The sequence below is a fragment of the Larimichthys crocea genome, chromosome XXII (genome assembly GCF_000972845.2).
Source record: "Larimichthys crocea isolate SSNF chromosome XXII, L_crocea_2.0, whole genome shotgun sequence".
Classification (NCBI taxonomy): Eukaryota; Metazoa; Chordata; class Actinopteri; family Sciaenidae; genus Larimichthys; species Larimichthys crocea.
The window spans coordinates 6,594,776-6,666,864 of record NC_040032.1 but is presented as its reverse complement, the minus strand read 5'-3'; the positions used below and the strand labels follow the sequence as shown (position 1 = coordinate 6,666,864).

General features: G+C 42.0%; 3 protein-coding genes and 1 long non-coding RNA gene across 11 annotated transcripts in view; 1 reads left to right on the top strand and 3 right to left on the bottom strand.

Moving 5' to 3' along the window:
* The window catches only part of mtus2a (microtubule associated tumor suppressor candidate 2a), a 55,364-nt gene extending 38,083 nt beyond the window's left edge, over positions 1–17,281 (bottom strand). The window contains exons 1-3 of one of the 2 annotated variants that reach the window (XM_019253201.2): positions 17,154–17,281; positions 4,177–6,440; positions 2,571–2,829 (exon numbers count right to left, since the gene is read on the bottom strand). In XM_019253201.2, coding sequence (XP_019108746.2) covers positions 2,571–2,829; positions 4,177–6,192 — 2,275 coding nt within the window. In that variant the 5' untranslated portion in view covers positions 6,193–6,440; positions 17,154–17,281. The remainder of the gene's footprint in view (positions 1–2,570; positions 2,830–4,176; positions 6,441–17,153) is intronic. The other variant, XM_019253202.2, reaches the window with a different exon arrangement.
* Positions 17,282–19,325: 2,044 nt separating this feature from the next.
* On the bottom strand, positions 19,326–38,568 carry slc7a1a (solute carrier family 7 member 1a). Of its 5 annotated transcripts, none has more exons than XM_019253100.2 (13): positions 38,236–38,568; positions 30,645–30,926; positions 30,378–30,560; positions 30,130–30,288; positions 29,797–29,974; positions 29,490–29,623; positions 27,155–27,377; positions 24,838–24,974; positions 24,359–24,461; positions 23,194–23,399; positions 22,872–23,023; positions 22,680–22,788; positions 19,326–22,060 (listed from the first exon to the last, which is right to left on the bottom strand). In XM_019253100.2, the coding sequence occupies exons 2-13, from the start codon at positions 30,829–30,831 to the stop codon at positions 21,876–21,878; spliced, it is 1,956 nt and encodes a 651-aa protein (XP_019108645.1). In that variant the 5' UTR covers positions 30,832–30,926; positions 38,236–38,568; the 3' UTR covers positions 19,326–21,875. The 5 variants fall into 5 exon arrangements, with proteins under 5 accessions (XP_019108645.1, XP_010735317.1, XP_019108648.1 ...); XM_010737015.3 differs by having other exon boundaries at positions 30,645–30,879; XM_019253103.2 differs by lacking the exon at positions 38,236–38,568 and adding an exon at positions 37,911–37,929 and having other exon boundaries at positions 30,645–30,879.
* A 349-nt stretch (positions 38,569–38,917) lies between these two features.
* paxbp1 (PAX3 and PAX7 binding protein 1) lies at positions 38,918–49,296 on the bottom strand. Its single transcript, XM_010737016.3, has 18 exons — positions 48,800–49,296; positions 48,456–48,578; positions 47,945–48,157; positions 47,517–47,738; positions 47,320–47,420; positions 46,758–46,981; positions 46,214–46,403; positions 45,026–45,149; positions 44,267–44,369; positions 43,953–44,068; positions 43,621–43,820; positions 43,371–43,518; positions 43,137–43,258; positions 42,958–43,034; positions 42,808–42,874; positions 41,283–41,429; positions 39,660–39,814; positions 38,918–39,425 (listed from the first exon to the last, which is right to left on the bottom strand). The coding sequence occupies exons 1-18, from the start codon at positions 49,131–49,133 to the stop codon at positions 39,305–39,307; spliced, it is 2,787 nt and encodes a 928-aa protein (XP_010735318.2). The 5' UTR covers positions 49,134–49,296; the 3' UTR covers positions 38,918–39,304.
* LOC113744328 (uncharacterized) lies at positions 48,533–66,948 on the top strand. Of its 3 annotated transcripts, none has more exons than XR_003461447.1 (4): positions 48,533–48,645; positions 58,208–58,459; positions 59,386–62,165; positions 66,025–66,948. It is a non-coding gene; the product is annotated as an uncharacterized LOC113744328 (long non-coding RNA). The 3 variants fall into 3 exon arrangements; XR_003461448.1 differs by lacking the exon at positions 66,025–66,948 and adding an exon at positions 65,519–65,603; XR_003461446.1 differs by lacking the exon at positions 66,025–66,948 and having other exon boundaries at positions 59,386–62,435.
* The last annotated feature ends 5,141 nt before the right edge of the window (positions 66,949–72,089 follow it).

The following is a 72,089-nucleotide window of genomic DNA, read 5'->3' as shown; positions in this document are numbered from 1 at the left end:
AATTATTTATGTATTTTCAATACTTCCACCGTGTTCGCCTGTGTTTTATGATTCATTACATGATCGGTAATTCCTTGTAATTGTTTCTGGATTTAAGGCTGAGTCCAGAAGGCTAAAAGAAATTATAAGGAAGAGGGAAATAAAGAGGAGAGAAAGATTTTTACAGATGAAGAGAAAGAAAAGACAGAATCAAAGAGAAGATAAAGGAGGGGATCAAAAAGTAATCATAGCTCCACAGTGGCAGCTATTGTCAGTGAGCAATGAGGAGAATCCTCCCTCACGGTAATGTGGCTTCCAACAGAAAAACAGATGAAATGTACAAGCATGAACGACCAAGGCTGCGCGCACACAAACACACAGTGGGCAGTGGGAAAATCCTCAGGCTTGAAGAGAGGATCCATCTTGGCTGCTCTCTGTCTGCAGCAAATGGTTTAGATCCTGGGCAGAAGAGGAGCATTATCCCCCTGCTGGCTGCAGAGATAAGGTGGGCAGCCTTCCTTTCCTCTCTATTTGGCACAGTTGTGCGCTCCAGTGCATACTACAGGGTAACCACCGCATCAATACGAGATAAGGCTCCAAGAAGGAGAATACAAGCTCTGTTGGTTGAGAAGAACAAAGTGGGACAGAAAGAGGTATAAAAGTCTCCAGTGTAACTCCCCTCCAGCATCTTCAGTTCACACTTATCACTTATCCTCCTTCAATATCTGCCTGTGTGCCATGCAGCCTGTTTATTAGATTGTAGCTGGCTCCTCTTGAGTTAGAAGGTCAGGATCATTAAAGATAAATGTCCTCATTTCTGTACACCCAGCCGCCCACCCACCTACCCACATCCTATTCATCCCCTCTGAGAGACAAGGCAGCCCGACAAACATCCACTTTAGCCTAGATACCACGGACCTGTGCTCCTCTAAATGAAAACACACATTATTCATAAGAATCTAAAAAGGAATTTGGAAGGCAATAAAATTATTATGACTTTGACTGTCCTTCTCTCTTTCTGTACTTCTTTTGCTTATTATTCTTCAGTGCTTGTCTAAAATTTGTCACTTTCTTTCTTTCTATAAATTGCACATGGGAAATGCACTCTACCTGATAAAGTACCGACACACCAACACTAAAATTCATATGTAAATTTGAATATACATCATAAATCATAGAACCTGTGGTTTTTTTCCAGGGCGTGCAGGGATTTTCTCCTTTCAGCCATCCCAAAGATTTAAATAAAACCACTTTACTTACCCTGTAGGTCTGAAGTGCCACCCTCAGTTTCTCAACAAACATCCTTAAATCGTCCTTTGGAAAGAGAGTGTCCTAACTTGAGATGAATTATGTAAATTGGACTCAACACGACAGAGGCAGATGGGATGAGCACCATAATGGCCAACTGCTTTTAATTACAGCCCAAGGTGAGCATGCGACAACCGGCGTGGCGTTGCACAGAGCATTAAATTGCATGTTATTTAATATGACACTTGAGTGCATCGCAGTCTCTGCAGAAGTCCTCGAGTAAAGCGGAGCAAACGTCCTGTCCTATAAGTGGATGATGCTCATTATCATAACCATTTTAAAACCGACACAGTAATTATGTCAGTAGTTAGAGTACTTTGACTGTTGCACAATAGCTCTACATTATAATTATTATAATGTGTGTATGCAGGATGGTGACTTTCCCTCAACAAAAGCTTTCAAAGTTTCAATTCACAGTGAAATATGAAAACATATTCTCCAGCAACAACCATAAACACAACAGAAATTCCTCAATTACATCCCATATGCTTATGTGCACAGAATACTGCCCAGTGCTACATATAGTGTTTGTCAATGGAGTGTGTGCATGGTACAGCGGGGATGAGCAATGATTCCAGCAGGAAGATACTGACGTTATTTAAGTGTTAATTGCTTTGCACTTCAAAGCCTGTAGTTTCCAGAGGGGCCAAGCAGCTCTGAGACACCATACATATGTATTAAAAGAGATTATGATAAGGCAGCCTGACACATCATAACACTACGCTGATCAATTCTGTATGTGGGTAATGTGTGTGTATTTGTGAGTATACACACACACTATGTATCTTTGCTGTGTGTCCGGGTTATCACACTCAGGGAGAGGGCAGATCAATTATGCATGGAACTGATAAATGGCGTAGGCTTCCAGCAGGGTGCAGGGTGATGAGCAAATTTCATACTTCAATATCCCAGCGACAGTCAAGCTCTAATGTAAATCCAGCAGTCAGCTGTGCTATCTAAATCATCTGAATTATAAATTTGCTGTATGTGGAGAGAAAGTGTGTGAGTGTTTTTATTTATTTATTTTGTTTTGTGGATCGAGTAGAAAAAGTCCCCTCAGAGTATTTCTTAAAGCGCCCCGATCAGATCAGCCCAAAATTATCTCGCATTTTAATGAGCTGCCTTCGTCTCACACCAGAGTGAGGGGGAAACAATCCCACTACTGCCTGATGCTGCAGAGGAAAAGAAAGATAAGGTACCTCTGTCCATTTTGGGTTTGTGAAATCTAATCTCACACATACTGCAGCTCAAAATAGGATAATGTGGGGCAATGTTTTATTTACCTGTGTTATCTTGGCTTTTCTGACTCGTCGCTGGGCTGACAGGTTGAACTGGCTGGCTAAAGACCAGCGTTGACCTCTGACCTTGACCGGGTCCTCTGCCCTTGGCTGAGGCCGTAGTCGTCCTGGTGACAGCGCCCAGGCCCAGACGCAGACCTCTGCCAGAGCGCAGGAGGCTGCCGCTTCCTCCGGCCTGAGCGGCTGTCCGGGTCTGCAGCGCTTCCTCACCAGCACTGCCTTTAAAACCTCCAGATCTTCCCACCTAGAAATCAAAATAATTAAATTAATTTAAAATTACTATATATTCTTTTGATGTAAAACATTTCATTACAGTCCTATTCTATTGTTCATTTTAGCAGAACTAATATTCTTTAGTAATTCTGTCCCTTTATGGCCCCCTTATGAGGTAGTCAGAAACTGAAAAATTTATACATATATTAAAGGACTAGTGTGTAGGATTTAGTAGCATAAGCCACATATGATTCATAATTTCAGGTGATTATATACAAATGAAAACATAGCACACCATATTCCACTTCTGCTTTTCTCTGTAAATAGAAAACGTACACACTGGACCTTTTAGTATTTCAAGCAAAGGATCAAAGTTATGTAAATAAAATGCAAATAAATTGTAACTTTGTTGCTTTGATGCACATGTTTGCTATGACTATATAACCCCCTTATGTAACATGTTTCCATCATATGATGTCCAGGCGCATACTATTATAATCTGATAATCTGCAAGAAGTTGCTTACATTCTAATGTGTTTACCAGCAATGTCTGGCAGCCATGACATAGATACACATAGATATGTCCCTTTGATATGACTTAGGAGGCAACAAAACCATAATTATGTTTTACATCTGTCATTGTATCCATATTGAATTAAGCCCTGTTGTTATTAAACAATCTGTATAATTAGATTATCATAATGCTGATCATGTTCAATAGATCTGATCTGATTTATGTTGTGGTTAGAAGTAATAAATGGTGTGATAAAATATGGATCACCACAAATCTGACATTATCAGCTCTAAACGAAAATGTAACACAGCTCTGCAGGGGAAGTGTTTAACATCAGCAGCGTGTTGTCTCTCAGTGGCACCCTGTGTGCTGGACAAAATGCTAACGTACATGCAGTGACATACAAAGTGCTCAGAATCATCTCGTCCCTTTGGGCTTTGTACTTGTGCATTTATTATTTATTTTCCATGTGCTGGTATTTGACACTGTATGAATATAAATAAAGCTGTTTAATCAGAATCAATAAGGAATGGTTTGAAAGCGATAATGAGCGGCTCTTGTGAGAGTGGGAATAAAAAGCGGAAGAGCTGTGATCAATTATACATGGTTTACTGTGGGATAGATATATGGACATCAGCTTACGAAACTCATTCTCAACTAATTCAACAGGAGAGGCTGTCCTTCCTTCAATGTTTGCGTGAATGTGCTGTGATAGTAAATTGTGTTGAATCTCAACACGCTAAAAAAAAGTGCACAATATTAAACTACAATAGAGATCAGAATATGTGCTTCATTCCTCTAAGGGATATTTCTAATAAAAACCTGGTTCAGATACTTATGTTCAAGGCTGTACATAATACTCACCTCTGATGGTGCTCCGTAGAAGTTTTCTGCTTTGCTGCCTAGTTTCGGAGGTGCCGTGTAGCTGTGTGTGTGCGCAGGGGGGACCGTGTGTGTGTGTCCAGGGGGTCTGATACTCCTGCTGACCATCCCTGATGGGAAGATGCTTGTCTGCATCTCTTGGCGGTACTTGTCATAAAGCAGATTGGAGGCACTGAGTACTGGGGCTCCTCTGGTTTCTGCGTCGGGCTTGGCAGGTTCTTTAGGGGTGGCTGTTTGGCTGTGTGCGTATGTTGAGAGTCGGGATGGCAGAGAGGATACCTGATAAGGACCATCAGAAACCTGGGGCTTAAACTGAGGATTCTTTCGGACATATGTAATGATTTTGGGCCGAACTCCTTTAGGTTTAAGTTTAGGTGATGGGGAGCTCTCTTTGGGACCGGAGTTGTGGTGAGAGCTCTGCTGGTTGTTTAGAGGCGCTTTGGGGATTCCACTTGTGCTTATATTAGTTTTGACTGGTGCTCTCATGCAACTGTTGCCATAGCCCTGAGCTGATGTTGTTACAGCAGGGTTGCATCCTGACGGGATGTGTCTAACCACTCCAGAGACATTCCTGGAGACGAGGTACATGGAGGGTTGCCTGCGTGGTGAACCCTGGGGAGTCCTGAGAGGCGATTGGGGCGGGGTTGATGACCTGGAATCAACCCCTGTCCTGTTGGGACTGGAACAGTTCCTTCTGTATGTGAGCTGAGTCTGGGGTCTCTTCTCTAAAGTGGAAGGACTTGCATTTCTCCATGCAGTTGCAGCCTGCTGTTTTTCTGCAAGCGGAGCTTCCCTCTGGGCTGCCTGGTTGGGCTGTCTCAGCTGTGAGACTCCAGATGTGTACAGGGGGGAGAAATCTGATGGCTCACGTAAAGACGATTTTGTAAACTTTCGGTTTGACCCATTGATGTGTGAATCTGGAGACGGGTTGGTGGAAGAAGCTTGCCCTGTCTCAGCTTGATGAGCATTGGGCTCTGCTGAGCTCCTCGCTCTTACCATCTCTGTCTGACAGAGGGGTCTGACAAGCTGTTGCCGTCGTGGTGGCATCACCCTCTCCTCAAATCCAGCTTTCCTCCTTTGACCCAGCACCCCATCAGAGGACAATCCATTTCTATGATGACTTCCCTCCTCTGGTCTCTGATCCTGGCTGTAGTATTGAGGACGGCCATGTTTCTCCTGAGGATACGATGGCGGGGAGTTCTGGTTAGCATCTACAGGGCCTGCCCTTCTTCTAGTCTGGGCTGAGGTAGTGTTGTTTGTATTGGAATAAGGGTTGGTCTTGATGAGAGACGCCGCTTCTCCACTACTATCTAGAGCACTCGACAGGCTCCCGCTGAGTGATACAGCTGACAGACTGGAGACAAATACATTTGTCTCTGACTTGGACTCCTTCAGACCCCCCTTTTGTCTGTCCCTCTCTCTTGCTCGGCCTGACCTGGCATCCATTTTCTCTATTGAGCCTGTCACACACATGTCTAGCTCTTCAGTGCTATGACAGGCGATCCTTTTCTGCACCTCTCTTCCCCTCTGAACTCTGCTCCCCACTTTGTTGTTGTCGTTGTCATATCTCTTCGCTCCGATCGAGGCAGAGCTGGCAGTTGAACTTGAGGATATGGACATGGGACCTTCATCTTTTCCATCTCTCATACTTCCTCCATCGTCTTCATCTTCTTCCTGATCCCTGTTTCCCAAGAATGTGTGTATCTCCTGACACTCCAAAAGCTCGAACTCTCTGAGTTCAGGCTCCATGCATTGCTGCTCAGAGCCCCAGATCACTAACTTGTTGGGGGATTCACTCTGAGAGACCAGAGGTGGGATGGAGCTTGTGTTGTACCCTGAATCCTCCATCAGTCTTCCTCCTTCTTGATCAGCAACTGAAGATAATCGATTTGCATTGTCATCCCCAGATTGAGGGAACTGGATCTGGGTTTTGTTTCCAATCTTTTCCCCTCTGTCAACATTGACCCTCAGTCCCTGGTAACCAGTTGGGATGCTCATGTTGGGATTCTGATTCTGTTGGCGTACTCAAAGACACCGGCAGGGTGGTGAGGCCATGTATGAACTCACAAATGTTTCTTCCCTCACTGTCTAACCTCTTCAGGGTCTGTGTGATGATGGCCCTTCAGCTGATTATTCCAAGGACGAAATGTCATCTCATGAAATCTTTTTCACTTCAACTTGCCACTCATTGCCACTTGCATTTACCGTCTTTGATGGCTCTTGAGGAAAATGGAGGTCTGTTCAATCTGAAAGAAAGGGCAACAGAGGAAACAGTAAGTAATGGAAATGCGTGATAGGAAACCACTTTTGTAGGACCCATTGTGTTTTTTCCCCACAGAGCCACTTGAGGTGTTTTATATTTAGTCTGCCCAGCTATGCATAGCCCACAATCTTGTGCTCTTTATTCATGTGATTCATATCACTGGATGGTCATTTAAAACAAAGCAGAGCTGACTGAAGAAGTGATACTCTTGGAACTACTACTGCTCTTGGCCTTTTTTTTGCAAGCATCTGCTGAATCAAAGCATTCTACATTAAACAATGTTAATTTGAGTGTAAAACATCATGTGACCAGTGGCTAAATGCACTCAAAGAGTAATAATGTCCATATTATCACCAGCAAGATTAGTACAGCATTAATAATAGGAATGCAATTATGAAATTATGATGGATGTTCACCGGAGGGCAGAAAGAAAAGAGATAAGTGAAGAGAGAAGTGGGGGGATAGCTGCAGACTGTTTGTATGTAAGTGAAGGAATCACCCTGGGGATGTGTGAAGACATGATGGAGGAAGAGAGGAAAGGGTGCAAAGTGTTTTGTAATGAGCTTTTTCCTCAGGAGACATTGAAAAATAGAGGCCAATAATACATGTTCCATTTTGGTCTTAGGGAATATACAAGCAGAGTGTATAATATGCTCAAGTGAATGCATCTTCCCTACATGAAAAACATGAAAATTATGTGTGGGTGATGTTACAGGTGAAGAGGGAAACAGCAGCTCAGGAGGGATAAATCCAAACTGCAGGTCCAATCACTACAGGAGGGTTAACACTCTTCTCTCGACACGTCTTCTCTAACGCGCCATATGGCTGAGTAAACCAATGCCATGTTTCAATCGTACACGGCGACACATCGCATCCTGCTTCTTTTAAAAGTAGCTTCCTGCAGGAAGCAGAGAAAGCTGAGATTCCAATTGCTGTGTCGCTCTCTCAATTTCAAAGCAAGTGGCTATGTGCGGGGGTGACATGTACAGTCAATAGATGAGCAGATGGCAGGGAGGGCAAATGTCTGAGAGCTTTTGTCACACCGTGTCAGTGCAGGACGGTTCAATCACAGCGGTATAAAAAAAGCACTTTGACAACATGGAATGAGAAGATTAATGGACTCGGTTCTTTTAACTCTTTGGTTTACTTTTTTGTAAAATCATATTCCATCCAAATTGTTTCATCCAGCCAGTGAATGCTGTAAATTAAGCGAGATCATCATTATACAGTCAAAAATGTCTCTCTGAAGCATCACACTGAATATTTGAGTAGGTTCCAAAGTTCAAATAGAACTCCCACCCTCTAATTATACGTGCAGCAGGGGGAGTCTGTTCTCATTAGCAGGTGTCTTCTCCGTGTGTCCTGTGGCAGCGATATCAGTGAACACACTGAACTACTGAAGACAGCAGCTCTGCCGTTGGCACATCTTATGCCGCTCCAGTCGAGCGTGGAGCTCAATTTGCAGTCCAAATGCACCGGGAGGGGAAACATTCAAGGATATGATTTATATTCCTGAAGGTCATCTTAAAAGTAATTATCGTACTTTCCCAAAGAGTCTGGTAAAAGAACTTTTAGGAAATAAGGTTAGAAAAATGAGTTTACTTCATAAATATCAAAACTTTTGACCCTCTAAAATACATGTTCATTTGCCACTGCATACAATTTCATGAAACTGTCAGATTCATATGAGATACTGCTGTAAATAAGCAATGATTTATTATTGTATGGATAATATTCTGCCAGAGACCAGAGAGAAAATTCATTGTGTTAGACAAATAGACAAAAAAACACGTAGGATAATCCACACAATATTTTCTGCACTCTGCCTCTGATCACACTGCTAATGTTTACCCTCAGCTGGTGCACACATTCAATTAATTATCTAATTATAAAACAAACACAGACAAAAGTCAGAGAGGCGGGGTAGCAGAGGGAGGGACGGGAAGGGGGAGAAAGAGGCAGAGCGTTGTGAGGGAGTATTGTATTATTGTACTGAGAAAGGGACAATTCTCTGAGAGGACGCGGTGGCACATCGATTACAGCACTGACATAGTACCGGAGGTTATGCTGATGACAGCAGTCTTGGGCGGCTGAGCGCTAAGCTTGGTCACAGTGGCTGAACCACAATAAGCTGCACATCACCTCACAGCGAGGCAGACAAAACCAATCTGGCAAAAATGCTAAACACAATAAGACGGAGAAGAAAAGAACCTGTCTGACTGCGAGACTGAAACGACCTGTTGTGATGATAAAAAGAAAAGAAAAAAAAACAGATGTGTCTTGGGATGATTCAGAAGACACAAGTTTGATAAGAATAAAAAAATGGTCAGGCTCTCTCTGCTGTCGCACTGTTTTATGTGGGTACCTACTTGGAGCAGACACTCAAAGTAAAGAGTGAGTGACAGTGGATGGATGAAGCAGGATTGTGTTGGCGAGGATGGTTCCTTTGACTGGAATATGAATTATGCAATTCCAGGTGTGACATACGTGGATCTTTGATCATCAAGCACCTTCAGCTTGAGGAAACACTGCAAACACAGGGACCATTTTGGCTTTATAAATTGGGTATACACTGTTGCCAATTGTTCTCTAAGCAAATACTCTACAGATAATAGATGATGATTTATGATGATGTGGTAACCTCTTAGTGTTTAAATGTTTCAAAGTGGAACTGATTTGACTTTTTGATGGAATTCAGAGAGTTCATCAGAAGACAGAACTTATATTACTTCTTTACATCTCCCAATTGAGGTGATCTGAGCTGGAATATGTAATGGAGCTTGAGACCCACTAGTTGAGGTAACTACTCAGGCTGTGCTCCTCTGGGAAAACAACAGGGGGCAGGAGACTTGAACAGCCATGCTTCTGTTGTCATGGCAATAGTGTATACCTGGGGAATGGAGAATAGACGTCCCGACCCCTGCTTCTACCAGGAGAAAAAGGTCAGCATCAGAAAGAGATGTGCTGTTCCGATGGCTGGCTTCATGCTTTTGCACTCACAGCTCATGCATACATTCTGCCGTTCAGCGCTTTTACATGTGAACTCACACCCATGAATGGATACGCAGCCACATGAACGCGTTGCGCACACAAAATACACACAGCGCCATAAGAACTGGGTGAAAGCCAGCTTTTTTTCATCTCACCGTATGACACATCTAGACGCAATCACATCCAATCATAAAAGTGATGAGAACACGCGGAAGGATGGAACGATATCTCAGCTGTGATCAGATTCAGGGAAGGGACTGGAATTTATGGTTTTCACAAGTCTCCTAACATATGAAGTGCTGAATTTAATCACTCTACTCAGAATGTGGGAAATGATGAGGTTAGTGCACGACATGATGAGCGACTCTGTGGAAAAATAAAAAATAAAATGTAGAGTTGTGTAGAATCGTAAAAGAGGTCTTCCTCGTCCTACTCTTTTTCGTTTATCTGACTGTGAGCAGGCCTGTGTGGGTGAAAGACTGAGACACAGACATGAGGTGGGAGAGATGAGACATACAGATGGATGGAGAGAGGAGGAGAGTTGTCACAGGAGAGCTACAATTTTCTAATTAGGCTGATGGAGGGAATACATAATTCTGAACCTCTATAGTATGAGCTATACAGCCCTGTTTCTGAAGTAATTATTGAAAATCCTTTACCATATATAATGCTAATGAGTGCTAAATAGCTCCCATACTGAGTTGTTTGATGAAACGTATTTAAATAATTCTGTAAGTCCAGAATTGTGGACTATCCTGTGCTTGTTTCTCATTTAGGGGCTGTATGAAAATGATATTATATTCTATTTTAAAAATATATATTGTACTGAAGTCTATAATTTTAAGAAGAGCCTTCTTTCTCGTGGGAGGAAAAAGAATACTGTGCTTTTTTAACAGCTGCCTACATAAACCCACCCAAACCGGGCCTCACATTATTAATCTGATCTCATATGTATCAGGCTACAGCGCCGTCTGATCTAATTCACATATGTTTTCATTAAATCGGGGAGAGGGGTGAATATACTGCGAGTCCATCAGGAGTCACAGAGCTATGCTGTCTATAATAACTATAATCTAGCAGCGCTTGGAAAGTTGCTGTAATATTCACCATTTCATTATGTCTGACATAAATATATCATATTGAGATAGTGTGGGGGAGTGAATTGTATTTTTGCAAGTCAAAGGGGAAGGGTGCAAAGAAAATACACATAGTGCTGGGCAGGGCTTTTTAAAAAATGAAATATAAGATTCAACCACCCTCCCCACCCAGTGACAGTAAAAATAATGGCCATGACATGAGTGATGTCACTCGTCTCTGTTTTGAAGCTCAAAATATATGGACTCCACCTCGTCTGTCTTCCGGCTAATCTAAATTTTGGCAAAGACACGGATCATCGGCGGACCTAAGGCAGGCTGAATGGCGCCCACCTGTCAATCAAAGCAGCCATGCTGTTAATTATACATAACCTGAGGCCCTAATATAATGGGTATGGGCAAGTTAAAAAAAATTCACCCTCAGTACAGTTGTTGTGAACGAGGAAATTAGCTATAGAGAGCAAAACTGTTTTTTGTACCAGGCTGTAAACATGTTTATTTCTGCTGTGAAGTTGGACATTTTAATACAGACACTTATGGAGATTGTTCTGTAGCATCAAATGGCCACTCAAGGACTTACAGTTTGTGGCACTTTCACATTGGCTTTTATTACCCAGCTACAGAGGTTATTGCTGGTCACAATCCCAATCATTTTTATACATGTGCACAGTACATACATGATGGATAATTCAAATATGAAAGGGGATTTTTAATTGTCAAGATGAGGGGGTTGTAAATCAAAATAAGTCATACACAGAATTTAATTTCAATGAAAAAATTTGCCCGTGAATATTTTAAAAACAAGTCAGGTAGGATGTATAAGACACTACTTGTGTTTTTTTGTGCGTTCCAGTGAGTAGGTTGCATTTTCAGAAACATATACGCACATGTGACAACACAAAGACTGCGCAGACGTACACAATCAACACATGCACACACACGTTCTCTCGGCGTCTTTGTTGTCGGTCCAGCAGCACATGTGGCTATTACAGAATCCATTTGTCTTTGGCACTTTGCTTTAGTCCTCTCCTCCCCCACTGGAGAGCAGACAGGTTTTATAGCTCGCCTAGTCCCAGGGGAACCCCAACGACACACACACACAAACACACACAATTCCCCTGAGCCATCTCTCTTTCATCCATACATATACGCATACTTCTGCAGAGATGTGAATTCCGGCACACCGAAATAGATGCAAAAGAGGTGGAGGGAACACCAATGGACCAACGGACAGAGTGTGGACGTGAGCGTAACCATAATTTATGACTGCTGAGTGGTAGCACATGACATAATTAGATTTAGTGCAGGGGTTTACATTAAAACGCAGTGTAGCAGTTATCCTTAAAGATGAAACTCCGGTCCTCTAATACAGTACATGCTGTGTCTTTGCATGCATGTAATTAATCTCTAATGACATCATCCTTGCATGCCCTTGTACATTTTCCTGAGGCTGGATTGTGTTCAAATTTGTGTGAAAGTGCGAACATCTACCCTCTATGGGCACATGCATATATTTAAGGCTTCTGCACATTTTATTGCAAATAAAGCCGTAAAAGCTGAACACACACACACACACACACAAAGCATCTTCTTGTCCATTTTGGAAAAGTATACCTCTCTCCTTTTATTCTATTCACATACAATCACCCAGCAGGCTAAAAGCTTTGTGAGAACGTCTATTCAGAAATAAGCTGAGTTTAAGTCATCCTCTCCTCCTCCCATCTCTGTCAGCGACACAACACAGACAGAAATAGCACTGAGATAAGATAAACGCTCCGCTTTCACAGAAGAAACAATAGACACCATGTAGACAGAAGCGACAAATTCACAGAAACTGTGAATGTTTCTATGTGTGAAGCGAGCAGTCATTTACTATGCGCAGCAAAGGGATTCTCATCACAGAGAGAGCCGAACGGGGAGATATCCAGAAATAGTATCCTCCAAGTTGTTTGACTGTTCTGCACTTCATGTATAGATGCAGAAACAACAACAGAGCTGCTTCTCATCAACAAGCTTCCCTGACTACAACACCGGCTCCTAAATGCATTCAATTAAGTCCTTTCAAAATATCTGTGCCTCCTTCCCTTCCCTGCAGCCCCTCTCCCACCTTAATAATACAGAGTTAATGAGAGCAGGGCGAAATGATCAATCCCATTTATATCCTTATAGGCGGCACATCAGCAGACTACATCTGCCCAAATAATCCCATCTCTCTCCTCTATCGCCGTCTTCCACTCCACACACACACAGTGGGACGCCTTCTTGCACCCCAGGGGGACTCATTCAGTATCACAGGGGAGAACTCTAACAGGATTTCTGCAGGATCTTGGGTCAGAGTGGGTGGTCATACCTAACTGAATAAGGGGAATGAGAAAATCAGATCATCTGCAATAAAAGCTGATTTATTTCCTCATTGCGAGCAGGCAGTCTGTGTTTGCAACCCGCTACGAAACCGCCGGAAAAATCACGACACGCCAATAATGGGATTCATTAATCGAAGGGAAATGAAAAATGGAGGCACGTGTTCACGCATCCATCCATCAACACGCGTTCGCACGCGCGATGTTTGTCTCTTTGTTAGCTGACAAGATGACAAACTGCAGCAGATCATCGCGATGATCGCAAAGACTTAAAGAGTCCCGTCCGAAATCAAGTGTGAGCTCGTGCTTGAAGCGTACACTTGCATGTGCACATGTTCATGCAAAGTTACACATATAGTAACATGAGTACCACCTACACACACACACACACACACACACACACTCCAGCAGTGACTATCACTGCAGCAGGAGCAGAGACAAAGAGACAGCTTCACTCTGAGAGAAAATGTTGCTTGGGAAAAGAAAAAAAAAACATGCTTACTGCTGGAATTTACCATCTTATTAACGGTTATTATTATTATTATCCGGGTTGCTTTTGTCGAATACTGAGAATGAATCTACTCTGCATCAGACATGGTCCTGCCTCACTGTCTGGTTTTGTTGTACTCTGCAGCCTGTAAGGATGGATTGTGGTTGAGATGGAGAAAGGGAAGACAAATGTGCAGGAAATGAAAGGCGAAATGACAAAGAAAAGATAAATCGGGAACTAAAGCACAAAGAAGAACTGATGGGGAGATTAGCGTGATTAGAAAGGAGCGGACTGCTACAATCTAGAGGAGAGAATTAGGAGGAGGAAGACGAGAGTCGTGCTTATTGATTCACTGAGACCTTCAGTCAAAAACACAGACTAACGCAGGTCCAGACAGGGGTGGCACGGAGGCGAGGAAAAAAAAAGGGGTGTCTGTCCATGCTGGTTGCTGGTTGCACCGCATTGTTATTAGCAAAGCCCCTCCACCCACTACCCACACTCCTGTCGCAGAGAGAAATGTTAACTCTTGCATGGCTGGTGGGCAAAACTGTACGGGGAGGACAAAGAGGAGAGGAGAAGTGAGGATAGGAGTTCACTTCTGATGCGAAGCAGTTGCAGACAAAGAGTACACACGGCGAGACATGATGCTGGCAAAGGTGAAGCAGCACAGACAAAGAAAAGCTGAGCGCGTCTTAGACGGGCTGAGTCACTTCAGTATATTTTAGCAAAATATGATGATGGAAATAAATGATGCTGCAGAGAGCGGGGAGGTTGGAACGGGGGGGTGTGTGGGATTCTAGTTAGTATTGTAATGTGTAGGAGTGTGTGTGCATGTGTAATGTGCATGTGGTAAACCCCAGGGGTGTGGGGGAGGGACTGCTGGCAAAGGATCGGTGAGAGGTGAGCAAAGAATAGAATGGGCTGAGGGTTTTGGGGTGCTGAGGTGATGACATGCAAAAAAATAAAAATAAAACATACATATATATATATGGTAATGATTTAAACTGGCTGTGTGGGTGTGCAACAAAAAGAGTTTTCATACATTGGACAAAGGAATGTGAGAGAGTACCGGACGGGGCAGAGAACTCCTCTGGGATATTAAAGAGGAATGCTGCTCAGCTTGAGGATCCACATGGGATGCTGCTATTGTGACAGATTCTGTTTATTTTTGGGCACATGGAGAAGAATGTAGATGTATAGCGTGGAGACGTATCATAAAAAATGAATGATGTGAACTCACAGCATGTTTCCCAGTCAAGTTAAGTGGAGCTCTTATGGCTCTGCCCTCATCAAAACGCTGCACACTTCACAGCTCGTTCACACAGTAGCATTCATTTGCTTAATAAGAGCCGGAGCTTGTTGACTAATGGAACTGAAATGACCTAGAACACAAAAAGACGATAAAAACGCTTCCCTCAAACTGACTGCACAAAATGAGCAAATGGATGCACACACACACACACAAGTGAAAGGTCTTTTATGTTGACTCTCACAGGACAGGGAAGTGTATGTGTGCACGTGGATATATATATAGGTTTGTGTGTGTGTGTGTGTGTGTGTGTGTGTGTGTGGAGGCGTGCCTCTCTTTTCACCCCTGATGTCCTGCCTCTGACTGCAGGGGAGGAGCTATACAACGAGCTCATTGCCACCTTCCAGACAAAAGGCAGTGTGAATTTGAAAATGTGTGTTTGCACGTGTGTTGACACTTCATTCCAACTGAATTCACTCACACTAGCACGCACGCACACACACACACACACACACACACACTCGAAAAAAAACAAGCATACACATTCTCATCATACGGAGCCAATAAAAGCCTCCAAATTGTTTAATTGTTAGTTATTAGAGCAGAGGTAGTGACATAACTGCAGCCTCTTGTCTCTGCACTGTGGCCTCAATTAGCACAGTACTTCCATCCAAACTAGAGAGGGAGAGAGAAAAGAAGCTTGGAAACAAATTCAACCTGAAACTAAGAGGCACACTGACATACTTTCTCTCCCTCACTTCACTTCGCACATCATCTCTATTTTCTCCCTCCTTCCCTCCCTCCTCCTTCTTCTCCTCTGTTCTGTCCTATAAAATGACCTTGAAGGTCATACCGGTGCGCTGCACTCATGGGCTTTGTGACAAACTGTCTTACCTGCAGAAACACACACACACAAACACCCAAACACACACACACACACACACACACACCCCGCTGCGAGTGGTTTTCCTGGCAGAGATCTACTGAATTGATCGCTGTTGAGACATTGCAAAGGTCAGGTGTAATGAATCAATCACACATGCATCAGCATCTGGAACAGCAGCTACAGCAGTGTACGATGTACAGTTCCAAGGCCGAAGGCTCTGATGCCCCTGCTTTGATGCAGTGTCAACATTCACATTAACATAACCCGGGAGGGATTGGCAAGATTTAGCTAAATGGACTGGAAGATCCATAGATGTGGGAAGTCTCTGATATTGGGGTCGATGATGTCAGCAGACACTTCCAATAAACACAAAAAACACACTTCCCACATATAATTTATACACAGCGTCTCAGGTTAAATCTATCCTCCACGTGTTTAGGGCAGTGCTGCTACAATGTGATCCTTTACACAGTTTGCAAAGCTGAAAAAAATACAACTTAGTTTAATAAATAAATTAAGTAATACACCCTAACAAAGACAGGAAAACACCCCCCCCCCCATGCAGTCTCAAGGACAACCCGATCATCAGACACCAATCAATCAGGACAAGAGGCAGCTGAGTGTGACTCTCAACGCGCTCCCCTTTATTTGATGCATCAGTTCCTCTCCTGTCTGCCCTCCAAGGTGCCTAGAGGTGAAGGCTGTGGACATGGAGAGTATTTACTCGCACGTGCGAATAGTGCGCAATTTAAACCACAAGGTTCTTTGCAGAGGAGTTAAAAGGATCACAGGGGATGTCTTTATGTGTGCGGCCGCAGGATCAATACAAATTCATGTGTCTAAATGAAGGTGAAGGGAAGAAACTGAAAGTGTTTTGCAGTGGGAACCACTGAACCACCGACCCCTCGAGGGTCAAACTGAACAAAACATATCTTTATTTGAACTTCACACACTTTATTAACCATAAATTGGCTAAAGTCTTAGTCAGCAAACAGCACTGTAAAAAAATAAAATAATAATAGAAAAACAGTTTAGGTTGAAATCTTTTTTTCTTTTAATTTTTGTTTCTTTAGTTTGATGCCAGAACTGTGTGTTGAAATTACACTACTAGTTAATTAAAATAATAATTAATAACACAATTAAAAATTCTTCAAAGCTCTTCCTTGGTACCTCTCAGTTCAGTGGATCATAGCTGGAGTCTAAAGCCTGGATAATCTATGATCATTAGCATCACCCACAGAGACTTGACCCGCTCCATCCATCACACCAACCTGCTCTCCCCTGTCTGACCTCGGTCCCTCTCAGTCCTGCTATGTTCCACTTACAGTGCGATGTGCGGCTCAACTCCCACCTTACACGATGTCTTTTTGTGTTTGTTTTCATTTGAGATTTTGCAAACGAGCTGTGAAATTGGCACAAATCCCCCTCCCACAGAACGCACCGCACCGGGCCACGTAGCGAGAATAAAAACGATCTGATCCACATGAGCGAACCGAGTCAGCACCGAAGACCCAGAATCGTACAAGAGAAAAATATGTGCGACACTTCTGCAAGACACCGACGGTGGCCTGCAGAAGCATCCATGCACATTAAACATAAAACGTGTTTTTCATTTGTGTGACTTACCTCCGGGTTTCTCTGCTGTTGATTCATTTAGGGATGTCGGTCAAATGCAGGAGTTGCAAAACGAGGCACAAGCGTGTCTTTCCACTCTCTCCCCTCTCTCTGACTGGTAGAAACAGTGCGGGAGAGAGAGAGAGAGAGAGAGAGAGAGAGAGATGCTGCGGACCGGAGGAGGAGCGGTGCTGATGCTGCAGCCGACACCTGGCAGAGAGCATCCTCATGCTCAGGCTGTTCTCTCTGTCTCTCGATACATTTGCGCTCTCTGCTGGATCATGTGAGACGTCTGGTGTAAAAATTCTGATACAAAAAAAAAAGCCAGTGGGAGAGAGCAGGTTTGAAAAGCTCGTTTTTTATTTACAGGAAGGATGCGTGAAACATACACTGACAGGACAAAAGGGAAAAAGATTTTTTGGGTGATGTTTGGAGAGAAAATAGATCCAAAAGACACACTCAGCCCCTCATTCTGAGTATGCTGAGGTTGGTCTTGACACTACCAGCAGGTGGAGCCAAAGTAAAGAAACTCCCACAAACCTTTTTAAGTGAAATACAGTAATAAAAAAGGCAATATGTCTATTTTTATACGAAAGTCACATGTCAACCAGAGATCTGTAGATCTTTCAGACTACAGGTGTATACACTTGGCTTGGGAACCAGGATGGGGGGGGGGTTCAAGTCCAGCATGGACCAAAGTATGGAGGGTGGACTGGTAAAACAACATATAAAAATTCTACATTTGAAAATATATACTGTATGTAACTCAAGGCCCACGTAGTAGCTATTTCTCCTCAGCAGATGGAGATAGTTCATTTGTCATGGAGGTGTTGTTATCACCCAAACTTTGACCTCTTCCTCATCCACTCAGGCAACTGAGATGTCTCCATCTGGATGTGAGATGCAGTTTAACTTGTAACTGGACCATACATTTTTGTAAAAAAAAAAAAACAAACAAACAAAAAAAAGGAACCTTCATGCTCACCACAATGCACAATCAGTTAACAATCGTGTTGACACGACAACGTTTGACAATTTTAAGAAGTTGCAGTTTTGTGCGTAAATACAGCAAGAAGAAAACCAATGCTCCGCAGTGATGAAGAACAAAACGAGAAACCTGTGATGATGAGTGACAGACTCCAACACTGTTTATGCCTACCCAGCATTTAGATATAGTTTTAAACACACCGAAGAAAAAAGTCAAGCAAAAAGCCAGAGAAAGCAATCACAGCAAAAAGGACAGAAAGATGAGGCGGGCGCTCATCGTGGATTTGAAACATCAAACGCCTCATGTGACGTGCGTTATGTAAAGGGAGAGTTAAGGTCAGTCTGGCTTTAAAGCAGCATCAGAAGGGAAGAAATGAGCCCCTTCTTATCTTTTTATATATGTTTGAAATAGATACATGATATCCATTTCAAACACTGAGGTTGACATAACAAGTATGTCTTATGTCCGAAGATTTTTAAATACACATGAATTCCTTATTGAACCGACAAAAAAACAAAACAGAAATCACATACAAATAATCACCACCATGGATATTCAAAACATGGATATTCTGTAAACTGCAAGTTTGTGGTTAAAAAAAGATATTGCCAGATTGAAGTATAGTTACTGCTTAGTGTATAGTTACATTTGCTGTTAAGTACACAAATGAACAAAACCCCTGAAAAGGTCGGTCATGCATGGTTGATCAAATGTCACAGATTATTTTTACACTTCTGCTGTGTAAAGCTGCATTACAGGCAGGCCACCATGACCCTGAAGAATATTTCTGCCACAGTCATGCCAATATCCTGTATTTGTACTTACATGAGACACCGATGGTTGAAGTAACGTGAAGGCAGTGATTTTGCCAACCCTGAGGATAATTTCAGTTGCACTGATCATGTAAACAACATGAGGAACACAATGTTGCACACAAACAGGACAACATAAAAATAAGCCTTTTCTCCACTTTACAAATAATTTACTGCAGAAAATCGAAACAATATCTTATATACACAATCTGTATTATACAGAGTTCGACTTGCTACTGTGTTGTTAAGGACTCTCAAAAACACAGTCAATGCATGCACGTGTTAAAACTAATGGGAACACGATATGATGTGACATCGGTCTACATTTAAAGGTCCGGTGTGTAACATTCAAGAGGATCTACTGGCAGAAATAAAATATTCCTCTTCTGTGGAGAACTGCCATGTTTCTACATACCCAGAATGGACAAACAGTAAGTTAATCGATAAACTGTAGTTTATCGTTCATGTTTGGGACGGAAGGGTGAGGCAAGTGGTATTCAGTTGGTTGCAGTCTGAAACTTCACCACTAGATGGGACTAAATCTTACACACTGTACCTTTAAATCTTGAAGTAACATTAAAGGGGAACACATATTTCCAGTCTGTTTACGGGTCTTAGGAAGTCCCACTGCATAAAAGCAGTACAGTCGGATAAACTGACTCATCTCAACACTACAGTAGCAACCAAGCTGCACACCTGAAGCTGACTGAACCATCACTAGTTGAGTTGCATTGTGGGCAATGCAGGTGCCAGGTTTTGACAAAGAAAAGAAACACATGGAATAAAAAAAGATGGCAGCTATGGATCTTTCCCATCATGATGTTGTATGAGTGCAATGCTAAATCGGTCTACTAAGTACTACTTCACGTCTGTAAAAATAGAAAACATACGCAAATGCATCTGACATTTTAATGACAACAAACAAAAGATGATGAAAATAAATGTACATGGCCAAATTCTCTGTAGGCCTTTGTTTAATTGTAAATATTAAGTGGAATCAGACTCAGACCATCTGGGTAATAAAAAGACATTAATAAAGAAAAGGCCTACAATAAATTGAGAACAAAGACATTTATCCAAATTGGACATTTTAAGAAAAAGTCGGCCTGTATTTGTTTGTTCTTTCTCTGTCTTTTTAACTAAATGTACAAGATACAGATGCAGAGACACAGCAGCCAGCACTGTGAAATGCCACTACCATCTAATGTCACCTGACATTAACAGATTCAACAACTCAGCATCGTCACCTGATATTCAACTGTATCAGATTCACAGATGAGATTTCACATACCAAGGGTAAAATATCCTCGAACGGCCATTATTGAAGGAGATGATATGAATGTTACTCGTCACATGGTTTGACATTTTAAAACGTTCCTGGTAAACTTTAGACCAAATGACTTCTGACGTCTGAATCTGTGTGTGCATCTGGATCAGGAACTGTTCACAGGATATGGTGTATAATATTTCGGCACAGCAGTTTTTTGCACCATAACCTGTAGATAGATGGCTTGTTGGTTCAATGAATGCTCTTTTGCTGAGACATACGTCTGCAATGAAACTACTGTAAAATCACAACAGGACGCCAGGCTATGCCTGTCTGTTTGTTTCATGGAGACTATAAGCTATACAACATATAAAATCACTGACCTGTTCTTGTTTCTTCCACTCAAGAAACATCAGCAAACTCAGGGCTGTTGTATCACAACCTGAACTGCAGAATATCATTCACGCATATCTATCATCCCGGTTTGATTAGTGTAATTCCCTTTTCACCTGCCTCAGCAAGTCGTTGGTCCAGAACGCTGCTGCAAAGCTGGCCAGGTCCAGAAGAACAACTCACATCACACCCATCTTCTACGCTTTTACACTGGCTTCCCACCAAGTTCAGGATGTTCTTGTTCAGAGCCCTGCACTGTCAGGCACAAGCGTACATCTTCCATTCGTAGCAGAGGCTCTGACACTGTGGAACACTCTTCCTGTAGACTCATGGTCTCTGCTGAAACCTTTAAGAAGCAGCTCAAGACTCGTTCATTCAAACTAGCCTTTCTCTCGCCTGCTGTCGAGTGTTTTCATGTTCTGTTGTTGCTTATGTTTTATTGTTTGCTTTATGTTCATAGAGCACTTGCTCTATAGAGGCTGCTATACTAAATATACTTATTATTATTATTGGTATTATCATTATTATAAGTTACAGCTCCCTGCTGGCCCACTTACATGTGCAGCCATTGGCCTGACCACCCTTTTCTCCGAGTGAACAAGGGTAATTATAACACTGACAAGCCAAGTGTGTATTCTGCAAGCTCTCATTTGTCAGTGAGGTTAGAGCAGCACGTTACATAAGAGTCGACTGGTTTACGAGAATATCAATTTGTGTTTTATACTAACCGTGTTATCTGATTTGCAGAATTATGTAAATATATCTACTTAAGTTTTAACAGAAAGAAACACAAGAAATATACTGTTGCTCGCTGGCACCCAGATTATAGCTGTTATCACATGTGCACATAGTCCTTCTGCTAACAATGTAACCCACACACTCCCCAAAGAAGTAACCACAACCCATCATGAAAAGAGACGAATGCGATGGTCTCCCAGTATATCCGAACCTCCCTCGAACACGACCCCCCCACCCCTCCTCAGACAGCCAAGTGATAAGGAGCAGTTGAAGCTCAAGGCCAAGCAAAAGGGGGAACAAGCTCATTACAAAATACTGAAATCATGCCAACGATGGCTTCAGAAATCTTGTTGTTCTACCCATCAGTCAAGGGGGAAAGTCACAGATTTGTGAATTTGAGGTCAAAGTTATTTATCATTACTTTCCCCAAAAGGGAGTACTGCCAGTGATTGCCTAGATGTTGTCCAATCTAAAAAAAACTCAGACAGACTGGCGTCAGGGCAGGTTGAAATGTACGCAGCATGTTCTAATGCTTCCTACAAATCTCCATCGTCCTCTTCCCTGGCGTCGATGTCGTAGGGCAGGAAGGCCTCCTTTTCTGGTGACATGTCCTCCAATTCGTGGTCGCGTTTAAAGCCATTCATCACTGTGTCTGGAGACGAGCGGGCCGCGGCTGCCTCAGCGCTGTGATGAATGCCATACCCAAAGTAGATCACTAAACCTGAGAGGAAAGGAGAGCAAGACACACATCATTGTTTGTGTAGTACACTCACTAAAATGAAGGTGTTGTGTGAGAACCCCAGACACCCGAAATTTGCTGGCCTGGTGAATGGATGACCAGGGAAAAATGCAGAGTTAAAGGTACAGCCTGTGAGATTTAGTGGCATTTAGTGCAGATTGTAATCAACTCAACCGTCTCTCACTCCCTTTCCAACTGCATAGACACTTCTTCTTCTACAGCTCCTTTCTCTGCCACATGTCCTGTGGAGCCCTTTGGCCAAGCTGAGCTACTGTAACAAACATGGCAGCGCAAGATGTCCATATGTAGATATAAAAGGTTAATTCTCAGGTAACAGTGATTGTATCACTGAAAACATAATTATATTCCATTTCTGCCAAAAGATCACCCAAAATTTTTGAATTTTTTAAAAAATAAACAAGAATTTCCTGATTGTACTGACATTTTTTTCATTATGAATAATAAAAAATGTGGCTTCTGAAGGGGGGCATGGCAGAAAAAAGGTTTCAGAACCACTGGCCGGGACTTCCCCTTTAAGGGATGGATACAATTTCTGCAACTATGGAGTCAGTTTGAACCCCTAGGCATTTACAATACGTACCTATTACCATCCAAATACAAAATCGTATCCAAGTGCCTTTGTCCAGCTGCATCATCAGGTAAACATTGACAAACATGCTGATCACAGGAACGAAGGGAAGCAGTGGAACCTAAAGAGTCAGATGCGAAAAGTGTTAAGACATAGCAAACATTAAGTTTAAAAGATCCAAAGAAGAACTGCTTTAATCCAAACCTTGAAGGAAAGTTTAGTCTTGCTCTCAGGTTGTCTCCAGATGATGAAGGTGAGGAGGAGACACGCCATGAAGATGACACTGAGGGCTATGATGTTCCACAAAGCAATCCCTCCCTGCACCGCCAGTACACTGAACAGCAGGATCAACGTTCCTGCAGGAGTACATATGTTTTTATCTCATGTGTAACTCTGCACACGACTCAAGAGGATTTAAAGCAAATTAACACTGTCGTAAGCTTCTTTACCAAAATATTATAACAATTTAATGAATATTTATTACATTCTATCGCAGTATTAACGTAGGCCTGTTATGACCACCTACCCATGACAGAGGCACAGATGTTGACTGTGAAGCCGGACAGTGTGGATGGCTCAGGATTGTCTGGGAACATGACGGTCTTGAAGCTGAGTCTCTCTTCTATACCGGGCAAGATCCCCATACTGGGGGCACTTATGCTGTCGCTCAGTTCCACCTCCTCCTGGGTATTCGCCATCTGATACGACAGACTGGGCAGCTCAGGCTGGTACCTGACACAATTAAACACATGTACTGAGCTGTTTTTACCATTGGGACTTTACTCTATATTCATGTCACCTAAAATAGTTCCTAATCCCAGTGGTAATGCAGTGATAAGTAGCACATAATGCAGCACCGGAGCAAAATTAACCTGCTTATGAGTAATGTCACCCATACTGTCAAAATGTACCTGGTAGTGTAAAATGAAGTGTAAAACTGCTTTCAACATGAATGTAAGGTTTCACTGCATGTTACTGAGTGTTACATTCACACATGAAGTGTTGACAACTTATTAACACTAGAACCACCACGGAGTCATTTTTACCCCTCAACAGTTGCACCACGCCCAGTTGCCTGGCAACATGCGTTGGCTAGAAGTCGTTTGATGAGCAGATTGTCATATCACAAGTTCGAGCCAACTATATTGGATAGATATGAGGCTAGAGAGATGAATTTGAAACTTGAACCGGAGCAGAACAAGGTCCAAGAAGTTCTGGCAATGTGGGAGTGAGGCATCACATCTGGGAGAGATAACAGCAGACATGAGTGATGGAGAATCGGATGGAGAGAAAATTGAGTGCGTAGGTCGAGGTGTAAGTGTGTTTTTCCTTTTCAAATTCAGTATCACAACAGACGAAGTAAAACAATATGTTATTATCCAAATACATTTTGAACATTTACCTAGTGTTCTTCTTCTGTAAAAATGTAATTATAAGGAATCTTAATAATTAAATTATTTCAATCTGTCAATTATTTTGTTGTTTGTTTGTTGCAGCCTCAGTTTATGATGATGGTTTTAAAATATATTTGATCTTTTTGAAGTCTTGATATAAAAGGACATCTTTGCGATCGATGAAACTGTTGCAGCAGGGAGTAAAAATACCCTCCTTCAGTGGTTCTAGTGTTAATTCTGGACAGGTGCAAACTGTGTCCCTAGTTAAACTTTACATACTTAAGTCCCCTCACTGACCTGAGTACCAGAACACAGGCAGCGACCAATGTGTAGGCCAGCAGTGTCCCTATTGACATCAGGTCCACCAGGTCCTTCAGGTCAAACAGCAATGCCATGATAGCTTTAACAAGAAAGCAAACAAGAATAACAAGAAAGAAAAAAATGAAAGCTGGAGACATGGGAACACCTTTGCACATTTAGGAAACAAATCAAACAATATGCACTGGAGAATGATCACAAGTATTAATTAAGATTTTCTCTGTTGCAATTTGTGCCTAATTAACTCAATGTTAATTAGTAAGCTGAGCAGTAATGAGAGAGGTCAAAGCTAATCTTTCAGGTTGTACTACTCTCTTTTTTTTGCTTGATCTTGATTTTCTTTAATTCAACATTCACATAATCTTCTTCACTTTATGTCCCAGCCCTCTTAATTGCCCTCTTTCCTTCCTTCTCCTTAAATACATCCTTCTATTTTCCTTATGCCTCATTCATCTTACCAGACATCACCCCAGCGGTCACAGTGGACGCTACAGGGGATTTCCTCTCGCTGACGTGGGACAGGAAGGAGAAGAGCAGGCCGTCCCGAGCCATGGCAAAGATGATACGTGGTAGGGGGAACATGGAACCCAACAGACTGTGGGGTGGGTGTGGGGGGAGAGAAACATCAGATTGGGGATGGGACGGTGGAAGGTATAGGGTAGAGGAACAAGGGGAAAGGAAGAGTATGAAGAGGTCAGAAGGAGGAATAATTATCGAGGGCGAGGCGAATATAGTTAGGAAGATAAGAGTCATGGATTGAGTGCTGGACAGCGTGCAACAGAATACCAGATTGGCCACACAGTAGTTTGGCTACAGGGGCAACAGGGACATGATGATGGACCAAGAATAATCTGATGCGAGCATGCACAATTCATCCCCTCCTTACACAACAAATATGACGCCCACATGCTGTTACTCTCCATTCCAAAGTTAAAATCTGGTTACTTCAGCATGCAGTTTAATTTGGTACTTATATTCCTTCTAACACCACCAATATGAAGGTAGGAAACTTCAGTTAAGTCACAAAAAAAACAAAGTCTGACCCATTTTTACAAGAAATAGTAGTAGAAAGTATACATGAACTGCCTCAACCAACTACTGAGAGACCTGTACATGTAAGGCCAGAGTAGCGACAATTAAAGATGCACTTTTCATGCTGCAGTGCTGATTTTTGGCAGGGCTCCTCAAAACACATTTTAAATGGAATCTGCAATTGGCAGTCCATTTGCAACCCGGTGCAGCTCAGCCCCGAAGCATGAAAAGAAGCGACGGTGAACATGGATGCTGTTAGGAAACATGCGTGTTAGTGTCTCACCTGCCCTTATGCCAGAGGTGAGGGTTGCAGTTAGCGGGGTTTTGGTGCAGGGGCTGATCTCAGCCATGAACTTGAAAAGCAGCCCATCGGTGACCGTTGCCCAGATCACATAGGGAACATAGCACCCAGCAGGCAACCAGGGGGACAACCAGGATATATAGTATCCACACTTACACCCACAAGAATGCCATGAAACACAAATTAACAGCAGCACCAGCTCACATATGAAAAGAGTAGCATACATATGCAGTAACAGTGGCATGAAGCAACATGTTCATACATTCATCTATATAAGTATTTATCAAAGCAATAGTCGGTCAAAGTGTGTGCTAGATAAAGTATGTATAACCAATAATACAACTTCCAAAAAAGTTGGTCCGCTGTATAAAACAAAAATTTCCACCCAGAGGACACGCCGACTATGATTTCCAAAATCGATTAGAAATGTGGATTTGTCAGGCCAGTTCTACTTTTCCAGTGTCAGTCTCTAAGTCCACCTCAGATAAATGAGGGTTCAGGGAAGTCAGCCACATTTCTGGATCTTCTTGATAAATGGCTTTAGCTTTGTGCCATAACCTGTGTTCTTAGAAGCAGTGACAAACTGTGTTTACCGACAACAGTTTTGTGAAGCGCTCTGAAACCATGTTGATTTTTAATGCAGTGCCACCTGAAATGTTGAAGGTCACAAGCATTCAGTGTTGGCTTTGGGCCATGCCTCTTCAAGCAGAGATTTCTCTTAATCTTTTTATGACATTATGGCAAGTAGATGGTGAAATCTCTGAAATTTGGTGGAAATCTGGTGACATTTCTTTTTGAAAATGCGTGTTGGGACATGTTGTTCTAAAGCTGTTTTCATAAAGTGGTGAACCTCGCTCCATTCTTGTGATTGACTGAGCTTTTCGAGGACCCAGTTACTACTATCACCCATTCCTAATGAACCTGTTCACCTGTTGAAAGTTCCAAACAGGTGTTTTGTGAGCATTGTACAACTTTAGTCTTTTGTTGTCTCTGTCCCAACTTTTTATTGTGACAGTCATAAAAAAGATGACCAGTTTGAAAATTAAACAGCTTGTTTTTTTTTTACTTTCAATTGAATATAAGTTGAAAAGGGTTTGTAAATCATTGCATTTTCTTTTATTTATGTTTTCCAAAGCATCACAACTTTTTTGGAATTGGGGTTGTAATTAAAAATGCAGCTTGCCTTTGGTTACATCACATCACATACACTGATTTATTCTTAGCAGTGCTCTTATTTTTAGTTAAGGGTCAAATGCCTCCTGAAGCTAAATATACATACACAGAAACACACACAGAAACACACACACACACACACACACACACACACACAGACATGTCTATATGTGCGTGTCTGTCTGCATGTTTATCTAAGAGACAGAACGGTACAGTACGTGAGCATACATTTCAAAGGTGGATCATTGCAGGTGTGTGTAACTTCTTACCTCGTAGACAGAGCACAAAGAGAGCCTACAGCTACAGCGTATTTGGCTCCTTCCCAGCCTACATATTTAAAAGCGACAGGCAGAGGGCTGTTGCTGTCCAGCAGGTAGTATGGCATCATGAGGGTGAGGGCTGCAGAAACACCAAAGTATGCCACAAAACAGATGAGCAGCGACGACACGATGCCGATAGGGATGGCTCTCTGGGGATTCTTCACCTCTTCACCTAGAGCGCAGATGATGAACAGGGAGAGTTAAAGTGGCAAAAAGCACAACTTTACTTCTTTATTACTTCAGCAGGTATACTGGCATTTCTGTCACTAAAAGCCCATCTTCATATTTCCGAACTATTCAGGTAAGTTCAATCTGCCCATAAATGTATGCAATGACAAGCTGTCATGTTCAGATGGGACAGCATCTTTTCTCCAGTGTCACATATGAGAAAAGTAACTGCACTGTACACTACTTTGGCTCTGTAAATGTTCTGAATGGAATTTCAAGACTCACTTTGACTTTCTTAAATACAAGTTTGTGCAGCTGTTGTTACACTCGCCTACCGTTCACTGTTTGTGTTGGAGATGAGAAGTCTGTATCTGGGCCAGATTGTGAATCTTGACTTATTTTCCAACATGTAACTACAGAGAAGATGAACAGCTGTGGAAATCTCGGAAGGGCCAAAAAAGATTCAAGGAAGAGACATAAAATTCTCTGAGTATGAACAGAGTTTAGACGATAAAGTTCATTCTTTGACAAGACGCTGGCTCCGGATGCAAACTGAAGACAGAGCAGCTAACCTATCTTTATATCTCAACTTGCCCCACTCCTAGAAATAAAAGTGTCAGCACTTTTCACTTCAGTTCCTCCATATCTGGATTGAGAGATAGGGAATGACATGTGGGAAAGAACTGCAGGTCGGATTCGAACCCTGGGCTGCTGTGGCAAGAACTAAGCCCCTGTTTTCAGACACATTCCTCTTTTTATTCCTATTTATACACATCAGATTAATTGTGGTTAATGATTAATTGGTTTAGTTTTCACTGTTATATGTTTGGAAGAGATCGATCAATAAAGTTTTGAGAAGATACACTTTATCTATCAAGAATAAATTACAAATATAAATATACACACACAAAATACAAACATTTTTCCAACTTTATAGGCAACAGTGTATAATGGAGTATATAAGTTGATGCTGTGTAATAAAGTATTCCAATAGATTTTATAGCACACAATATGATTTGTAACACACACATGTTTCAAAGGAATTTTTCCACAACAGCTGCTATACCATACTGTTTGTTGGCGACTAACTATTTACACTCTGAGGCACGGTCTGGGTCATTTTATGAATTGTTCACACCGTTCACTCATTCATGCTTGTACTGGCAGAATTCCAGTGAACGTGGAAAACTGGGTAAATGGGGTATTTTGCAACAAATTAAACAAGAAGCTTATTTTCCCTGCGCACCCACAAGACGGAAACACCCAACTCTTCAGCTCCAGGTGTTTTTACGCAACAGAGCTCCTCAGGCAAACACTTGCGTCTTGTTCACATCGCGATGATGGAGTGTGTGTAACACTGCCTGGATCCTTTCTTCACACCACTGTTCGTGACAGGTGACAGTTTTGATTGGCCCAGGTTATTGCAAGACTTGGGGTCATAAGAATAACAGTGGTGTCTGTGTATGTGAGCACACACACATATGTGTGTGTGTGTGTGTGTGTGTGGAGGGGGAAGGGATAATGGCTTCATGCCAACTTAACTCTACAGAGCTGGACTGCACATAAACATACGTGCAGAAGATATAATGGCTTTGGGGTGGCTGAAAGTGTGTGTGTGTGACAGACATGCCCCCACAAGTCAAACTCAAGCAATCATTCAGAGTTAACTTTTGCACGAGCCAATTAGAATTCAGAAAAAGGAGAGGCGGGAAAAGCTTGGGGGCAGAGAGCAGGCCAACTGAGAGAAACTCAGAACAGAACTACATTCACAGGTGCAGATGTGTGCAAACCCTACCCAGACTTAATGTCATAATTTACACCAACAACTTGCATATAGCTGCGTGGCGTTCCGCCAGGAGCAAAATTGACCTAAACGCAGTTAACTGCATCTTCTCTCTCCATGTGCTGCCCCTCTTATGTAACACTGCATGTATGTACTGAATGAACTCTGAATGAAGATTCAGTTACAGCAGCCACGAGCCCCCAGCCGTACCCCACCGCATACCCGCCCCCCCCAAAACTGAAACATACCCATGAGGCAGTGAAAGACAAGTGGAAAGTGGGGCAAGGAGAGAACATGACCAAGGAGTGTTTTCTGGTTTCAACCAGCACTGACCTGTGGTGGCAATGCAGTCAAATCCGACAAAGGCATAAAAGCAGGTGGCGGCTCCTGACAGGACACCCGTGAAACCAAACGGCATGAAGCCGCCCGCTCCTAAGCGCTCTTTGGTTGGCAGGATGTCTGTCAGACTGAACAGGAAAGACAGGAATAATTCAAATCAGCAAAAAAATAGCCTGCATTAGATGAAATTGTTGTTTTAAAGTACACCCAAGTACTTTAAGGTCCTTTATGATGAAACATGTAGATCAGATCTAACAGGCTGTTTCATAGAGCGTCTTTGACATGTGAAGTGAATTCTTACTTGAGGCTGGAGTTACTGGTATAATTGGTGTGTAGAATCTCTTCAGGGTCTAGCTGCCAGTTCTTTAAAGAGCCTTTGACCAGACCAGAGACCACCATGAACAACAAGACCAGGACGTTGATGCAGGTAAAAATCTTGTTCACCATCGCTGACTCTTTGACCCCAAATGCCAGCAAGCCTTAGAAAAGAAGACACAGACGGAATGAAAGACTGCCACTGTTAACTGTTCAAAAACGAGACACCGCATCCTGGCAAAGATAAAGAATACTCTCGGTGAAACAAAGGTGATAACATGAGATGAATGGACAGAAAGAAAGAGCGAAGTTTTCCTACCTGTGAGGGTGAATATGATGCAGACAGCAAACACGTCAGGGTACTCTGACAGTATACCCGGTGCTTTCATGGACATGTATTCTCTGCAGAAATACTCTATGCGCTTCCCTAACAACTCATCGAAGGTAGCGCTCCATGCACGGGCCACACTGGAGGTACCTGTGATGGAGAAAGAGTCGACTAAGATTTTAGTCCTGTTGAATGCAAACAACTAGAAAGGGTTGAGCATAGTAGTTGAGAATGTTTACCAATGATGTAGGAGAGGATGAGGTTCCATCCGGTGATGAAGGCCCAGAGTTCCCCTACGGTCACATAGGAGTAAAGATAAGCTGAGCCTGTCTTAGGAACACGGGCTCCAAACTCGGCATAGCACAGACCTGCCAACACTGAGGCTAAGGCGGCTATGAGGAAACACAGCACAATAGCAGGACCTATGGGAAGCAATGGATATGATGTGATTAGAGGCTTTAAGGTTTGTCTCGCAGGACATCTTCCAATTGTTTAGAGTGGCTCACCTGAATTCTCTCGTGCAACAGCACCGGCTAGCACGTAGACGCCAGCGCCCAGTGTGCTGCCCACGCCAAGGGCCACCAAGTCAAAAGTGTTGAGGCATCGGGACAGATGGGACTCCTCTGTGTTGCAGTTCACCACCTTCACCCTCAGCAACTGCTTCCCGAAACCCAGAAGCTTCTCCAGCGCCATGGATCACAGTCTGGCCTCAGGGAGAGAAGGGGAGGGGTAGAAGATCACCTGGGGTTCAGAGAGCACAGGGGAGAGGGGGAGAGGTCACACACAGCCTAGAGAGAGGGAAAGGAGACAAAAGAGGAGAGATGGTGATTTAAAAGTTCTTCACATTTGTAGCTGAACTTTTTATCCTTAGTCTTGGTGTTCGCTGGGGCCGAGCCAGCTCCATCTAGTGTACTAAAATGAATCGCATGATGCTCGATCCATTGGTGCAATAGTCCGAAAGAGGTCACATTCATAATGACACTAGTAATGACACAGGGGAAGTGTTGGATTGAGGGGGTGCACATGATGTCGACAAACTTGCTGTAAGCAGAACACTTACATAATGCAACCCAATCCACAATCTGGGACTGCTGCCCAAAAATCTGGGGGCCTATAGGGATAATCCATCTTATTGCTGGATTTGTTGCAGACATATGTTACGTAACACAATGCAACTCACAGGACAGGAGGCAGGGCCCTTGAACAGACTGTTCAACGCAAAGAGAGTCATAACTCATGACACAAAAACACTTTCTTGAAACATGCCGTGGAGGCTCGTCACGTTGTGTTACTCCTACATACAGCAGAAGAAAAACAACCTACCAGCACTGTCCTGTTTTTTCCTCTCTGCTTAAGGTCAAACAAAGACAATCCGCCATTATTCTTGGTGCTTGAAGTAACAGAGTTAGAGGGACAGTTTGGTTATTTCAAGTTTTGCAGTCTACCTATTGTAGATAGCCGCCAGCATGCTGCTAGTTTGGAGAAGCAGAGCAAAGCACTTTACCTTACTGTCAGTCAACCTTTGTCTTTGATATTAACCATAGAACTTCAATATTGCAACACATAAACACATAGACACAATTGTGCTACACACTGTTACGCCATAGAGCAGCTGTTTGGATCAGATCAGTTTGATTTTATTATGTTCTCCCAACTTTCTGTAGGTAACACACTGACTATGCATAAGTACTTCATACAACTCCACTTCACAATACCAAAACAAGCAAATATTAAAGAAGCAGAGGCCAAGATGTCCTGACTTTTAGGCTCTAGTATGGGTCATACGCTAAAAACGCTGCATCCTACAATGCCCAATATGCAAGAGAAAAGCCTAAGGAGACAGTGTAAAACAGTTTTCACGGTTGGAGCAGGACTACCTGTGATGAATAAACTAGATTTCATGTGTAAACCCACTACAGTTTGCTTACTGTCCTAACCAATTTAACACAAGACACCATAGCACACATCCTCCACACCAGAAGGTCCAAACAAGGCCATGCAAAGAGTGCCTTGTTCAGCTGAACAGTACTGAACATATATATATATATATATACACATTTTAAAATGGGAAAGACGCCAATGTAGTTTGAAGCTATCTACCCTCTGGAAGCCAGACATAGCTGTAAGACTTCTTTCCTAAGTGTTGCTGAGAAGATTCTCTGGGTCAGTAGCCTGTCCAACATCTCATGCACATTCCTCTGTGTTGAGCACACATACCAAGAGGTAATACTTGATATACGAAAGGAGAAAAAACATGGAGGGCACTTGAAGGAACAGAAAGGGGAAAAAAGAGAGGAAGGGGTATAAACAATGTCCTGCTGCAAAGTTCAGTTGTGTCAGTCTGGCGGAGGTCCAGAGGTATGTCTTGTGGAAAAGAGACTGGAAATTGAGTGAATGACATGCAGCTGCATAACACCGTGACACATTTCCAGATAATAGAACCTATCAGAACCCAGTGACATGAGGACATGAACCCGAAAAGGTCATGTGGACAGTGCAACAGTCATGTCACACCTCATGGAAACTTCTACATGAGGGTAACTAAGGCGATGACCTTGTAGCCTTTCCAACTTTCCAACCTATCAAACAACATGTAAACAAAATATCCAACGAATATATCGGTATACAAATTGTTAACTTGCAGTCAGAGAGGTTTCATGCGTTAGTTTCTCCAACCTTTACAGTACTTGGCTTTAACCTTCGGGACAATCCCACAGTGATGAGTCACTACAAACATAACAGAACTATTGTTTTCCGACAGGATGGTAGCCACAACCAGCAACCAATCATTGTAATAACTTCTATACAAAACAAAACTGCATACAAAACCACAGGTTGAACTCTTGTCCAGTCTCTGTGGATCTTAAGACAAACAAAATAAAAGCTTCAAAAATCTAATTTTGTGCGTCCACCACGGTCAAGCTGACATTGCGACACAGAAGACTGCAGAGGTCACTATTGTTTACACGGTGCCATTGATCATAAAGGGTGTAACATGTCAGCAGCGAGGCTCGTGTTCCTAATAGAAATAGTGTGGAAAGAATTACACAGGCATCGGCTCTATTATTGTGTATTGCTGTGTGTTACTGCCTTTAGCATGATAATTAAGTAATGACTGGTTGATAAATGAATTACTAGATTGACATAAAAACAGCAACTATTTGATTTGTTGTGTTTTTAAGACTAAATGATGCTTGTTTCAGTAGCTCAGATTTGTTCTGGTTTCCTTAGTCTTTTGATAGTAAACTGAATTCTTTGGGCTATTGTTTGGACAGAACCACATAAATAAGTAACTATTTTTGAGTATTACACCAGCTTGTGAGTCACATTACTGTAAAGGAGGTTCATTAATAAAAGCTTGAAGTGAAAAATATTATTCTAATATCCGTGTCCTGTCGTGTACAGAAATGACCACACACATGCCTGCACTGAAACACAGAAGAAAGTAGCCTGTATGAACCACATCACCCCTCACTGACCCGCTACACAACTGCTGAGTCACACCTTCTGTCACTACAAATTCATCATACTAAATAATGAGACCTAAAAAGGAGGAGGAAGTTTGACAATCCCCCCCCAAAAAAACAACAACAAAAAAAAAACACATCATGCATTTAAAAACAGAAGCATGTGCAGCATTTGCAAATATTGCTGCACATCAATGTCAAACAGACGATATCCTGTTCCAGCATGGCAGAATCAGAAAACACATTGAGGACTTACTTGAACTACGGATACACTTCGCCTGTCGAGGTTTGATCGATAGATGAATTAAAAAGACAAATTTGATTTGTTAACTATTCTTCAAGCTGATGTGAGAGCGTGAGAGTGTTTGACGACCGCCGTTCTGAAATAGAATCTGGAGGAATCACATGGCCTGGCTATTCAGAGCAGCACAGACACGCACACATGCACACACAAGCACACGAGGGCCGAGGGCACAGTCAAATGTAGCAGTAGTCGGCTAACCATGAGAACCTCAACAAAAGTCTTTTTTTACAGTAATAACTGTGGAAACTGATAGAATCACAGAGTTGCAGTTGCATTGATGCCAAGAAGCAAATAGTGTAACCTTTGTATTGGTGTAACTCCTGTGTGCAGGCAGTGCTGGAAGAAGTATTCAGATCCCAGAAATACAAAGTAAAGTCTGTGCATTCAGAACTTCACAGCAAAATGCACATATCAAACGTAAAAGTACTCATTCTGCAGTAGAATGTGTTTTGCCATTATATATGTCATTTTTAATGATATTACTAGCGTATTATAAACATATACATGCATGTGTGTGTTGCACATTTCTACTGTAGATGCTAAAGGTTGAGCTAATTTGACTTTATGTGCTGTTGTTTATTATTTATTATTTAAGTTTATTCTACAGCAGTGCATCAGGATCTATGAGTGTTTCTCAAACTTTTTACAGCTAAGTACCTCCATCATGATAGATGTTGAAATACAGACTGTATTCAGCTAGAGTCAGTTCACACAGGAGGCAGGTTTATTCCTGATAACAACATTATTTGTTATTGACTGTTGTTGAATCCTGAACAGAACCGGTTCAAGAACCAGAGCTGATCTGGTGTTGAAGGGTTCTCCCCATCTGCACTTCTCTTGCTAATGTTTCCTGTTTGGAGTTTTTGAACCTCTACTTCCTTGACAATGTCAACGGTAAACTACAGCAGACTGCTAAGAACAACAGACAGTTGTTGTGGAAGCAGTTCTGATGTTAGACTTTGACAATAAACTCATTTTTAAATCAACAAAATAACTTTGAAATATTGATTTCTCTAGCAAGTAGCCATGCAATAAGTGGGACAAATTACAACAAGCTGATTATTGTTGCAAAATAAACCCTGACATGTTGATAAAGGACTTAAATTAATTCACTGCTTAATATATTTTAAAATTAATTTCTTTGATTTAAAAAAATATTTTTTCTGAGATTCCACTACCACCAGTGGTACATGTACCATAGTTTGAGAAACCAGTGTTCTGTAAGGCGATGATATGTTTGTAGCGTCACTGTCATGTAAGATCCACATATCTCTAACAAGTGGTTAAGTAAAAAAAAAAAAAAAAGTACTCTCAACGTAACTAGTAATTGAAGCTGTCAGAGAAATGTCTTGAAGGTAAAAGTACAATATTTGCCTCTGGGAGGTCAGAAATTCTCGAACTTTCAGACATGCTTTCACTGCATTCCACCATTGCATGCATGCAGGTACATGCATTCATAGGTGCACACTCTGTTGGAATTCACTGTAATGAAATTATTTACACAGTAATACATGAATAAATGCCAAAGGTTCAAAAGTGCAGGGACAGAAATCTTGCAAAACTCAGAGGGGTGTCAGAATGTTTATCGTACTGTACACACAGACACATGCGCAACCCGCTTTTAGTTTTAAATGATTTCGCAGATGAGACGTGCTCATGAGCCGGGAGGAGTGGATGGACAGGAAAGGGGGGTGTGATCCTTTGGAACCAATGAAAGTAGACCATGAACGTGACACTTCTTGACATTTAGGAGTCCTTTTCATTACCACTGCTGAATAACTGGATTTGTATGGCAGCAATTTGATGATGCACGTCTCCTAAAAACAGAATACATAGTAGATGGAATACTCATTAAGGTCAGCAGAGATTTCTTTTGACAGTTTCAGTGTAAGACACACTGCAACAGGACCTTAAACTCACACTGTTCAGGTAAAACAGGTGCAAACATACATCCTTTAGAGTACATGGAAGCAGCTCTGTTCTCTGGTTGTACCCCTGTCGCTCTCTTGTTGAATTCTACTGTATTATTAGAGGAACAAAAAATGTCGAGTGTTCCGATGCAAACGCTCATGAACTGAGTGAAATTGTTCTTGGATGTGGGCTCACTGTGGAGAAAGAACAGCATGCAACAGTGGTGTGTTGGCAATTCCCATCTGTGTGCTAATGACACCACCGAACTCTGCCAGGTACATCGCATCACTGTGTTAGTTTGCAATCATGACCTGTTTAACCAGCTGTTATGGTGGCAGTGCCCCAGGTTCAAAGTGACCCACAACATGAGCTTGCCACGCACAGGGATTTCAACACTATCTGTCAGTCTGTCTGTGAAAGAATCGAAGGCTGCACCACCTCTGTGAATGAAAAGAGCGAAAACATACAGTATGCGGCAGACCTGTCATGTTCCCTAAATAAGTGGCATCCACAGTCGAAGAATGAATCCGAATAGTTTAGCATGTCTTCTTTCAGAGCAGAGAAATAGTCACGTACTTCAAGGAACACAAGATGCTTCCAAGATGATTTTTTTGGCTCCGTTCAGTTCACATTCAGAGACAGGAGCCATAAATCGTAGATAAAACACAGAAGGCTCTTTAACTTTTATGCAAACATAACGGACTACAAGAGTATGAATGAAAGCAACCTTTACAGATATCTCTGTCTAACACTGGAGTCTGTTTGCTGATTATTTTCTGATAATTAAGGTGGGCTAACGTCTGGGACATTCACACACTAATCAGAGTATTTAAGTTATGCAGCTTTCATGGTTTTGAACTTATCTAACCATAATATTCACACATTCTAACTTAAGCTTTTATTTTCTTCCATCTCTGATTCTCAGAGAGAATATTTACATTTTAAATATAGTCAGATATTGTGTATTGTATTGCATCAGTCACGTAAAAAGCTGATCAGGCGATGCCTGCTGAATACAACGTTTATTCTCTAGCTCTCTGTTTCTATTGCAGCAATTTCCATAAGCATGAAATTACCGGACATCGTAATAAGCTGCTCATTCATGTTTTGTACACACTGCAATCTATTTACTGCAGCTACAGTAGCTTACATTGTACACACTGTTTTGACAAGTCTTAAAAAAAAAAACTACCAACTTGTGTCATAAAACTGTGTGTGTAAACAAAAGCTCAGCACTGTTCTGAGTACATACAAGGTTATGCTGCTATTACCAAGCACACGGGCAACCAAACATTCAGCATGGAGGCGCAGCAAAGAGGAAACATAAAGCCATCACATGCTGAAGCCATGCCCATAATCTCAGTACCTGGAAAGCTTCCATGCGCACACACACACCCTCACACCCTTCAGTGCGTTTTGTATATGCTACATACAGGCTTGCAGTCAGCAGCTTGCCCACAAGTGGCCCACTTTCAGAGAGGCTAAAGTTAGACTGACTGGAACTGGTCTGAACTGTTGCCATGGACGTCTAAAAGGTCAACTCTTGCTACTGAGTCCTTCTTACAATACAGACATTTTATGGAGCGGGGCAGTAAATTATTTGGAGTTTGGAGTTGGAATTATACTTTTTCACACATTCATCAACTGTTATTTTACTGCTTTTTCAAACGCACAGATTGAGTCCTACCTCCATCAAACTGCATCACTGTACCAGGCTGATCTATGCTGCTCTTGTTGACTGAAACCTTTCCACTCTGGGGTTTCCAGAGGAAGCAGATACATTTATAAGGGGTTTAATCTGTAAACGATTGCCTGAACAAAAGCTGAAGAGTTCACTTTACACACTTGTGATTTGCTGCTTGCTCTACATGTCAGTGTTCACTCAGGTCCAAGACAACAGCCACCACCTTCCTCACATCACCATCATCATCATCAGCAGGAGCAGAAGGAGCCCCTTTCGGACACACTACACTGTAGCTCCCACGGTGGAATCCTGAAGCCATAACACATTCCAGGGCTCCTATGTCTCATATTACATCATCACGGTTACACACAATGCGCATCGACGCGAGGGTCACCCTAATCTTTACCGTTGAGCAGCGAGGAGTGCGAGAAGGAAATTATGTAGTGCAGTTGTATTTCCTCACAGGCACGCTGCAGGAAACGGCAGCGCTGACTTTGAAAGCAGTAAAAAATGGGGTCCGAGTAAAATGAGCATGTGGTTTGGAGTGAGTGCTCCTCCGTTCCGCGCAGCCAGCCAACTTTACGCACAGAAACGCGCGTTCCCTTACAGCGCCCTAAGCTCGGGTGCAACATGAAATATCTCGGCGTTACAGATGCTTGGAAGTTAATTGAACGTTACATAACATTTTACATGCATGTAGCATAATGAAGCGTGTGTGAGGACTTCTTTACCTTGTATACCCTGCAGGGGCGCATGAAGCAGTGATCCGAGATAAACCAGTTTCCTTCAGAGGTTTCCAAATGTGTAAATTGTGTAGAAAAAACAAAACAAACGCTGCGTCGACACACGGTGATCTGCAAAGTTTGCGTCTCTCTTTACAGGTGAGGAGGAGGAATTTAAACTCGGGGGTTGTGCTGTTTAACTCGTTTGGATGGAGGAGGGGACACGGAGACAAACAACCCCGCCCACTCATTACCATTAGAGTAGTGGTCGACTACCACAAGAGGTGTTTCACATTTGTCATTGGAGGACTCGATTGAAAGGGTGAAAATCAGTGATGTGATTCTTCTTCAGATGATAAAATCTTCATCACAAAATGATTCTGGATTGTTCCTTTCTATGTCAGATGGATGGAAACCATCTCAGGGGTCACAAGTTTCACTTCGCAACAAGCCAGTGATCGTTCAAATGGATTTTTTATTCTCAGGCAAAACAAACAAACAAAAAAAATACTAAAACAAAACTTTTACAAAGCTCTCAGCTCAGGTCTGGTCATCGGTGAAACAGAAGTGTTAAGGGATCGAAGAACGTCCATATCAACTGTCCCACAGAGGGAGACATGTTGGTCGTCAGGGTGCAGTTTTTATCTTTTGGCACATACGGGAAAGCAGAGTCCTCGAGAGAAATGAGCAGTTTTTTTTACAGATATCCAGGTTAAAACAGACAGTGTCAGTGTAGAGATCACACGTTTTGCACACAGATGCCAGTAATCCAACAATTCACTCAATAAATTATACATTTAAATTGTTGCCAACACATGTAACGGAGTGGTTGTTTTGAGCTGACAATACAAGGCCTCGTTTTCAGCATCAGTCCTGTGTATGAGCACACTGTTCTATACATTATTCACAATATTTACACTTTTCTTTTTTTACCTTCACTTTTCAGAAAAAAGGTAACAAATGTTGAGTTTTATTCACCACACCTTTTTTCCGGGATTCAAACTTAGTGATCCGGCGGCTTCAAATGTGCCGAGCGTAACGAAAGGTGAATTAAAAAGTTGCCGTTGCCGTGTCCTCCTCAAGACTTGGCTTCTAAAAGCGGCTTGATGTCTTTGATGCCAAGCTCTGCTGCCACGGTGATGATGTGGTCCAGGGCGTTCATGTGGCCCAGCATCCTCACAACCTCTTTGATTTGATCCCTGTTGACAGATATGTATTCAGTTAGAAGCAGTATGAAACCACCATATCACAACATCAGTTAATCATGTACGAACACTAGTTATTAAACTGTTGTTTGTATGTAGTTTGACAGCCCTGACATGTTCTCCATCTTAAAGCAGCTTCCATAATATTCCAGCAGAGGGAGCCATTACTAAACTCAGGCTCCCTGATCAGGACAAAGTGTGTGTGCAGTTATACATGCAGAGCCTTACTTGGCAGTGCGCCGTTCCACATCAGGCGCGCCAAAACTGCTGCGGTGCAATGAGTTGGCCAGGTGGGTGAGGTAGCGGCAGAACGGCTCCAACTGAGGCAACGTCTGTTGGCCCTTCAGCCCGGAGAACCAGTGCACCGGTATACACTCCACCACCTGAGAGAGGACGAGGAGGAGTCAGTTCACACAAAGCTGATCAACAAAAACGGCAGAACAAACACGGGAACGGGGGAAGTGGAATGTAGCCAATCACAGTGACCTGAGTATGATAAAATATAAGCGCCTCTCAAAGTGTCAGAGCCCAGAGGAGCCAGTTTCCAAAAAAACTGGCTGTATTTTTAGACATTACATAAGGAAGATGTCTCCAGAATGATTTTGAAACTGAGAAATAAAAATGTCTAAACGCAGTTTGAAAACTTTTATTACAAGTCATAATTTTCTCAGACAAAACCTGTGAACTTGATGAATTCAAATTCTCCCTTCATTACACTAAGTGTGTGTATTTACCAGAAAGAGCTACTTCTGAAGTTGCGATGACTGCAACACTGTGGAGCGAACGGATGAATTCACACGCCAAACACTTAAAAAAGTGCAGACTGCTTCATCTAATGAACTGTCCCTCGTGCAATCTGTGACACTTTTTCAAACCGTAATTAAAATTTAGACGCTTCATATCTACTGACCTGACCAAAAGTTGAGGGATTAAGAACATAAATTCAATATTTGCTAAAAAGAATTCACAGTTTATGATTTAGTACTACGGGGAGCAGATTATTCAAATGAAACCTGCTTGTAACGATGTTCTCTGTTAACAGAGTGAGACCACTAAACAAATAGAGTGATGGGTAAACAAACATCTGTTGTTCTCATGGTTGTAAATATGGAAATTTATTCCTCTTCCCTTATTACGTGATGTCTACATCTGAGCCGGAGCAGGATGTGTCAGGTTTTATGATGAGATGAGTATTTACATTTGCCATAAAGTTTTTTTCCTCAACACATGGATAACACAGAAACTGTATAGTTACTTTGTACACAGAGTGAAATATGACAAGGTGTGAAGTTGACTGTTCTAGTGTTAGTACTAGAATTCTTTTTTTGATATGATGTGTTTAAAACGATATGATCTGTTAATTACAGATTCAACTGTATCTAAAGCACACAGCTCTGCTGCAGAAACAGACATCATCTGTGTTACACTGACACGCACAGACACAACGCTGTCCATTTTATGAGCATGAATTTCAGCATGTACTAAAATAAATTTATAAAACCAGTACAGTTACACCATCATTCTGTGGGGAACACTGCAGCCAGTCTTCAATACGTGTTCAGTGTTTGCAGGTTATATGTTTAAAAGTAGAAAGGTGCGTCCTATTTTGCTTCTATGCTTGCTATCTATTGTGCTTCTGTGTGGATGTTACATGAGAGGTGCCAGTTCACCTCCTGGTCACTGAGCAAGGTACCCAACACCTAACTGCTAACATGTATAGCTGCCGTTCACTCCACCAGTTTTAGAAATGTATCATTTCAATTAATCCAAACTAGCTCCATTCACACACGAAGCATGACACTGCAAAACGATTGGTGTGTGTGTATGCGTGCGTGTGTGTGTGTGTCCTACCTTATGGCACTTTGGAATATTGTCCTCCCCGGTATCTGTGGTCTGCAGTGCAGAGAGGATGTATCTATTCAGAGTGCTGTCCAGAGCCAGATCCCTCAGACAGGAATTGGACAAGATCCCTTCCCACTGCAGGATGTTTCCCAGCAGCTATTCACAGAGGGAACAAGAGTTAGCCTGTACTCACACAGACAAGGACAGCAACACAACAGCATAATCATATGTATCCAAGTAGTTCTGTTAGCTGTACGCCTCAGCTGGATTGACGAAACGAGACAAGACAACAGCTTTCTTGGTGACTTATTTTCTACAACTTGTCAAGTATGAACTATTCAAACTGTACAAATCATCTGTTTCTTATGTGTGATGTGAACTCCAACAATTCATCTGAAGATAACTATAGTGGGTGAATGGATCAATTACCGTATTTTCTGGACTATAGAACACACCTGAATATAAGCCACACCCACAAGTTAAAAAAAAAAAAAAGTACATATATAAGGCGCACTGGACTATAAACCGCTGATATCCAGGTTGAGAAATTAGATATTTACCGGATACACAGAAAGATTTTGTACTGTAAATGTTTACTTATATACCTGAACTGATTGTTTCCGAACAGTGCCTGTAACACGGCAGCAAAAGTGCTCACCATGGATTCATTAACACCAAGCTTACATGCAGCAGCTCCATTTCCTTCCTGGATATCCAGATTGACGGCCTTCAACTTAAAAGCTGCATCATACGAACTTCTTCGTGTGCTTTCCATGACCAGGGGGTGAGGGTGTGAAAATAATTCGCTGTTACTAATTCGTCGTGCGTGTTGTTATAAAAAATAGGGTTACACTGCTATTTAGATGTGTGTTAACTTATACGATGTTTGTTCCTATTTATTACATGTCTTGAGGGCACTTCCCTTCATTGCTGTTTTACTGAAACTGGTAAAGTTCAGGTTAATGTATAAATAGAGGGATTCCAGAACAAAATGAGGCCCAGGGACAGGTCAGAGAGGTGACATTTAGGTTGGGGACATACTGGCTACTGATTAGGGGATATGTTGAAGAAAGCTGTTTAGATGCGTTATATGCAAATTGTCTGTTGACAATTTACAGGAATTGAGACAGCCCATCTTCAGGAAAATGTATAAGAACCAACTGTCAGAGCTCCTCAGAAAGCCCTTTTCTCTGTAACCCCTTTACTGTGTTGCACTGTGAAACGCTTCTCTTGTACAAGAACAATAAATTCAACTTAAACTTTGATGCTTTGAATCCGATCCTCCTTATTTAAGGGTTTTTCTTTAAAATTCCCGTAACACATGTTGCATGTGCTAAATAAAAAGCGTGTTCTTCTTTGCACTGACTTCCCCTGTCTGTCTCGTTTTTGCACTTCCTGTTAGAGTGCCCTGTGGCGGCTGAAGAAAAATCAATAGAAAAGCAGCATCTTTGTATAAGCTGCATGGTTCAAAGCGTGGAAAAAAAGCGGCTTATAGTCCAGAAAATACGGTAATTTAAAAGAAATTCTGTCTTACCTTCACACAGGACCAGAACTGCCTTTGGTAGAACAAGTACGGGCCGCTGTTCTTGTTCTCCAACACACTGAAAGCAAAAACACACTTTTAATCAGTCATCAAGTTTCATAAATATAAAGTGGACTCCTACACTAACACTGTGTGGCATACATTTTGGGGTAGAGTGGGAGGAAGACATCTTCATCCAGAGTCCGCCTGGTCCTTAAGACTATCATTTTCAAGAGTTCCTGACAGAGGGAAAAAAAGGAAGATGACAAGAATTGTGTTATCTCTTACTCTGCGGATGAAGTACATTATGTTTACACAGGTAGGAGGAGAACTGACTGTACCTGTGTGTATCTGTTGTCTCCATGCAGCACAGTGGGGTAACCTTTCATTAGTCTGTGAATGAAGCCCACCAGACTGGCTGTCTGACTGCTTGACAGCGGATCCCACACTTGCTCTGCCAACACTGACACACACACAAACAGATATAAATACACACGACATATTTTGCACTGGCCTGCATTCTTATGGTCGAGCAAATCGGAGTGTGTTCCACGGAGCTGTGCGGGTTTCTCTACCTGTCAGTTTGGAAAGGATGACCTTCTCGACGATAGCAGGCAGCAGGCTGATGTCTCCATCTCCCTTCTGCAGGGTGCTGTGCTCCTCGAAGCCGTAAAACAACAGCGACTCGAACCACAGCATGTACTCAAAGTTTTCACACTGTCCCTGGAGCAAGAAAACAAATAAAGACAAATGGATTTCAGAATTAGAAAAAATGTTACACTATCAACTAAAAACAGTCACATGTACATGTGTCTTATGTCTTACCTGAAGAGGGTTCCACGTTATCAGCTGCAGACGGACTAAAGGGTTAAAGAGTCTGGGCAGACAGAGGCCTATGTAAGCATCTCTGTAGCAGTCGGCGTACTCTCTCCTCCACACTTCAAAGTGTGATTTGATGCAGTCCAGGGAATGAAAATCCTCCACCACGTCTTCAAATACTTTCTTACATTCTCTGATGATGCGATCTGGAACCAAAGGATTTATTTAGGCGTGAGCTGCAGAACGTCTGACGCAAGTCTGGTTAAATCACATTTAAACCACACGTGTGCCAGCTCTCCTCATTTACGGTCAGTGCTGTGGTTTCAGCAGCAGTTTACCTCTCTCCATGTTGAAGCTGGTGATGTCAGTAGATGTTTCCTCGTCGTCGGATGATAAGCCTTCGTTATGCTCAGCCCTCTTTCCGTTCTGTTCTCGAGCTTGTCGCCGGCGGGTTCTACGCCCACCCACAATCACAAAAGGCAGACAATTAAAACCGACAACGAATTAGTGATGACAGTATCAAGACTGGCATTTATATGACTAAACATAAAAGCTCTTCCTGACAAAGCTACGTGGTGATCTGAGCAACAACTGGCTGTATACTTGTGACTGAAAGTGTAAAAAGGTTTTCGGCATTTCGTGCGTGTCATACCGTCGCGCCTCTCTCTCTGCTATCCTCCTCTGACGACTGTGCTCTTGGTATGCTGCACGGTCTCGACCAAATGAGTCTAGATTAGGAGCCATGACAGCTTTATCTGCAAGAGACAGGAGCCATATTAGAACCGGTGATGAAAAGGTGAGACAACCCATAACCTCATTCTTATTCTGAGTACTCAATATCCCACACAACATAAAGATTCATTAGATGAGGTACGCAAGAGGCCAAAGGGCCGTTTTAAAACTATCAAATTATAATTTAATATTGACCTAATCTAAGTACCACCAGCAGTAAAACATCATATGTGAAACAAATAATTATGGTATTGGTCATTCTCTAGTCACTTACCTGGCTGCAACTTCCTACATGTCACAGTGAGAGCGACACATGACAAGTCGCTAACAGATTTTAGCATTACTCAGTGACTCATTGTTTGAGCTGAGTTTCAACCACCCAGCTGTCTGAGTCCCGGCCATAAAAGAGAAGCTCAAACAGCTCCTCGAATAAAACAAAATAAAACATGTAGCAACGTGCTCACTCAATCAAAAATCACACAGCAATCACCCTTAATCGCACTCATGAGGGAAACATAACAGGGGTAGTGGGAGTTAAGAATGTGAACAGCACACACACACACACACACACACACGCACACACACACACACACACACACACACACACACACACTCTCTCATACAGAGAACTAACGAGGTCTGTTCAAATAAATCATAAAAACCTTCAAGATGGACTGACTTGAAAGGCTTGCAAACTCCGACGATTCATCTTTAATATCATCCTGTCTTCTCTGGACAAGTCGTGAGGCCCGTTGCCTTAGTAACTGGTGCATGGCAGCCTCCAGCTCCAGGACAGCAGGCACCTGAAAGATATTATGCCTTCTGTGACCTCTGACCCAAACAAAAGCCGGGCTCCGAGTCACAGGGACGTCTTGCTGGAGGGACAAGAGGAGCATGATGGACAACACAACACTGGAACCTAAATATCACTAGTGTCAGGTAAAAACCTCATCTCTATGTGTCACATTTCCATGAAGGAAAGCCTGAACGCTATGAGCTTCAACCAGTGGTTGAAGCTTTAAATATCGGCAGTTAAAGTTGAATATATCTTGTGAAGTAAACAATCTGAGTTAAAGGTTTTCACCCAACACTGACAACATACAGTTCCAGTCTTGACATTTACATTCTATTAAAAGGACTCCATGCTAAGTCATGCTAATAACGGCTGTTTTAGTGTCCCATTTCCATCACAATGTTCTGTGCACTGAGGGTTAAAACAGACATTAGTGTGGGTGAGGGAACGCATGGTATTGGCAGCTGGCAGGCCACGTCCCCCTTTGTTCCATGTAGTTGCTGCTCTGCTCTGCTCTGCAGGATCAAGACTGAATTACTCTGTTTTAACATGCATTCAGTAAGCAGCTATAAAAATATATAGTTTGTGTCAGACACATCATTTCTGTATGTTTCAACAAACTGGACATATCGTCTTTGTTACGCCACTATGTTGGGTTCTCTTAAAACAACTTGCTTATCGTATGAGTAATGTTTCCAATGAATTAACTCTGTTTAAGTAGCTGGAAATATTTCAACGCAGAGTATTCTCATACAAAAACCATTTGCAGAAGTACATGGCTGAGACAATACGAATCAGAGTCACACTTCTCTCTAAAACGAGCGCAGTTGTTAAGCAACTGGGAAATTCATAGAGCTCCAAATGACCAATTTGCAGTCACAGTGGCTTGTCAACACTGTTAAGTGTTAATAACAGTGTTTTAAAAAATGACTAATGACTAAAACAAAACAATGGAAATAGGCACTTCATGACTCAATTCATGTCTCATTCCTAAACTCCACATTAAGTGGCCAGTGATCACACAGACACAAAACAGAAAACAACTAATCGGACAGCAGATAAATTCTCCCTTACCTTTTCACTGAAACACTCAAGCAAGTCTCCAACATACCCTCGCATCTCTTGCAAGAATTTATATTGATCTGCATTGTCATTGGACGAGCCCTCCAGCTGCTGTATGGTGCTCTCGGAGGCAGCTAGGTCTTCTTCGATCTGTTTGTAGCGCTTGGCGTTTGCGTTGTGGCTGGCGTGCATTTGGCCGAGCCTGCAGACACACGACACGCAGAGACAGCGAGGATGACAGAGTTAGACGGAGCTCAGGACAGACGAAACTCTAAATCTCAATCACCTGACATGCACTAAGCTGAAAATGGCTTTAGAGTGCACAATCAAATAAAGGCGACGTGGTGAAAACTTCTTAACAGAAGACACTGAGATAAAGTAATGCACTGGGGTTGTGATTAGGAGGACTAATGTAACCCAGCTCCAGGACCCCAGGCTGCCTCTCTGGCCCGTGATCTGTGAGTAGCTTTGCTCGGTCGTCAGGACTACACAGAAATGGGTGCAGCTGAGCTGAAGACTCATATTAGGCGTTGCTGCAGCCTTCCACTGGACCTACCTATCCTGCAGGCGTTTCTTTACCAGATCAATGGATACCGGGGTTAGATCGCTAATGGGGGCCCCGTAGTGAACAGAACCGTTGTCTGCCCGGCCGGCAGGTTTGCTGGTCTGTGGGGTCACGGTGCTGTAGGTGAACGGCATGCTGTAGGAGGAGCCGTAGGGCTGGCTCTCGTAGCTGTTCTGGTAGTAGACCGTGTTGTCTTCTGGCTGGTTGCTTTGGACCTGGTCAGAAACAAACAAGAAATGTTTTATACTGCTAAGACTAAAAGAACTGAAAAAAAAAAAAAAAAACCTCATGATATAAACCAAAATATTTGGCATTTTTGCTTGGTAAACAATTACTGAATTATTAATTATTAAAATAACCATTTAATGAACTATTCACCTCAGAAGTGTACTTCATACTAATTATAACAATCTGTCACAATTATATTAAACTTTTTATGAAATAACAGAACAGCACCGCAGGATGAAATAATGAGAGAAGAACATACATCATCATCATCTATTGTTAGAATACAGAGACGCTGAATGTTTTACAGACACTGAGTACATCTTACCTGGGGTATGCTGATTCCTTTCCTGATCTGCTCCTGCTCCCACCGGCTCACCTCCTCATCCTGACCTGTATCCAGTGCCTCATCATCACTCCCCTCAATACCTGTAGCATGCAAAGGGGACATTGGTTTCTTAGAGAAGCCTGAGGGAAAACAGTACATGATCAGTGAACTTGTTAGTGCATCATTTCTTACAGTACCTATCTCCTCGGCTATCTTTTGTCTCTGGCTTTTGTTCTTGACTCCGCTGAAGCGGATCCTCTTCTCTTCCTCGTCTTCGTCGTCGCTGGCATCTTGGTCTTCTCCGATCAGACGTTTCTTAGGAGTCTCCGTCTCTACCAGAGGGGCCTCGCCCCCCAGCTCTCTAGCCAGTTGCCTGCGCTTTCTGGCAGCGTGGATGAACGCGGCATCAGGGATCTCACCTAAAGTGACACAGAAACAGCTCTTGATAGAAGTTCTTGGGTTTCATGTTTGGAGGTATAATGCTGGATGTAATGTGATGAACGCACCTCCGAGGAGGTTTTCAAAGACCAATAGTGGAATGTATAACACTGATTCTAAGATTATCCGCAGAATTTAGTTTAAAAATATTATGTTGAAAACTAAACTGGAGTGTGTTGTATAATACCTGGTCTCAGGCTGCCGAGGGAGGAAAGCGTGTTGAATGTCGCTCCGCTGTTGTTGCTCTTGGAGACTTGACCATGCGCCTGGCCACCGTGACTCCTCGCCTCTTCCTCCTGCTCATCCGTGCTGTCCACCTCCATTTCTTCCTCGCCCTGTTCGCTACCCGCTGTGCTCGTGACTTCCTCTTTGATGGCGAACGCAGGCTGAGGCGGAGCGTCTGGGAAAAACAGGATGCAGAAAAGATGGATGAGATCTCACAGACACTTCTGTTACGTTTACATTATAGCCATGTACTGTCAACACTGTGCGGTGACTGATATTACGCTTCATCATACAGTGCTGGCTCACTCAGACGCAGCAGTAGCACAGATCACAGACCCTGACATCTGATTTCTATGCTCAGGCTTCAACCTGCTAAATCAGGCAGACAGGTCGTATTGCTAAATGTGACAGCAGAGATGACAGCTGGTCTCTCACGTGGACAGCGGGGCTCCTTCTCTCTCTCTCTCTCTCACCTGATTTGATTTCCTGTTTGACGTGTCCGGACTTCTCCAGATCCTCCTTGTATTCCTTCTTCAGCTGTTTGACGATCTTCTTGCTGTGGTTGGACTTCTTCACTCGGAACACCTCGGAGCCTTCTGTGAACAGACAGGTGACACGTGATGCGGCAAAAGTGAGACGAAGGGAACCGAGCACAGCGTGCAGGTGAGCGGACAGTGACGGGAACGGTTCCCGGTCAGGCAGAAACACTCTATAATAACAACTCAGTGCTAAATGCATTTTGCGCATTAACACTTAAGCCTGTCAGGATAATACTCTCTCCTCAGCTAGCCGGCTAGCTCAGTTAGCAGTGGCTTACCTTCATCATCGTCGAAGCTCAGCAGACTGGCTTTGGTGGGTGCACACACCGGAGCTACGTCTTTGACTTTCTTTTCTTTCTTGACAGCTCTCATGCTGTTAACATTAGCCTGAAAGCCGTTGCTATGGTAGCTGTCCGTGCTCATAGGTGCTCCGGTAACGCTGTAACTGGACGTCTCCATGAACGGGATTTCCTCCACCACAGGCCCGAACGACGTCGGCGCCAGCAGCGGCGGCTGCTGCTGCTGCTGCTGCTGCTGCCGACCCTCCTCCGGCTCGTCCTCGTCGGACTCATTCCTCCGTCGAAAGTTAGCTCGTTTCGCCTTTTTGAACATTGTTTGGTCTCCGCTTAAAACGCAGCAGCGTACGCTCAGACGTAGGAATGTTTTTTTTTTAAAACGCAGCTTGGAGCCGAAAGAAATGATCCCCACACTCGGAGTCCGCCATTTTCTGTCAGGTACCGCTGTTCGTCGTCTTCAAACATTGAAGTTGACTACACGCGCTAACGGCACTCTACCGCCCCCGACAGGTCAAAGCCAGCATAGACCAGGAGGCTTCAACCTCGAGCCGGGAACCTTTGGTCCCAGGTCCGTCGAGCAGTGGCGTATCCAGGACATTTTTACCGGGGTGGCCAGGATGGGACACAAAGCTAGTGTGGGGTGGCCATGGCATAGTGGAGTTTAATGCCATGTACGCAGCCGACCACAGTTCAAATCCAAGTCCTTTTCTGCATGGCACATACCCTCTGTCTCCCATAATTTCCTGACTCATAAGTGTTAAATAAAGGTGTCTATTCTGGTTTAAAAATTAAAAAAAAGTCATTATTTAAATTTCATTTCCCATTATCACAGTCCTCACGTATATCTGGTTATTTAGTAAAATGTGTTCAGGATAGGGTACAAATTTTCTAAGAGCCATTTCCTTGTAGTGGATTAAAGTCTTCATCTCTTCACAAATTAGATTAGATTAGAAAAATGTCAACTGCTCCTAACTCATCCTATAGAATAACATTATCAGCCATCAGCTCATCATCTGTGTCACCGACGGATTTCACCAGTTTATCCAGTAGCTGAAGTTCCTTTCACGGACCTGTTCAGCAGCTGCAGCAGTAACATTGTGCATCTCATCGGTCACCCGACACTTGACCTGTCTGGCCATTGGCCAAACGTACGCTGAACAGAGATCAGCTGTCACAGCCTCAGTATGACCATTACTGTGATACTTCAAAATTAAATCTGGCTCTAAATCAGTTGATTGGCGAGACAGGTGCAAAAATGGATGCTGAGGAGTTGAAATGGAGGTTAACCTGTGGTCCTGAATAAAAAATGTTCAAAATTGACTCATTCTTGACTGATATGACATATGTGCACATTTGAAAACGTCGAGCTGCAAACGGGTTCGGGCTCTACAAAGCTGTCAATCAAAACGGGCCGGGCCGGGTCGGGCCTGACTTCTAAGGCCCGTTTTATGCTCTACTTCAACCCTTTTCAACCCAGGACCACTTGGACGAGAGACAAACAGAACAGGGACCCCCCACATGTGTTTCATTGAAAAAAATATTCCACATTTAAGCCTGGCCTATAATAATGTTTATTTACTTTATTCAACTTTTATTTCACCTTATTAACCTATTTATGTCCTGGGTTATTAGTGTGTTTATGATTGATTAATTATTGTTGGTTATCAAATACCAGAGCTGTCCACTGGTTCATGCGTTTGAAGTGCCGTTTGTAGTCCGTTGTTTGTAGTTTCCACCCTCACAGTCACCATTATTTTGATGAAAATCAAATCAAAGTAAATTTTTATGACAAAAAATGGCGGACCCCCTGCAGTACCTCTGCGGACCTCCTAGAGGCCCCGGACCCCTGGTTGAAGACCCCTGGTTTAGACCAATGACAGTTTGTAGTACAGTCGCGGATCAACCATGCACACAGCAATTCATAGAGGAGATGAGGCTCGCTGAAGGGAATTCATTTTTACACAGACTTGCCTTTTTGTGATGTTGTCTATTTTTATTTTTATCTATTTGTTATTTTTTATTTATTTGTATTTTCTCATCTCTTATTAATTGTCCTATCATTTCTTTTATTATCTTTGACAACATGCAGTGTCACATACACTGTTCTTACACTGTGTTGCCTTCTGTTGGGTCTACTGCTCTTTGCAGAGCACTTTGTAAAACTCTTTTTTAAAGGTGCTATATAAATAAGGTTATTATTATTATTGTATTATTAGTTAGATGCAGCATGTAATAAATTAATAAATGCAAAACACAAGCAGAAAATTTATTTTCGAATATCGAATTTATTTCAAATAGGAGGCTTATTATGAAAATTATTTGTGTTTACAACAATTACGTCTTCAGTGTGCTTATGTATATTAATGGATTTTGTATTTAATTTATGAATTGAATTATTGTTTTGTTTTTTGCTTTTTCATTTATAGATTTAAACTACCACATTACTTAAAAACAAACGATGACACCCACTGCAACAATGGACAGTTAATTAATCTTCATATATTTATAAAGTTTACATTTATGTTAATAATAATGTTAACTGGTGCTCATTTGTATGTGGCCAAACGTTAAGCCACTAAAATTGAGTCTGCATTCGTGTCAGAGCTACTGCAATCATTGTGACAAGTCATAACTCTGCCCTAAGAACATATGACAGAATTAAAAAAAACACCTAACTATACCGATGAGCCATCAGAACTCAAGGAAATTACTGATGACTCAACATGTCACAACGTGTAGTAAGAGGCTGACGGTTAAATCGACTGAATATGACAGTTTCCGGTAATGTAATGTCACTGCAATCATTCATCCAAATGGTTGATTTGTGTCTGACAATAACGCTTGTCACGACAGTTTACATTAAATGGCTTTCGACTCTTGGCATCTGTTGTAAACACCCCAAAACACACCCTTTAAGTATTTGCATATGGTGTTGCACCAAATTACACTTGCACAGACATGCAAATGTGGAAAGATGATGGAGTGATGGGCTGCCAGATAGCACCACCCCGGGAGGAGTTAGAGGTTCAGTGATTGTGCTGTGCTTAAAAGTTGATATGGACTGAAGTATAAAGCAAACAGCTTACTAAATTGTGATCACAATTTTGAATTCATACCAAATATTTTTGACAGCAGATATTTTGACATGTCAGTAGGAATAGCACAGGTGTAAATAATGAAATGAATGATCCCTGAATTTCATTCAACTGCTTCAGTTTCACAGTCCTGGTGGTGGTGGCTTGCTGGAATATTTCAATAGAATAGAATCATTAATGTCAGCAGTAACACACACAAGTGTTTTTCAAACTTTCTGCTGTTGAAAATCCCTATTGTGCACAACTCAAAGTCAATTCGAGACACCTGAGAGTTAGTGGCTCGCCGACAGCTGGGTTTGAATGTTTAGTATTTATTCACACAAAGCTTTATTTAAGAATAGACAGAGAGAACAATAGACAAATAAAAATGTAGATAGACAAGCAGAGAGATCAGTTCTTTTCTCACAAATTCCCTTTTGTCAAAAATGTTTTCCTTTCATTTTATCTCACTTCAATTCAAACTTCATTATCTCTGGGCTATTTATATTACCTACATACCTGATACCTTCTGCAATATACCAGTAATCTGAAGAAGATGAGAGACACAGCTCTAAAATGACACCTCATTGCTACAGTATGCATGGTGGCATGTTAAACACATGATGGCAGATGAGAGAGCTGAGAGGAGCATATGTCTCCCCTGATAGGATCGGATAATATGCATTCTGGACTTCGACAATGTTCACTTCCCTTAATAAATGCCAGACATGTGAGCTGCAGTTAGCTGGGGTCATTACAGAGCCATTACTTGACACAGCCTAGTGTACGCTGCGGTAGTGATAATAACTGCTGAAATTAAAGTGTCAGCGCAGATGAAGCTGGAGTGATATGTTGTGATTAATTAACATCAAGATGACCCTTTGCCATTAAAACGATAATTGGAGATAAATATCTTCCCATTAATGACAGCGTTTCAGTTTTAAAGTCCCAGAGCCCCTTTTCTCTCCATTACACATTCATCATTAGAGCAGAAGTCTCATCCTATTGTGATGGAGTAACAAGTGCAAGTATCCTGCAACCAATCAATTGCTACTGAAAAATGTCAAACATTATGATGACATTTTTATTTCAGAAACCTGCTTTTAACATGCAGAAGAGGCTAAAGTATGCTTGGAACAAATTAGGAGTGATGATGAAAAGCCAAGGAATGTACAAGATGTGCTCATTTACCACTAATGTAGATATATAGCTGGGACATCTGCCAAAGTATAATGACCCCTCTAAATTTCATACCAGAGGACTCATATTTTGGAGTACTGGAACAGTTTTAGAGTACAATTTGAAGTAAAGAACATGTCACCATGTCTATGGCAGGCAAGAGTTCACTTAGTAAATTATGACGAGTATAACAGGCTGTTCGTGTGGGGAGTTCTTTTGATCATTTTGATTGCTACTTGGTATGGGAGGACTGCCTTGTCAGGATGACAGCTGAACTTCAGTTGAACTCATCACGCAAAAGGCTCCATGGTCATGTCAGGTGCAGGACAAAACTGTGTAAACTTTGTCTCTCTCTTTGTCAGACTCTGAGCATCTTTGTGTGAGCGAGGACGTCTGCTCTTTCAGCTGAAATACTTGGTATTCTTTGTGTGATATTCTTGTAGAGGAGTACCCAAGGTTGTATGCTCATGTTGTCTTCTTAACCTCATTCTTACTCCATTGAATAAATCAACACCAAGGACAGACTTTTCCAGACACTTTCCACCACTATGAAAAATCAACACTGCTTCCGATGCACCCCATAAAATTTTAATATTTGTACCCGTGTCACCTGAAAGTGCTGAATTATCAGTAACAGTTTGGGCTATCTCATCAGTTGAAACTAGGCTAGGAAAGACAAAAGTACCCTAGCTTTGGTCCCACAAGGACTTGCTTAAAGTTCAAATGGGACACACAAACTTGAATTGGCTGTTCGGTAGATGTAGGTTCAACCAAGCAGGAGCATGAAAATCATCTAAAAACCACTTGGGGGCACTGTAGCCCCTTGTAAGCAAAAGGCTGTGTCTTATTTGTGGCCAAGGTACGTTCATAGTTCAGTCGTGTATAAATGCTAATGAAATACAATGACATTTCCTGATCCACTGAATGTATCTGAAATAAGCCAGCATGAATATAGATGACATCAATACCGCTACTCAAAGGTTCATAAGGCTCATCAAATCACTCCTCTCATCGCTGAGAGGGAGCTGTTGCCGTGTGACCATGTCAGGTGATTATTTGTAGAAGAAAGGCAATTTAATTTGTATGAGACATATATTTGTTTGGTTGCTGTGCGTGTGCAGGGGACCGTGCTAAAAAGGGAGTATATCTTTCCTCTTAAGTGTTGCAGCAGGTGTGATGGCACTTTAAATTACCCCCACCCCCACTGCCCTCCCTGCCCCAGGATACAGTAACAGTAAAAGCAAAGTTATAGAAGCCAAGGTTTCATTAGCACTGATGGAACAAACATCAGGGTTGAATAACTCGGCTTATTAAATACACAGTGTACGTGTCAGGAGGTAATGAAGATGGAATGAGGGTTTAAAAAAAACGAGGTGCTGTAATGGAAGGACAAGAAGATCTACACCTACTACCTCTTACCGAGGACTTCCTTTAATGCAAGGCTATGTATATTAGTTTAGACAGAATTAAAACGTCAGAATTCATCAGTTTTTTAAAAACAAACAATTCATCCATCACAGAACGTCTATATGTGAATGCATGGACATGAATCAAAATGCAATCATGTTTGTAGGGTAGTTGTTTTATCTCATTTTGAAATTAACTCTTCATCTGTCCCACTGCTCTCAGGTAATAGCATCCTTTGAAGACAGGAGATTAATGTTGTGATACAAGCGCACATGTACAAAGCTGCAAAAAAAGAGACTACTGTGGATAACTAATTATACTTATCTTTAACGGGGGGATCAGGATTCACTGAGGTAATTTCTGCTTAGGCTTTGTGTATGCTTTGTGCTAGCAGAGTGCATTATTCCTCGTGCAGCAGGAGAGAAATAACAAGTGCATGTGTCGGCCGACACTGGCCATTCTTACTATCAATCACTAAGATGAAATCAAGTAACTAGCTGCCTCTGTTACCGGGGACACAAGCTATTTGAACACAAATGGACCCCAAACGCTCTGACAAACAACAACAACACACATTCAAACACACACACACACGCACGCACACACACACGCATGTCTGATTCCACAGCTGTTCATAGAGAGGAGAAAATGGTACCATCCATTCATACCGGTTAATGTGCTTTGTGCGCACGTGCAAGATGATCCATTTGAGCGTGTCAGTGAGAGTAGAAGCTTATTTATAAGGCAGGAGTTTACAGTATGTGGAGACGAGCCGAGCTGATTATGGTGCAGGGGTGTGTATCCACATACTGCAGTGACCTCCAAGCGCCTTCTTCATACATTATAATAAAAATTGACATTACCCGTTTCATGCTTGTGTTCAAAATCCCCTTCCCATCGGCTGCCACCCTGCAACCCCGCCCCACCCACCATCTCCAGTTTATGCTCTTCCAGTCTTTCAAGTGAGGCAGTTGTTTTTTGTGCCGAGTTTTAGGAGTGCAGATAGAAAAAGTGGGAAAAACTTAAATAAAATAATAATATAAAAAAAAGTATGGAGAAGAAAGTTGTCTCAAACTGCAGTGTCAGCAACATCACCTTTCCTCCTGCTCCTCCTCCTCCTCTCTCATCTATCACTCAAGGTAACATCAAAGCCTAATCACTGGGAGACTTAGCCATAGTTATACATCCTGTCCAGGCAGGGAAACTACCAGGACTTTTTTTTATCACACACACATGCACACACACGCACACACACCTCCTCCTGTTTTTCATACATATATTGTAAAGACTTTCCCTTTTTTTGACAACTTCTCCCCTCCAGTATGCGTCGGACTAGCACACCCGCGTCCGTGGCCCCTCGCAAGAGATAAACAGAAAGATGCTTCCAGAGACCGCATCGAAAAACTCCCCGCCCCTCCAGCACCTGTGTGCAAAAGCAGACGGAGGCTAAAGTTGAAGGAAGGAGGGTGGAGAAGATGATGTGCCTGATTAACGAGACCACTGCGAGAAAATGATGATATTTAAACCCACTTTGAAGCCTCAAACTGGTAAATAAATGATGCGCTCAAGAAGACTCAAGAAATGGCTGCGTCTCCTACACCTGCGGCTCAATGCTTAAATATTCATTTCCTGTCATAGTCACACACACTTGAGTGCATGTAAGAGCGTGTGTGTGTGTGTGTGTGTGTGTGTGTGTGTGTGTGTGTGTGTGTGTTTTAAAGATGCATGTTGAATTAGAGATGTTGCTCACAAACTGCTGTCGTTGTGAAGAAACGAGGAGAAGAGAAGAGAGAGAATTAAGGATTTATTTTTTCCCTTAATGATCTACTCAAATATCCTCAAACCCCCCTCATCAGCGGACAGCACAGAAGAGGAGAAGCGAAAGCCCTCCCTGCTTTTCATCCACCCCCTTACCATTCTTTCATCCCTGCTATGCTCATAATGGTCGTGAGATTAGTGCTGGATGTGTTAACTAAACTTCTCATTTGGCAGAAAGAGGAGGGATGAGAAGACTCCTGTTTGAGAGAATTACTGCGGGAAAAAATGAAAAGAGAGAATTTTCAATGCGGCTGTTTAGAAGATGAAAGGAGAGCTAATTCAGAGGGGAATTTCAACAACATTTTACTATAAACTAAAGTAATAAGTGTGTCGTTGTATCCAGTTGCACACATTCAGAGGGATACACACTTTCAGGAGCAGATGTTCCCACTTGACGATGGTCAAACACTGAATAAATGCATTGAGTAATCGAGTAATAAATTTTGATCACAAAAGACATAATATATTTCAGTCCAATTTAACTCATTGTTCTCCGACTGACAATCCGTGGCAACAGAAGACAACGTATCCTGATGCAGACGCTTTGACTAATTCTAATGCGGTTTAAAAATAACGTTGACCATAGTAGCTTAGTCCACTCACTCTTTCTCTACACCTCCACTCCACTCTTCATCACCGTCTGCTGATTAATCATTGTATCTGACTGCTCATTATAGCACCTCTTTTTAAAACTTGACCTTGTATCGACTTTTATCTCCTCTCATCTCTTCATTTCACTTTTCTTTCTCCGATTTGCCTCCCCGCTCTCGTTTCTTCATTTCCTAGGCAGTGAATGTTTCAGACAGTCCTTCGGGGTCTTTTCTCTTCCGTCAGCCTGAGTACAGATATTTCAGCACCTTGATTTCAGAGTAATTACACAGGGATAAATGATGACTCTCCCTGAATGCACTCCTCCACTCTTTTTGTCAACCCATCAAGAACAGGACCTGGGGCACAGCAATCACCTGCTACTACTCTGCAGGAGGGAGTTATAATCTTCCAAAAGTTTACATGTGAACACAATAGACTTTCTTTCCCCGTGATTTCAGAGTAATTATATAAGAATATCTCTCCCTGAATGCATATCACCTTCATTCTGTCATGCCGTCAGGAACAAGACCTAAGGCGTGGCAATCACTTGCTGGTTCTCTGCAGGAGGGACATACAATCTTTAGAATGTTTACACGTTAAATTCTTTTTTCTTAGCGTTTAACTTTTTGAATCTGTATTCATGCAGGGGCTTTGGCTGAGCACGCATGCTATTTTTCAGCACCGTACTGTGTCACATTCATACATATAGATTCCCACCAGGGAGTTGCCAAGGGCAACCTCATTCTGCTGTTTGCCACTGAACAGCTCCTCTAGAACAACTGGGGATTGCTCATAGGTACTTCAATAATAGCTGTAGAGGGACAGCTCATTTACACCTGACCCAGATTTTCTCACTTGCACTTCGGATTCAATCCTGAAGTGTCAAAGTGCACTTCTAAGCTTTAGGGCACTTTCAATAATTTCCAAGGTTCTGTGGTTTTTATAAAAATTGGGTTAAAACAGAATTTCTTAATCAAATCTGACATGTGTCCCAGTATACAAGCAAAGAATATTAATCAAAGGGCTTTTACACCATCCCTTTGACTTGAAATTACCTTTTTGTGATTCTTGTCACCTTTACAGAATGCCTTTTCTTCTCGTCCAAGGGCCATGCGAAGTATATCAGTGAGGAGCATCAAACCCGCTCTTATGTTAGATATCCATCAGCTAGAAAATAACAACTTGAGATTCTGGGCAGGTATGGGACATCAGTGAGTGATGTATTTGCCCCATGGTAGGAAAAAAAACGACATGTGACGGAGCTAGAATGACAATGAATTCAGCAAACAAATAACAGGCACTTTGTAACATCTCTTCTCAGGGACACATCCAAGCTCACTGTGGATAGGAGACCACTGCTGCCCCAGCAGAAGGCCTCACACCAGGGCCTTGATTTAATCATTGCCCAGCACAAGGAGGGGCCAAGCAGGCAACAAAGCTGGCCCACCAGCCTCCCTGCCATCAATGCTCCCCGTGGGTTGACCCAGGAGAGGCCAACCCTCACCCTCCACCCGGGTTGTTTGAAGATGAGAGGAACTGGGTGTGAAGGGAGGGATGTGCAAGAGGAGGAGAGGTAGATGAAACCCTAGTTCTTCTCTTTGAACTGCTAATCACTGTGTTTAAAGCTGACCTCGCTTCCTGTCTCTTTTTCTGTGTTTGGCTCATTAAAATATGTACCCTGATAAAAGGTCCAGATGGGATTTCAGAATGAACCGTGATTCCTACCTCAGTCCCAGTCAAACACGTACACCTCATCTTCTCCACTAAAGATAAAATAATAATTGTGAGTACACGTGAATTATTAGTACTTAAATGGGAGATGTTTAATAATCCACTCCTACACTAATTGGCTATTTCATCAATAGTCTGTGATACATGTGAGGCTGTTGCTCAGCTTTCTGAGGAAACGGTATAATATGAAGGTTGAGTGGGTCGACAGGGAGATCAAGGATTTTAAATAGGCCCACTACACACTTTGAGTGCACTGGGATTGGACCACACAACTAATATTGAAGGTGGCCAGGAACATGTGCGATGACACATGCAGTGTGAGCAAAAATGCTCATTCCTGATCATACTGAAAAACTGTTGAGTGAATTTTGCAGGGTGCGTAGAATATGCCAAATTTCCCAAATATCTCTCACACACATTTTTGAGGATGGTGTCTGAAGAAAAGTACAAAATAGCTACTGCAACCAAGTTTCTCTGATGGCACGGCCAGGCACGAAAATGTATGTTTTCTCCCGCTTAGCAATTGGTTACTATTAAATTTAAACAAGGAAGTAAAATCTAAAAGTGGCGTCACATCCAAGTGGAAACCTTGGTGGCTGGGAAGTGAAGCCAATGCAGAAGTTCCAAAAACTGCAGTTCCTCGAATGGCCACTTGAGGCTGGCTACTGAACATTTCAATTTCCATAAGCAGCCATGATAAAATATCGAACTTGGCACCAAAAATAAATATGTTTCTATAGCTAATTTTCTTATTCTTGACTCTTTTAGATCAGCCAGGAGGCAGAAGAGGCAGGACTACCACAGATTCTGAGCTTCAAAACGCCTCTTGAGAAACCTATGGGTGATGTCACGCATACACTGCCCATACTTTATACTGTCGCTGGTCACACTGTGGCATATATCCTTCCTTAACCTGTGTGGAAATGTTTATCCCTTTTAATATTATGAGCTTGTTTTTGTGAGGATCTTCATCCACACTGAAATGTTAAAACAATACAAGAGCAGCTACATCTCTTCTTCTTTTTCCTTTTACTGTGCCCTGTTACTTTATGATCACATGCACTGTGTTTCAATATAGATCATGTTAGTGTTTATATGATTGCAACATTAGATTAATGAGAAATTCAGTTAGCGTGGTTGTGGTCTAAGGTGCATTCTAATTCCAGAACTGCAATCTCTCCTCTACTCTACTGGATCTTGATCCAATTTGGATACATTTGCACTGAAGCTATTGAGGTCTAAACAAGCCCTAAGAAAGAGAGGGAGAGCGAAGGTGGAGCATGGCAGGAGGACATGATGAGGCGGAGGAGAGGAGAGCGGGATAGCAGGGGATCAATCAATCATCGCTCCTGTTGGTTTATATTGACTCTGCAGTCCCACTGGGCTTCCACGGTCAATGTGCTTTCAGGCATTTTGCGTGGGTCGATGAAGGAGCGTGCCTGGCTTAACACTCACCTTTTATAGGGATATGTGCGTGTCTGTTTGTATATTGGTTGTTTTTATTCAAGCGTTTTCACAAATGTATGCATGTAAAGAGAGAGTGTTTATAACACATAAAACCACTGGGCATCAGGGCTTTGCCATGTGCTGAAGACTGAGCTCTTTTACAATGAGTTGACCGTCCTACCAAACTGCAGTGTGCCCAGTGGCAGCCTCCCAAAATCTAACAGCGTCAGTGTTGGCTTTGGCCCATCGACCGCGTTTGACATTCATTCTGTCATATAAACGGATGATAAAAAAACTCTCTACACCACACGATACAAATATCCGTGTAACCAATTAGCCTACATTGATGTCAGTCTACGGCGGTGATGTCAGTTTGAGTTACAATAGTTGTAATGATTCATATAAAGTTGTTCCAAGCAGCTTGATCAGTTAATTGGATGTCAGCAGATCCAATGGACTTTTGAAGGGCGGCAATAATGTTTTTTTTTAGCATTCCCTTATATCTTACTTATTGAAATATGTTAAAAAAAGGCCTGAGCAAAATGGATGGAACCTTCTAATAGTCACATCAGTATGTGTATATTATGATAGAATATATTTTCTGGAAATTAAATGAAGAAACCAATATCTGTTCACTTCCAGTTGCTTAAGCCACCATACTGTTCTCTAGTCTGTTTAAGTGCCTTGATGGCACATGGACAATACTGTTTCATCCTCCAACCACACGACTGCCTGAACATAACAAGGACATTTTGGTCAATACTTAGTCAGGTCAGGTTTTGACTCCAGCAATGCAATCCTCAACAAACTCATTTACCCACTACGACTCATTCAGAATTCTGCAGCATGCATTATTAATTAAATTCTCAAAGTCTCCTGTTATTCCTCTGCTGATTCACTGACACCAGCTCCATGTATCACAATGGATCAACTTTAAAACCTTACTATTAACCTTTATTTCATATGAGTTATTAAGTACTGTAACCTTCATAATCTCCTGCTTATCCCACACTACGGTTTCATCAGCAGGTCTAGTGGCATCAGCCATCAACCTTAAATGTGTAACTCCCTTCCCTTCCCCTCACAGCCACAGTATGTGGATTGAGAAGGGCTATAAATATAAGGTTATAAATTAAGACAGCATCTTAATTTATAAAATCGATTTTCTTACTTATTGCTGCCCTCCGGGAATATACACAACTTATTTGTTGATCGTAATAAAATTTTATTACTTTGTTGTTGTTATATCTAAAGAGAGAGAGCTTGTGGTTAATACAACCCAGATTACAAAAAAAGTTGGCATGGTTTGTAGAGCGTAAATTTGCCCTGGAGGACACAACGTCCATGAATTCCGTCCATGATGTGCACACTTTTCCACTTTCTGTCAGTTCATCTCAGATAAGCTCGTCTCCAGAGAAGATGGCGGCGTTTGTGGCTGTTGTTGGTCTGTCCTTCTATTTGCACAGAATGCAGTGTTCCTGAAATCATAGCAATATCCTTGGCACAATCGTGTCATTTTTTATTGAAGTGCAGCCTGAGGGCTCGCAGATTACAGGCATTCAGTAGCCTTGTTTCCATAAATGTATTTTGATGTGCATTTTGAAGAACCACATTAGAAAAGGTTGATGGAAACATCAAAATTAATTATTTTATTTGTGTCATCTTGTTGCTCTGATTTTCTGACAGGACAATTGTTGTCGCATATCTTGTAAACTAATCTGTCTCTGTGAGTGCTAGACAAATAAATTTCACTGACTTAATTACTTACTAATATTCAAATAATGGTAGTGGATGGAAACAAGCATTCATTCACATTTTCCTTTGCTGAATTACTTGAAAGTAGATTAAAATTTATTGTGGTATTTAGTGATGGAAATGTGGCTATTGTTGGTCCCTTTTGCAGAGATTTCTCCAGATTATCTGATTTTAATGATGTTATTGAATAGGTGCAACTGTACATTGAAAAATGTCGTACTTGGACTATTTTCCCTTACAGTGTTCTGAATCTCCCCCCATCCTGTGATTGACCCTTTCAAGGACGCCCCTTTCATACCCAGTCATGTTCACAATGAACCTGCTTACCTGTGGAATGTTCCAAACAGGTTAGTTACTCAGTGTTGCAAACTAACTTATCTAAATGTCCTACATTATGTACCCCACACTGTCACTTTTGCATTCAAAGTCAATGAAAATGTCACTGAAGGAGACTGCTAATAAACATATGTGTTTATTGACCCAGAGGGCTCAGCTTGAATGTCACTGAAAGTGATGATGGTCTGCACACCCTTGTCACGTATACTAAGTTGACAACAAAACTGAATTAAGCACAGATGCATACTGTGTGGGCACATGTAAATGTAGTGCATGCACAAAATATGTAAGAATATCTGTGGCCTTTGTTTCATGTCTTTGTATACCACACAGATCAATAAATAAACTGAAACCTTACGATGAGCTCTGATGTTCACAAAAGAAAATAGACAGAAAATCAGTTTCTGTCTTCTCTTTCTGCAGCAGCGCATTCATAGTGACATGTCTTGGAATATGAACTTAACGCATGTTATCCTTCATTTAGCTCAACAGAAAGCTTGAATTTAGACTGAATTAAAACTTCATTTATCATCACTTAGTCCTAACTGATCAGATTTTACATCTGGCTAAGTTTGTGACATCATCTGTGCCTGCACTCAATAATTTCTGAACTTCTTCTAGGAAACTTAATTAACAAATGTCACCATTAGTCACCATAACTCTTAGTGACTGATCTATTAAAAGCATCTGAACTGAACTGAAGTCAGCATTGGTGTACAATAACTGTCAATAACAGGTGTTTATGCTGTGCAAAGTGACTAATAAATGCAAATAAATCAAATAAATATCAGGCGTTCAATTAAATTATACTGTGCTGTGAGTTGCTTTGAATGCCATATGATGTCTTACTGACTTTAAAAAAACAATGTATTTGTATCAGATGCACAAGCTGACAGCTAGTTAAACAGAGAAAAGGTCACACAGGGTGAACATGGACTCACAGAGTGAAGAGAGAAATAAGTAGATACTCAAAAGAGAGAGCACAAAAGCCATCTCAGCAGCTTCTTCCCTGAATGCTATATCTATTCTCATCCTTCAACAAAGACTGTGAGAGGTTTAATTGACGGCTAATTGCAATACAAGGTTACATGTTTAACAGTAGTTCATTTTCATGTGTGTGTGTGTGCATGTACGTGGATGTGGAAATCCACAGTATTTGTTAGAAATAGATTGTGAGAATACTTTTTTTTTAACCCAACTGGTCATCAATCATCGAAATGATGTGATGCCATGAGCAGGTTCTGAGTGATGGATGATTGACAACTGATGATTACCAGAGGTGAGGGGTGTTACTAGTCCTATGGGTAAACCTCCCTGGGGCTTTGCAGTCTGAACCTTGTTGGTTCAGATTGCAAGAAGACTTGACTTGCACTGAGAGGAAAATATATGTATGCTAAATAAATAAAAATCAGCTGTCAAACAAGATACACCCACACATACACCCACACACAAGATCACATTATTAACTGTTAACTTATACTGTTTATCAAACAGAAGCATATTTACATAATTTAATAATAACACCTCATTCTGAGCCACATCCATCATCAAAGGATAAGCAAATATCTTTGCACAAGAGACAATTTTCACCTGAAGTTCAGTGCACACGAGATCATCAACACTGCACATTGTGTATACACAGATTGATTTTCGTTTGTGTACTTAGAAACTGAAAGTGTTCTTTTCACAGGGTTATTAAAACCTCAGTTCAGTTTTGACATGTTTGTTTTGTTGTGGCACTAGATTGGTAGTTTTATGCAAAATGTGAGGTACGAGTAGGAGTTTAAATTCTCAAAATGAACTTGTTTTCGATGAAATGTTCCCCAAAAGGGGACCTCCGGGGCTTTGATTTACTGAAAACACTCTGAGTCCTTTTAGAACTCAGACAATCAATTTTAAAGTGACAAAATCTCTTCAGTCCACAGAATCAAAAGCCAGCAGTGCAGCAAATGTTGGGAGGAAGTGGCACTCTTGAGAGAGAGTGGAGGTTTGGTTTTACAGGAGTTACTTCATACTCTGTAATGTGAGGTTTTTCCACCACCCAATTTGCTGAGCATCTCTGACACTGTGACCCTTCTTTTATTAAGAGTCTGAGCGGTGTAAGAGGGGACAATGTTTCTTTGAGCTGGCAGGCCCACTCAATAGAGTCATGGTGACAAAATGAGTTTGAGAGAAAGGCTGAAAACAAGGAGGGAGCTGGATTGAGTTGAGTTGAGCAGCAGCAGGTGGACAGGCCAAAAAGTGAAAAGGCTTTCTATCTGACAGGTTATTGACTTCCCAAAAGGATCCTGGAAGAAATGGATGCTACTCGCTCAAGCAACCCCTCCTCTCCAATCCCTTGTCCATCTTTCCTCTCAACACTCGACATTGTTTGAAATCGCGATGCATTTGAGGTACTTAAAAAAAAGTGTAGATCAATGGAATGAAGAATAAAGAACTGGCGCTGTAAGACAAAACAGTTTCCCCCTAACTCCTCTTTATATTATTTACAGTATCAAAGAGTGGTGCAGTGGTTAGCACTGATACCTCACAGCAAGAAATAAGGCTGAAATAAAAGCTAAATTTCAAATGAGAAAACAATCCTCCTATGAAGTGAGACCATCCTACCTTTATTCCAAAATAAAAATTGACTCTCCCTGCCCCTGAGATAATTTTTGTACAGTCCCTAACTGTTCATTTAAATAACTCTCTCTTTGAAATATGATTAATGTCACCGAAACCAAACTATTGATCTATGGTAAATGATCTTCCTTTGCTATGTTTTGGCTTTCTTTAAGTTCTGGTTAGATCTCCACTTATTTTAAATGAACGTATACAGTCATTGGATGGAAAAAGGTTCATGTGATTTCAGTCGTGTCATGAGCTGAACAGTCTTCAGGGGGCGGCTGCATAAAGCCTCTGACAAGACTGATGAGAGTGACCATTATTGACCTTTAGGTTTTTGACAGAGTCATGAAACTTTATTTCCCAAGAAGAATAGAGAGGATTCTCAGCTGTCACAGGCTATGGTTTGTCTTGGCTGAGACAGCTTAATATAGTTGAAGCTATTTGTAGAGAGAAAAAGCCAAATGAAAAGCTGGCACTCTCTATTAGGTCATATACAGCAGCAGAATGTATTCTTCAGAAAGTGCACCAACATGTAAACTGACTAACATACACACATACATGCTGTGTCCCTTAAGGTTCTATTGCCACTCTATTGCCTCATGACGTATTTAAATTAATCCGCCTAAATATAACCTGTGGATAAGTGTGTGCTATGCAGTCCTCGAAACATTTTGAAAACATTTCAAATTATAGAAGGTTGTAAGACGCCTACATTATAGTTTATTAATGAATAACTGGAGGTTTTGTCTTCTTTCAGGTTTCAGCCACAATCCTTCAGCCAGAGCCTGAGATACTGAACCCCAAAGTGCTCCTGAAGGCTGTGCCATCTTTGTGCGAATATGTATGAATGGTTAGCTCGCAAAAACTGATGAGCAGTTGGAACCTTGTGGCAGCCGATGCCATCAGTGTATGAATAGGTGAATGTTATATATAATGTAAAAGTGCCTTGAGAAGACTAGAAAGGAAAAACATATAAGGACCATTAAACTCTGGTTCAGTTGTTAATTCTGTGGTACTTCATAATATACATGCAAAACAGTGGAAAGTTGGTGGGTTGGAACAAAAGATGGACAGCCATTCAAGGTTAAAAACCAAACCGATTTCGTGGCTTCCAGTTCTCACTCTCACCTGCCTGATTCCTACGACACCTGTTTCCCATCATCCAGTTCAGTCTCCCTCATGGAAACAATGTTATGGCCAACCTAGTAACTTTTTGGAAGTCTGTTTTGTGATACATCTAACCCTGTTCTCTCTGTGCCTAAGGAATGCTGCCAGCCATTCTCCAGCCACGTCCAGCCCTGTTTCGTCTCCACTCCTGTTTATGGATTCTTACCAACACCAACCCTGCACCATTCTGGATCACTTTCACCACTGAAGTCATCCTGTCATGTCATGTTTGAGAGTTGTGTGGAAACTGTCGCCACTAATTTCAACAAACTACTTTAACTGATCTTGGTCTTTGGCTTGTGTTTGCATGTTGGGTCCATTACTGTTCATCTAAACATTTTGGTGTCTCTAGAGATAATAAGGAGAAACAGAAAGTGGCATCATTGTTACAATGACAGACGTAAATGCAGCTATTGTATTTATTTCTTTTTTCCCGTAGAACTTGAAGTGCCCACTGTCATGTCCTCACACCCCCCTTGACAAACTCTCAGGTGGAGTCCCGGGAGGACTGGTGAGAAGAAACACAGCAGAGGTGTCTTGAGCACAGAGTAATACATAAAATCACAGAATGTGATTAAATATGAAGACCAGCAGCTTCTTCTTTGACACTGAGCAGACTGTTGGCGCAACTCCCAGACCACTGAGGTACTTTCACTTTAGAGACCTTAGAAACAGGTCCCAACTCTTGTTTAGTATTGTGTTATACTACAGTGTATGATCTCTGATAGAGCTCAGTTTCGGAGCTGGTGAGTGGACCGCTTTAAGTCAAGAATGTCAGCCTTCCCTTTAGTTTAGCCTGTGATTAATGGCACGGTTTTGTTTTTGTGAACAGCTAACAGGACCAACAAGTTGAAAAATACTGGATGAAATTATGTCGAGTGTGTATACTGTAAGCCGTCTGGTAGTGATGTAATGCATTTTCGAGAGTCTAATGTACTTTTTATTGATGCTGCGAGTGGGTGTGTAGTACTTTGTTTCTGAGGCTCCCGGTGGTGTCAAAGGCATAAATCAATAAAACATTTGAAAGTCTTCATGAAACATCCAGCCTGGCTTTAACATTACGGCATCAAAAATTGGTTGTTTATCTGTAAATGAAATGCACGCAGTGTTAAATTATGTTACTGGTACCCTCTTTGATCACAAAAAAAAAAGTGCTAAAACATCATCCCGTCTGATTAGAGCTTTGTTGGGTTGATGCATGTGTGATGTATGCACACACACCGTCCATAAACACACATAAAGATACCAATTCTTTCCACCACCACACAAAAACATGTCCTAACTCAACACAACTCATCCATAATCAAAACTGACACTCCTTGCCTCCGCCTCCCCCATCCTCAACTCACCCCCCTCTAGCTTTCCCACCTAACCCCCCTCCCGTCCCCCTTCTGCTCTCACATCCCAAAATATCAGGCTGCTGAACACCAGACTCTCCCTGTAAGCCTGAGGCCAATTAGTGTGGTGTTGCAGCATTGTTATCTGCCTGTCATGGTGGGTTTCTCCTGCCTGCTCCCTGTTTGTGGCAACACAAACTGCTGCTGCTGGGCCACAGGCAGCGCGAGAGCTGGAGAGGAGACGGATAGAGGAGGAGAGGAGGATAAGAAAAGGGTGTGTGAGGAGTGGGAAAAAAAATCATCTCATTTAAGAAGGGGTGACTTTGGGAAATGACTCCAGATTTGGACTAATACTGTATCCTGTCATGCTTCATGCACATCATGAGCAAACACAGAGGGAAGGAAATGGTTACTTGTCAGACACGGGAGTGGAAACAAACACTGAGCATCTATTATCATCACGTTAGACAACATAGATAATCATCTTGCATCTGTTGCTCTGTGGATGAAAGATGGACCCCAAATACCTGAGTAATGTGGGATTCATTTGTTGGAAGCCACATTATGTAGAAAAGTACACAGCGTCACTTTTAGATGAAATGAGATGTTTTCTTTGTGTTTATCAACTGATCATAAACTCTGTTAATAATTCCTAGACACCTTAGATACAGCTACAAGTTAGACCATACCTTTTTTTTCTGCCTTCTCAGAATTTGTTTCCATGTCTCCATCACCAATTTTCTATCTCTTTTCCTCATGTTTTCCTTTAAATTTTGATTCAGCAGTTCATATCTTCCCGCACTCAGTTGGAATATCTGTTTTGTCAGTGCATGAAACAACTTACTTAACCCACATAATGTTAAAGCAGTTGTGGATTAAGAACATGATGGCAGTTTACTTTCAACATATATTTCTCTGAAGCAGCAACAAGCACAGCATCAAAAGTAAATAAAATTTCATAGTCTGAAAGGTGAGTAAATTTATTATACGTGCCTCCATTCTGTAATTTTTGCATCCCTGTACAAACAAAAAATTACATATTTGACCATTTGATTCATTGTTTTAATCAAATGTACCTCAGCAAGTGACAGGTCATATCTCAGACAGCTTCAAAAGTTAGCTTTAAATAAAAATATTGCTGCTACATACTTCTTGCAAAACTTGGCTATGGCCCGGCCTGACCAAAAAATGAGGTTGTCAAGCAGTGAGGAGAGAAGACAAGCCTTAGTGGTAATGGCAGCTGAGCCAAGTGAAAACGCTCTCCCCAACTCTTCTATACAGTCTCGTCCATACAGCTCAGGAAGTTGCTTCGAGCCAGCCATGAGGTAGAGCTACAGGAGCGTATGTTAGTTATGAGGCCACCACTCATGAGAAAGACGATGATGCATTCAGAGTGTGGAGTGTCCTGACAACTACCTACCAATGGCTTCAGTGATCATGGTGTGTGTGTGTGTGTGTGTGCGCCTGTGTGTGTGTGTGTGTGTGTGGCATTGTAATAACTTGTACTTCACTTTCTATTCTCAAAACAACCACAGCTATGAAACAGAGTGAGCATGTCAAAATGTGGTGCCATTTGTGTCTCTCAGAGGGAAAACACTGTAAAGGTGTTAAGACATTGACTGGCTCTTAATGAGTTAATCCATGTCCAATAAGTTATACTAAAATATATAATTCTCACAGACAAAGGTTAAAGGTCAATGTAGTTTTGTCTGATGTTCTTAAAGTGTGGAGCAGGATTTCAGAGACGACCTTAAAATCTCTTCCACACCTGCACATGTTGAGATCTTTGAACGAGGCTCAGTGTATCTTGGCTGTCTAAGGAGCTCAAGTTGCTTTCTTCTGGCTGCACATACAATCTGCCAAGATGCAAGACCAATAGACTTAAGACCTAATTGGTTCCTGCTGTCACTGGCCTTTTAAATAACTTTACGTGATCTGGGTACTGTATTTATTGTTTACTGTTTATTTATTGTTGTCTGATGGTTATGTGGTTATGTAGTTACTGCTGTCTGTACAACAAATTGCCCTTGGGGTACAATAAAGATATCCCAGATAATCGTAAAAGAGAGATCCAAACATAGCAGAATTATGTAAAACTGAGTTATGGCACGTTCAAGGCAGCCACTACTTGCACAGGCACAAGGCCTTAACACAAATTCTTACTGAATAATTTTGACAGTGTATCAGAGATATGTGGTCGCCTTTTAACAGAGTAATAACAAATGCCATGCTTCTGTCAGTTAACTACTGTACGGCAGGGTGAACACAAATGATAAGATATTATCTAAATCCTGCCTACAGAGCTGATATAGGGAGATGTAAAAATGAGAACATGAATTAATATATGATTAGTGCATGTTTACATGCTGTGTATATGATGGATGCTGCACACGGCTACATTCTCAGCTCACTTACTCTGACAGAAACACAGCGAAGGAAAGGACTTGAAATTAAAGGCAAGGCTGCTCACTTCTGGATGACAAATTTACTTCTTCAATACTTCTTTTCTTGAATTTTGTACTTTAGTATAAAAAAAAGTGTCTTTCAGGGGAGTTCTACTCTCTGAATAAAGGCTGAAAGAAAAGAAAAAAACAGCTGTCTGGGATGTAATTCCCCCCCCCCCAAAAAAAAAAAAGAAAGACAAAAAAAGAACCTTGAGTCCCAAAGCTCTCACTTGAACTTTGCTTTGTCGAGAGACATTTATGCTGCTTAAATTTCCCATCCAGGCATTTTTGCAACATGCAGCAAGTAGAGAAGAATACAGATGATTGTTCGCCAGTGCTTATGGATGTGATGAAACTTTATGGTTTTTAGGACGAGAGGCCGCGGAGGAAACTTCTTTCATGTTTGGAGAGGGTGTGTAATTAAGAGATGGGACTTTCTGTTGTCGCTGGTGTTATCAACTAACTCCCACTTAAGATACTTTCATCTTCTCTGTTTTTGTTTTTCCTTTTTGCCCAAAGACTCCAAGAGACTTTGTTAAACCGAGCCCCACTTCACATCCACCATCACCATCAGTGCCTATTATCAGACTTGTAATCATCTGCAATAGGAGCTGGCGATAAATAAGATACATGCAGGACACATGAGATTGCCGCGGGATGTGAACGTTGTTGCATCGTGCGGCTGGGATTGGGATGAGACGGGGCTGAGTTTCAGTCTGGGGAGTGGATGAAAGTTAAGAGAACGTTTGAATGTAATCACATGTACTATTTAGTTATATCAGCTATCTTGGCACACAGTTGGAATGCGTAAGCATTTGCCCGATACAAGAGGAAGAAAAAAGAAGCCCTGTTAAAGTACAAAATGATGACCCAAGGAGGAAAAAATCAAAGGGTCAGAATTGGACATAAAGAACTGGGCCTGATAAGATGCAAGAGAATTTTATACTACTCTTAAGCCATTGGATCATTACTATTCTCATATAGCTATGTCTGGTGAACAGAATAACTGGATCAGCAAACACAAGCTCAACTTTATAAAGCAGACACTTATAACAAACTGTGACTGTACCTGCCAGTCTGTGACGATAACTTTCACACTGCGACACTAAATCATAACTTAGCATATGCTCTCGTGGCGAAATTCATTTCCATACTTTTGACTCCAACTTGTATTTTTTCTTTTCAGTCTGAGTCACCGGTTGCCCTTTCTGGCCCCGTCCACAAATCCCTAAATTCATATACATGTGGCTTACAAATCCACAAAGGGTACTCTGCCCTCATCTACCATTCCTCCCACAGCAGGGTGAGCTCTAGCAAGTAAACAGATGGCTGAGTGTTGGACTGTAATTCAGATTCAGACCTCAGACTGCTGCTGACAATCTCTGGTGGGACTGCAAGTTGCTTTCATTTGTCTGCTTGAATCTTCTAGTCCCTTTTCCCCCTCAGCTGTCTTAACATGCACCTACTCAATAATACATTCTTCCTGACTTCAGCATAAGTTTCAACTCCTACCACTGGTTTCTGTATATACTGTCCACTATCATGACTAATAGCTACAGAAACTCATTTGTGCTGATGCCTATTGGTCTCCTGAACACAAGGGGCGAGCTGTAGGCTGGTGATTTCCACAATGGGGCCTAAGGTTGTGATGGGGTGTGATGTCCACTGTTGCACGTACTTTTTATCGGAGCACTGTGTCTGCAATTTTATATGCTTTGTACTGTATGTGTCCTCATGCTTGATTGTTGTAGTTCCTATGTAAGATATTTTTTGCCGCATGCTCGTTTTATTCTTTTTATGCGTGTCTCCCTCTTGGGAAAATGTCGAGTAACTTCGTCCTCTAAGATAAAAAAGCTTTTACCCGAAGCAAGCAGGAGGACAATCATCATTCTAATCTCCTCATTATTCCTATGCCGACACCTTAATTATTAATTAATTAATTATTATCCAGTCAACTCAGTGGGTTATGTGCACAAGCTGTTCTGTCAACCAATTGCTAGCTGAGGGGTGCTTGCACTGGTTTAAATGTCAGTGTCTCTTTGCTGTCACTGCAGTACACAGTGCTATATGACCTTGCCACCTCCACTTATGTCAAGGCCCCGTCAATAGTTCCACAGGAGGAGGTCTCTCCAGAATGGATGCAAACAACTGTTGGTGATATTTCTCAGTACCAGCAGTAAAAGATTTGTGTTTACTGTCAGCTGCTGTTCTGCCATGGAAAAATACATTCTGGCAGGATATGTCAGAGACATAATGGATGCACTTGGGACCTTAACAACCTAAAATTACTGCACTCTTTCAGGTAATACTAATCTCTTTGCTCCTTTATTGAGCCTGCAGAGCAAATCCTTTTCTGGCACACCTCAAGTGGTAGAGCAAA

What these genes read in the sequence shown, in the direction of transcription:
- paxbp1 (XM_010737016.3), bottom strand. Translation starts at nt 49,133, where the DNA reads ATGTTCAAAAAGGCGAAACGAGCTAACTTTCGACGGAGGAATGAGTCC. An exon ending in GAGCTTCGACGATGATGAAG is followed by an intron (nt 48,579 to 48,799) that starts GTAAGCCACTGC and finishes GTCTGTTCACAG; the next exon opens with AAGGCTCCGAGGTGTTCCGA. An exon ending in CAAACAGGAAATCAAATCAG is followed by an intron (nt 48,158 to 48,455) that starts GTGAGAGAGAGA and finishes TGTTTTTCCCAG; the next exon opens with ACGCTCCGCCTCAGCCTGCG.
- slc7a1a (XM_019253100.2), bottom strand. Translation starts at nt 30,831, where the DNA reads ATGGCGCTGGAGAAGCTTCTGGGTTTCGGGAAGCAGTTGCTGAGGGTG. An exon ending in ACCAGTAACTCCAGCCTCAA is followed by an intron (nt 29,624 to 29,796) that starts GTAAGAATTCAC and finishes TTTCCTGTTCAG; the next exon opens with TCTGACAGACATCCTGCCAA. An exon ending in CATCTGTGCCTCTGTCATGG is followed by an intron (nt 23,024 to 23,193) that starts GTAGGTGGTCAT and finishes GTACTCCTGCAG; the next exon opens with GAACGTTGATCCTGCTGTTC.